Genomic DNA, 53112 nt, shown 5'->3' on the forward strand with positions numbered 1-53112 from the left:
TAATGCCGAATTTGGATTCAGACAGTGCACCCTGTTGTTAAATATATCAGCAAAATCCTTTCCCCTCCCATAGTGTTAGCATCTGTCCCATTTGACCTTGACACTCGTTCGACTAAAGCTGTGTGCATTGTCCTCAAACGTTATCTCATCATACCTGCAATGCACAAATCTGATTACTGTCTGCAGGTTTACTGTTTATAACAGAGCTTGACCTCAACTATAAAACATAACGTGTTTTTTGAGCATCACGAAAAAAAAACATCGATCGATATAAAAGTATCGTGATGAATAGTGTGCTAATAATATAAAATACAAATTCTCACGTGGATTTATTGCTGTTCCCTTGGTAACAAGGAAACCCTTTGCCCTTCTAGCCTCCTGGCTTTCGTGTGGACCGAGCCACTCTGTGTTTCTACAGGGGTATCATTAAGCAATGATTTGAGAATGAAATACTTTTTTAGAATATTGACTAGCAATATTATGTTTGAATACTTATTATAAGTGTATTTTTCAATTATTGTCACTCATACAAATCAACACAAGCCGACATATTTACGGTTTTAAAGTTCCGCAGTTCTTCATACACCCCTTAATGACGTCACTTCAATGACTGTACAGTAAGCTGTCAAGAGCTTGTTGCTCAAAGCTGTCTGTGTAATGTCACAAAGTAATGGCCGTTGGAAAATAACCTCCTTTGTAGTTGGACAAGATACTTTTGGCAACCGTTTCGCTTAACCACAAGCGGTTGTCCAGCCGGCTCTTTACTCGCTGTGTCCAAACTGCGGTGCGGTGTTATTGGCGCCATATGCACCCCCTCCGCCTCTTCTCCTGCTCCCACCAACCCCGCGGGCGGCGGTTCATCCGCGGCGATGAGGTAAGCAACTTCTCGCCTCTGGCTAGCCGGAGTTAGCATCATGCTAAATGCTAACACGTCGTCGTTTCATACGCGGGGGCGTGGGAGGGTCTAGCCTCAACAGTGTTGACGATACAAACTGCATCCGAATTGTAACATCTAATGTCATTTGGGTATAAAAGATATCAATAAAAACGTTCAATGTGGAAATGTGTGTAAGGCCCGTGACGCTGTTTTGACGTCGTATTGGTGACGTTGCGTCTTTTTAATGACATGTCAAGTGTCACAATTTGATACATAAAAATACCAACAATCAGTGTTCCCTAAATATGTGTTTTGAACTCACGAACTCATCTCCTAAAGCAGGGGCTTGTTTTCTCTGAGGTTAATTTTTGTCCGCTGTCCAGATTGAGAGCTGCACATTAACCTTTCAGGTTTAACAAATTATAGAACCACTGCTACTGTTAACAAAGGAGATGCATCAAAAAAGGAAGAAGAAATGAAACTCTTGGTAAGTTTTGCGGGGACGCATTTTTATTGAGCGTTACCACTTTCATTTGTTTTCCTGACTCACTAGAGTTGGGCAATACTGGGCATTTTGGTACCAATCCGAATAAATACAGCGTAGCTTTGATCAATACTATTCCGATACCAGTAGTTTTCTTGGAAATGTCATGATCATTGAATAGTTTAGCGCCCCCCCCCCTCCTTTGAGTTAGCTAATAAACATGATCAACTCAACAAAAAGATTTTAGTCCCTAAAGAGTTTTAGTTAAAAAAGAAACTGCAATGTTAGCTTTAAAAGCTCAGGATTATAAGTTGGCGCCTCCAGGAGGTAAAAATCTTCCTTTGTTAAATAAAACAACATTGGTTTGGAATATAAGCAAAGATACATGAACTGTCATACAAACTTTCATTTTTAATGTTCATAGCTTAAAAGAAATGACCTTTCTTTGACATGAGATGAGCCTCACCTAGAACCACATCATTGTCGGACATTTTCCTGCTACGGGTACCCAAAAACCCTAAAAAGGCTAGGGGGAAATGATAAATGGTCTGCATTTATATAGCGCTTTTCAAGTCAATGAAGACCTCCCAAAGCGCTTTACAATGTGCTTCACACTTACCCATTCACACACACACTCACACACCAATAGCAGTTATGCAAGGCGCCGACCTGCTTCTGAGAAGAAACATGGTCAATTTTTGTCACTTTTGAGTCGGTATTTTTCCTTGTGTTTTATGGCAATCGTCTTCTGTTGCAATTGATAGCACAGCAACATCTAGTGGTCAAATAACACACACTGTCCCTTCAACAGCACAGCAAATGATTATAAATGTTTCTATTACAACTGTTTTAGCAAAAATTAACCAATACAACAATTATACAAATAATGTATAAAGATGTCAACAAGACAACTAAGATGTCTTCCATTGCACAATATTTTGAAAATAAAGTCAGCAGTGCAAAAAAAGTGTAAACACCATTGATCCAATTTGAAAGTTACAATGTATGTACAATCTTCCGAATCCCTAACAGCATTATTGTTGTGCTAGTTAAAATTGTAAGACAGTATCAATCCCAGGCAATTTGTATTGATCCCATCTAAGTCCTTGCTCAGTATCGATATTTGTATCGATCCGCTCATCCTTATTAAACATAATCCAATATGCATTTCTGCGTTCAAATCCAGTCATTTCCATTGGCAGGACATTCCAACAGTTGCAAAGGAAAGTTTTTTGTTTTTTTTTGTTTTTTTCCTAGTAGCAGTGTTTTGCAGACAGCTTTCACCCCATGCATCCCTTTCTCCTTTCCTATTGGTCCATTCCAGACTGGGAGTGTCTTCCCGGCAGGAAAGGGGGGAGGCTGTGAATGTTGGACTCAATCCTTACACTATCCCTGTTGTCGAGGAGAATTTTTTTTTACCCACTGTTCTTTTTTTCTGACATAAACCTTTTGAAATCTGTGCTGCTGTACCCCTGAAGTTGTGGTGGGATGAACTGCTTATAAGGAAAGGCAGTTGGGTAGGTAGAGTCGGTTGCCCGGGCTCATTTCCTGACTTGTGCCCCAAAGGAATGTTCTCTTGTGTGCGTCGGGATTTCACGACGGCTCGCGACAGTAAGCTCCGGGTCAACCAATAATGAGCGAAAATTGAAGCCTGTCTGTCAGGTTTAACTTCTGAGCGATAGACCTTATTTGCTAGCTTATCAATTTCCCCTTCCAGCCTTAACTTCCTGAATGTGTCACAACTAAGTGTACAATACAGGAGTGTGTATCCTGTTCAGTGTTTGACTAACCATGCACGTGTGTTTAAACATTCTCTTACAAGCTCCGGCTTCTTGAATGTTGTCTCTCTCAACTAAGCTTTGCAGAACTTTGAAAGGTGTTGTGAACTTTTCCTTTTAATGCTGGATTATCCTGTTGCAGGAGCCAACTGCCAAGTTCGGATTCATTGTTAATCCATTTCCTTTGGTTTGTTTTTTATTTCAAGTTAATTTTTAGTATACATAAAACAACGTACACATTTGGACAATCAAATAAGATTCCGAAGACACTCCGCTGTCGATACATAGGTTTAAACGGTAATACAACATTCATACAGATATTTAATATTGCATATCATAGCGTTTAGTTAGTCCTTGATATAGCTCTGGAAAATTGTGTTTTTCCTCCACAATTTCAGCGCTTGCAAGAAGGCAGTTTTGTTGGAGGTACAAAGTCTTTTATGGGCAAAATAAAGATTTAATTTTTAAAATTGATCATCTTTGCTGTTCATATACGCTTGGAACGCCTTGAAGTCTGATCTGGTACCGTCCGAGCTGGAAAAATCAGACTTCCACATTTCTGAAATGCAGCATTAGTCATATAAATGTGGTTAACACTCATAACATACTCCGGGAGAGCTATTTTAGTGAGAAGTCTAGTGCAACTGTCTTATTGTGTGCATGGTTGGTGTGTTTTCTTTGTGTTTTTGTTTTTCAAATAAGTGCACACTTAGGGACTTTGCATCGATGTGGAACTAGAACACAGTCAACTATTTTTTGAGAAAATTAAGAAGCTCTTTCTGTTTTTTTCATTCAGTGTAGGAGAAACAAGCGGTCTATGCAATAGACCAGAGTGCTCCAAAGTCTTCAAACACAATCTTTGGAGTAGTTCATGGGTATCAGAGTGAATTTCCCAAAGGTACCAGGAAAGTTCAGATTTGATTTCCAGCTGTTTTACAGGTGTAATTTGATCTGACACCGGCATATGACACATAGCTTAAATTCTGCACAAGAAGCTAGAAGAGTTTTGATATTATTGCCTTTTTGCAGGAAAGACCAACCTTGTCGAAAGGCATATGTTAGATAAAATAAACCCTTCTATTAAACCCTACTATTCTTATAGCAATGCCGGGAGTTGCAAACAAGAATAAACATTTCCTAGATTTAATTATCTCATGGGCAGCAGACATGTCTTTCTCTAAGACATTCATTTATAAACTTTTGTTTTTCTAGTTGTGGCAAGCATCTCCTATCGGTCACCAGTAGGTGAATGGCATGGCATACTTGCTTAGAATAGATTAATGATTTAGTGTATTTTAGAAAAAAATATTTCCTAAAGTATTTCTTAAACAACGCCCAACATTATAGGTGTACTGTATTCCTTGATTATGATCTGCAACTGACAACGTTTTGTAGTTGTTTTTTTCATGGAGAACAAACTGAAGTTTTCATCATTCAGGATGCAATTACTTAACCGGGTCATGTTCTGTCCCGTGGTTATTTCTAAAAAAAATTGTGTCCATGATGACAGCTACTGCTACAGCAACAGGCATGAAATCCTATTTATGACCGCATTACCAGGAAACTTGGCTTATTAGTCCTGGGTTCAGTCAGAACATGGAAAAAGCTACATAAATCACAGATGAAACAAGGGTCAGAAAACATATTGGGATGAAGTTAAACTCTATCTTCATATTTTGATTGTGTTAAAATAAAATTTTTTTGCAGGTTAGCTCAACACTCTTTCAATTCAGAGGTATTCAAACAATTGACTGAGTAGTAGGCAAATAAGGTCCTTTAATTCTGAAAAATATTTTTTTTTTGTAGACATGTGTGGTGATGCCCAAATTTCGGCTCATAAGCAAGTAAAATTATGTGTTTATGTCTTTCAGCTCGCCAATATAAGTGCCTTTAAGAAATTATTCTCAGCTTGAAGTCGGACTGAAACTCGTTCCTTTCCTTGATGCCAGAAGCAACCTTGCGGATATTTTACTTGACACATCATCAAAGAACAAAAATGGAGTAAAGAAGGAACTGATCTTGCATAATTTCCAAAGAACAGTTAATACGTGGTGGTGTATAACAACGAATGGGTGATCTCCAAGTTAAGCAAGCCTTCTTCTCATCCTTCTTGCTCCAACTCATGGAAAACTCATCAGCTGTTTTTAGGAGAGGGCTGTGACCGGCATTCCTTATTCTGCACCGTAATTGTCTTACAGTAAAATAAGTTTATGATCAAAACCTTTGAACATGGCATCGGGAAGAGACACAAAATGGCTGACCCTGGAAGTCTGTCGGCAATTTCAACGAGGAAACTGTTCTCGCACTGACGAGGAGTGCAAATTTGCTCACCCGCCAAAGAGCTGCCAAGTGGAAAACGGGAGGGTCATCGCCTGCTTTGACTCGCTAAAAGTAAGAAAGATCACGTTGTTTCGTTTTCACTGATGCTTCTTGTGCTAGAAAGTTGTGGTTATGGTGGCTATCAGCTATCAGCTGGTTTGCCCGCTAATGGCCATTTGTCTTGCCATGTGATCTTGTAACAAGTGTCCCATGACTTGCATTTGAAGCAAACATCCTGTGCTGATGTCTTTTTAGATGTTACCCAGCAGCTCTATACCCAAGGTTAAGACTGCGAAGATACACGATGCAGCTATTTGCTAAACATTTGTCCTATTTATGTTTTACAAATTCTCTTAATAGGCATTGTAGCTGCCTTTCTGTAGTTACATCAGAAAAGCACACAACAGTAATACATTATGACGTACTGAATCACTAATATTCTTTTATTTAGACTGAATTCTTATACATCAGCTTTATACCTTTTTAATCTAGAACTAGGGGTGCCAGGCATTCTTTGAGTATGACATAAATCAAAATACCGTATTTTTCGCACTATAGGGCGCACCGGGTAATAGGGCGCACCCCCTAAAAATAGCTTTTGGTCCTATATAGAATAGAATAGAATTTACTTTTATTGTTATTCTTTGTAACAATGCACACAGAACGAAATGTCGATCACCTGACCCGTACAGTTAAACTGTAGCGAGCCGATGAAGCCGCAGCCAAACAGTTTAGTCATTCGGTGACCAAACCCCCCAATTCCAACCCTTAATGCTGAGCGCCAAGCAGGGAGGCAATGAGTACCAATGTTGTATGTCTTAGGTATGACTCGGCCGAGGCTTGAACCAGCAACCTCCCAGTTTCAGAGCGGGCGCCCTACCATCTAGGCTACTGAGATGGTATATCTTCCATACATAAGGCGCACCGGATTATAAGGCGCTACAATGGGAACGTGGACAAAACAGTCAGATAGTTCAGTCCAACTTATTACCCCCTTAACATTCCGAAAGCTTGCAAAGAAGCAAATACGTGTCGTAGACACGTGCGGATGCGGTGTCTGTACGATGTCACTCAAATGCATCGTTCCAAATATCATTCGCAAGGTTAAAATCTTGGGATTCAAGACATGCCAACCATTCCTTAGTTTCTATTTTCTTTTTCGCTAGCAACTTTACTGTGCATATGACAATAAACACTTGAAATTGAGTTTAATTTAAAAAAAAAAAAGACCCATCACAGAAACATGGATATCACTCTGAAACAAGATACTGGGAAAATATATAGCCGGAGTAGCTCACTGAAGTCGTTGCATTCAATAATAATGTGCAACCATGGTCCTCTTATATCCGTGAGTGTAGTAAATCCAGGAGAGTAAAATATTTACAAATACAGGACTGTCTCAGAAAATTAGAATATTGTGATAAAGTTCTTTATTTTCTGTAATGCAATTAAAAAAACAAAAATGACATACATTCTGGATTCATTACACATCAACTGAACTATTTCAAGCCTTTTATTATTTTAATATTGCTGAATTTGGCTTACAGCTTAAGAAAACTCAAAAATCCTATCTCAAAATATTAGAATATCATGAAAAAGTATACAAGTAGGCTATTCAACTAATCACCTGAATTATCTAATTAACTCGAAACACCTTGCGAGGGTTTCCTGAGCCTTAAAAACACTCAGCTTGGTTCAGTAAACTAAATCACAAGTATGGGGAAGACTGCTGATCTGACTGCTGTCCAGAGGACCATCATTGATACCCTCCATCAGGAGGGTAAGACACAAAAAGAAATTTCTCAAAGAGCAGGCTACTCTGTTTCAAAGCATATCCACAAAAAGTCTGTTGGAAGGGAAAAATGTGGCCGGAAACGCTGCACAACCAAGAGAGATGACCGCAGCCTTAACAAAATTGTGAAGAAGAGCCGCTTCCAGAATTTGGGGGAGCTTCTAAGACAGTGGGCTGAAGCTGGAGTCCAGGTATCAAAAGCCACAGTTCACAGACGTGTCTGGGAAATGGGCTACAATAGCCGTATTCCCATGGTCAAGCCACTTCTGAACTCAAGACAACGGAAGAAGCGTCTGACTTGGGCTATGGAGAAGAAGCACTGGACAGTTGCAGAGTGGTCCAAAGTCCTCTTTTCAGACGAAAGCAAGTTTTGCTTTTCATTTGGAAGTCAAGGCGCCAGAGTCTGGAGAAAGGCTGGAGAGGAGCAAAATCCAAGTTGCTTGAAATCCAGTGTGAAGTTCCCACAGTCAGCAATGGTTTGGGGAGCCATGTCACCTGCTGGTGTTGGTCCACTGTGTTTCATCAAATCCAGAGTAAATGCAACTGTGTACCAAGAGATTTTAGAGCACTACATGCTTCCATCTGCTGAAAAGCTCTATGGAGATGAGGATTTCATTTTCCAGCATGATCTGGCACCTGCCCACAGTGCCAAAACCACCAGTAACTGGTGCACTGACCATGGCATCACTGTCCTTGATTGGCCTGCTAATTCCCCTGACCTGAACCCCATCGAGAATTTGTGGGGTATAGTTAAGAAGAAGATGAAAGACACCAGACCTACAAATGCAAATGAGCTGAAGGCCGCTATCGAAGCATCCTGGGCATCAATAACACCTCAGCAATGCCACAGGCTGATTGCCTCCATGCCACGCCGGATTGATGCAGTAATCCGTGCAAAAGGATTCCCAACCAAGTACTGAGTGCATCAATGGACATTTTCAAATGTTTGATTTAGTTTTGCTGTTATAAAATTATTTTTTTACTTGGTCTGAGGAAGTATTCTAATATTTTGAGATAGGATTTTTGAGTTTTTTTCAGCTGTAAGCCAAAATCAGCAATATTCAAATAATAAAAGGCTTGAAATAGTTCAGTTGATGTGTAATGATCCCAGAATGTATGACATTTTTGTCTTTTTAATTGCATTACAGAAAATAAAGAACTTTATCACAATATTCTAATTTTCTGAGACAGTCCTGTACAGATTGGTAAAACATGATTCCTCTATGCCGTACTTCTACCCAACATGCTATTCACATTCATCTTTTCCGGCGAATTGCAGGCTTTGTTTTGTCCCTTTAGCCTATGCAAGCCTGTAAATGATAAAAAGGATCCGCCCCCTTTACCTCCGAATAACTTTAGCAAATAGTGATCGATTCAACTGATGATTGACACATCTTTTTCGGCCAATTGCAGGCTTTGTTTTGACCCTTTAGCCTATGCGAGCCTGTAAATGATAAAAAGGATCCGCCCCCTTCACCTCCGAATAACTTTAGCCAATAGTGATCGATTCAAATGATGATTGACACATTGGTTAGCCAATGAAACACCGGTATATAAATCCCAGCATACACCGCGGACTACTTCGCGTTCGGGGGAAAATCTAGTCGGCGGCTGCTTGCATTGGTTGCAAGACTTTGCGACCTAATATTGATCCATATATAAGGCGCAATGTATTATAAGGCGCATGGTCAGCTTTTGAAAAAAATTAAGACTTTTAGGTGCGCCTTATTGTGCGGAAAATACGGTAATTGAAACTTAGTCAAGTTACAGTTCACAGACACATATTAAATAAACTCTTGTTAAATTACCCTAGAAAATTAATTTCTTCCATTACAAGTAAGGTATTTTTAGAGGCCTCTCTCAGAAGCAAGGTGTTTTTTTTCAGGGATGCCTTATTTAGTCAAATGCAAAGGACACTTATCCTCAAATAGGGGGGCAAGACTTTCTTTAGCTAATTACTGCAGAAAGTGCCAGGCATTGTTAGTCCTAAAGTAACTGTTAAAAGTGGACGTTTAAGTTAAAGGTCAAAATTTCTAGTCCTGATTGGAGGAGTGGTGTATGAATTATTCATCCACATACAGTATGACTTGGCATCTGGGAAAGCCATTTTTGGGGCAGAGAGAACAAGATTTTTCACATGAGTGGAGTTTTGAGTTTTTTGTTAAACTACTTGCTGTCAACATAAGCTAAGTTATTTTCTAGATAAAAGGTATTAACTGCAAAAAAACATAATCCTGATTAGTGAAAGGTATTGATTAGTTTAGTACATTTTCCTATTATGTTAAAGCATGACAATCATTCAGAGTAAGGTGTTTTTATTTTTCAAGTCATAATGTATTTAACTGGGGGGGTAATTAAACCGCTTTTAAGAATCTTTGAGGGGAAGCACTAAGAACTACTTGAGGAAATCATATATTGAGCTAGGTATTATTTTGGTCAATGCACTGTATTTGTTTAACATGTTTTAAGTTAATGGATAGTCTTGCAATCTTTTTTTGTAGAAATTGATTTAAAATATGTCGAGTTAATAGAGAATCCCACTAAAGGCCTGATTATGCCCCACTTTCGACTCCAAAAATGTAGGATTTTCTTGAAGCATAAGCTTGCACCATCTATCACATCATTGCAATGAGCACACCGATGACACCACTGTCGCTGTGGAGGAAGGTGGTAATAATCCCTGATGGTCGATTAAGAGGATGGAACCTTGTGTCTTGTCAGACGGGAAATGCAATAAAAGGAGCTAAATCTTTTCTTTTGTTTGTTTTTTTGCTGTCGCTCTTTGAATGCAGGGCCGATGCTCTAGAGAGAATTGCAAGTACCTCCATCCACCTTCACATCTAAAGACCCAGTTGGAAATAAATGGGCGCAACAATCTTATCCAGCAGAAGACAGCAGCTGCGGTGCTTGCTCAGCAGATGCAGATCATGATCCCCACAGCCAGTCTGCAGTCAGTGGTGAGTCCCCAATGATAAACGGGCACAATTTCGGTGCTCAAGGTCGTATCAACTCACATCTTTAATTTCCTGTGACACAGGGTCTTGGTGCTAACTCTGGTCTGGGCTACGGTTCCTACTTGACGCCCCTTAGCCATGGGATGGGCCTTCTTCCCACAGACATCCTCCCCAGCAGCCAGGTTCTTGTTTCAGGGAGCCCTCCTGTCACTGTCCAGAGCTCGACATCTTCCTCCTCTTCTTCACCCTCACAGAAGCTCCAGCGCACTGACAAACTTGAGGTAAAGTTAGGATAGTCGAATCCAACATGCTTTTGGTGTTACATTGTTTGTTTTGAAACTTGTCGGCCAGTCAGAGTGCACTTGTTATAGTTTATTCCTTTTTAAAATCCCACTAAAGTGTGTATATGAAAAATAATGTAAAATAAAATATGTTTTATTACATCAAAGCACATTTTTCTGTATATAATTTGGTACCTGTTTATATGAGCACCTCTATATCTCTTGATATACCATTATTTTCAAACAAATATATTGCTCTCTGTGTGAGTGTAAACCCAAGAGCAGTCCCAAAGGCTACCACTAGAGAACGCTCCTCATCAGCATCACCTTGTCCGAGTTGGTGTATGCGCTTCCGGCCATCTTGCCCACTTGTTTATATTACTTCTATATATAATATTGCAGCTCCGTTTTGTGACCTCAGCCAAGAGGTCTGGGAAGGAAAATGTTTTTTTTTTCAAGACGAAAAAGAATGATGTTAATTGAAACGAAGTCGTAAATAATAGCTAATCATGGTGTTTCTGTGAGTAACACAGCTAAGGAGTCAACATCTCATATAAGTACGCTATTGAATCATAAAGATGTTAGTAAGGTTATATAAACCAATCAGGGGCGTGACTGTTTTTCAAAATTGTGAACCAGTATTTATGACAAAATGGAGGGACTTGGTATTGTGGATATGTGACAAGGAATTAGTGGTAACACAGAAAGCAGGAGTCACTGTCTACATAGACCTACAACTTGAGGCAGTGTTGAGGACAACCAAAATAGATTTCAATACCCACCATGGCTGGTTTGAGAAATTCAAGAAGACAACCAGCTCTGTTATTGTGGTTTGGCATCAGAAAGCAGACAGAGCAGGTTACAAAGCTGCGGAAGAGTTTTTGCAGCGCTTTGCTTCACGATTATTAGTCTATCCTTCTGACTGCAGGTCTGTCGAGAGTTCCAGCGAGGGACCTGCGCTCGAGGGGAGACCGACTGCCGCTTCGCCCACCCTAGTGATAGCCCCATGATCGACACCATCGACAACACGGTCACCGTTTGCATGGACTACATCAAGAGCCGCTGCAGCCGCGACAAGTGCAAGTATTTTCACCCGCCTGCGCACTTGCAGGCCAAAATTAAGTCCGGTCAACATCAAACAGCCATGGCGGCCCAGGCCACAGCTGCAGCCGTGGTAAGACAGCCATGTCCTTCCCCCACTAAGAATGACGTCCATGAAATAACATGACCTAAAGACTTGGTTTCAACTTTTAAACTTAATCAATCGTAAAGTTTTGTATATAGATAATATACTGAATTTAGAACACAGGTTTTAGTACAACAAAAATGAAATGTGCTCTTTGTTTTGTGTGCTGTACATGTTTTCCATAGATCATCTGTGTTGTTGAAAATGTGAACCATCATATTTAATTTTCCCTTTCACTTATTTTTTACTCTACTGCATGGCTCTGATATTTGGTTTGTGTGAAATTAGGTACGGTACATATTGTTGTGTGACAAACAAATTCAAAATAACTGCTGTTGCACTCATAGTTGAGTCCTAACTTGGCCTTTGTCATGGTTATCATAAAAGGCAACCGCATAGTCTATGTACAAGATCATGTTTTAGTACATTTTATTTTGTGTTATTTTGCTCTTAATTGCCAGACAGAGTGTATGCATTGTAAATTGGGGCATGCAACTTAATTCAAAGTAACCATTCAATGGGATGTTTTAATGTTATTGCTTCACAAATACTGTTTACCGAACATGTGAGACAACTCGGCTTTGAACAAATTAATAAGAACGTGTATACAGCATAATACTGCTGGCTCTTTTTCAGAATATGTCAAATATGAACAAAAAGTTAAATAATGCAGATACTGACACTTTAATTACATTTACGTGCTAACTTCACTAGCCTGGTTAAACTGTAGATTTTTTATTTTTGATATTGTTTGCTACTGAATACAATTGAGAAATAGGGGAAATCATTGTCGCCCTCTCACTAAACATTCTAATTTTTGTTTTGTGTTTCAGTGTCGTTTGTTTCTTTTGCTTCACAAGTCACCGGCTAGTTGAACCAGAATAAATAGTGTTCTGCTTTTTCAGCTAAGCCATGCACTTGGCTTCAATTTCTATGAAGTTAAATTACTAAACCCTTGATTGCACACAATTTAACAATCAATCTATTAAATACAGTAATCAGTTTGTATGCCCATCTGTGATGCTTCTCTCCCATAAACACATGCTTATTATGTTTACTCCACATTGCCATATTCTTTAACAGCTCCTCTCATTAGTTTATTAACAAAGACTGCAACAGTATCTAGAATAATGATCTGTACAGTAATTGTAAAAGTAATGTTTACTGAATGGCAGTACCTGAGTCATTTGTTTATCCTTAGGGTTTTACTGTGCATGCAAACTGTGTTTTATGTGGTATACTACATTCAGCTTATTTTTGTTTTCCCCCTTCTCATCTATGCACAACGCTGTCCCCCATGATGCACCTCTGCTTGCTGTATGTTAATACGCTTGACCCCCCATTGGCCCACTGCCATCATGTGCTCGCTGTCCGCGCTTTAAAGACTCAGTCGACTGCCAAAGCAATGAAGCGACCCCTCGAGGCAACTGTAGACCTGGTATTTTCACCTTTTGCTTTGCATGTAGCCAGTAAATGATACTGTGATAACATGTCTTTTCGTCACTGTGAGCTTTCTGTAGTCTCATTTTTGTCATCTCAGTAGAGTTAATCTGATACATTATTTCCATTCGTATTTGTATCCTGAAACCACAAGTGCATGCCGTGTAATTAACATTTATATATGTATATAATTATTTATGTATGTATATACACATGTGATTAGGTCATTTTGTTAATTATTTACCTGACTAACAAATAATTTTAAATGTGTGCTTAAAAGAATCATCCTGTTCATGTTTTAGGGTTTCCAGCACAGCATCCTGCAACCATTGCCAAAGAGGGCAGCTCTGGAGAAGAACAACTGGGCCAGCTCACTGCTCAGTCCCAGTTTGTTGCACTACCAGCAGGCTCTTGCTAGCACGCAATTACAACAGCCTGCTTTCTACCCTGCAGGTTGGTATTGACATACTTGCCAAACCTTTTCCTATGCAAAAGTTCAAGTACCATAATATATGCTCCATAAGGCATCCCGGATTAAGGATGCACCACAGAAAAAATATTTTTGATAATTTTCATGTATATGGCACACCGGACTACAATGTGCATGAAATTGAACCTACTGTATGGGTTAAGGTTGCACGATTATTTTCAAAAGTGCCATATTTTCGTATTGATTGGTCAGTCTCAATACATTACTGATCACAATTGCATAACTTTTGATGCAACGGGAATTTAACCCAGATCACAGCGTGGAGTGCATTAGATCTTCTACACTACAGGATCAGGGATACAGACGATAAATAAAACAAGGTTTTATTGCACTCATCAAACTATTTCTATTCACGGTACTAAATTGTTGATATTATTGGGCCAGGCCAGGAGATTATTGTCTGACACTAAAACGTGTTACAGCCGACTCACGAAAGTCATCACAAATCACACAAGATTCCGAACTGAATGACGAGAAAGGCATTGTGGAAAGTAATTGGATTGTTGTAAACTGAATAAAGAAAACAGAATTGTGGGAAGTAATTCTGTTGTCCTGAAAGATAAAATGAACGCAAAATGTTTGTCACTTAAAATGCTTAGTTTGAGCTAAAAAAGAGTGAAACAACATTCTCTCTATTCTCTCACCTGAGTGGTCTAGTGCAGGGGTGGCGAACAAGTTTGACACAAAGAGCCGAAATTTTTAATTGTGAGAGTCAAAGAGCCACACCACGCACTGACCTGCCATAACAGACAGACACACACAAACACACACAATTAAAAACATTATTTCCCATAACACACTCCTCTCCTTACAAGTATTGTTCTAGTGTTGATTTCAAGGAAAGTGTCCACCCTCAATACACACAAAAAAAACTAAACATGCAACAAGGCAAAGAGCCACAGTATATAGAAAATATGATGAGGCAAAGAGCCGCATTCTTATTGGCCAAGGGCCACATGCGGCTCTAGAGCCGCGTGTTCGCCACCCCTGGTCTAGTGGATAGGATCTAGCACTCTCCCTGCTACGGGTTCAATTCATATTACATTAAATGTTTGTGATTGTGAACAAACATTCATATTTGTCACGGTCAGGGGGTTAAGATTCCATGCTATTTCCACTGCTATCCGGTTAAATTCGCATGGGCCGCATTGCTATGCGTTTGTGGTCAGCGATAAAACATATCAATTGATCAATAATAGCACAAATATGGTAACACATTTTAAAAAAAAATCTGCATTTTCGGCAGTCAGATTATAAGGCGGATGTTTAAATTGCAACTTTTTTTTTTTTAAGTGCTCTTTGTAGTCCAAAAAAATTCGGCAGGTTACTATTCTCACAGAAAATGGCTAAGGACATTTGACAAGATGATGGAGCATAGGTCAGAACCTTACAATGTAAAGATATTTATTGCCACCTGTCACTATTGGGGTTTGATGGAAAGGCTCCTGCTCAGACAGTGTCGAAGAAATCTAGGTGCAAGTCCAAGGCAGGCTGGAAACAGGATCTGAAGCTGTAGAAAAAAGAAAGCACAAAAGTCAGGCAGGCTGAAAACAAAGTGTAGTGCAGGTTATTTTTTAAATTTCAAGGTCCAGACTAGTATAGTAGATACTGTAGAGCTGCTACTGATCACTATTTTGATAGTCGGCTGGTCACCAGCTATTGAAACGATTTGTTGGATAATGGGATAAATATTTTCTTTTTCTTAAACTTGGCATGACGTTGGTTTAATAATTTGGCAAATGATAGTAAAAAAGAAAAGTGGTTACCATGAAAAATACAGCTTCTATTAAATATATTGCAGATTGGTACAAAAAATGTCAATAACATCGCCCTACTGTAACTACTACCAATATGGCACAGTGCTCGGTTCAGTTGAGACTCATCCAATAATAAACCTCAGCCAATTTTTAGGGACAGGCAAATAATTAGTAAATTAAAATAAAGTAAACATGTTTATCCATGTAAACTAAGAACAGGCTCATTAGCAGCAGTAGGACAGCAAATAAAACAAATATGTTCATTTTGTGAAGTTCATTCAGTAGTCAACCAAAGAACCTGACAATTTTCAAAACTTTGAAATCAAATGGTTTTAAAGGGGTCCAAAGTGACTCTTCTTCAGACTGCATGCCTATAATTACAATTACGTTTGTCAGGCACAGTCTGGCTTAATGCTCAAATGCTCTTTTACAGCAAATGGCGAAATCTACGGGAATAAGCTTTTCAATGCTTGTTAACAAAACCCTATTGGCTTGAATGTTACTTTAATCTTAGCAAGTTGACACGTACTCCGTTTAGTTTCAATTCTTTGACATGCTCTCTCTTTAAATGTTTGTCCATCACCAAGATACTGCCGTGATACTCAGTCTGCTTTGAAAGAAGAAAGGTGTCTATATTTGTTAATGTCCTGGATGCAGTGGATTGGTTGGTGGCACTAATATTCCTGTGTTCAATTTGAATGAAAGAAAATAACTTTAACCTTAGTAACCTAGCTAGTACACCATTACACAGTTGTGGCAAGTAATGACTTACTTCTTTTCTAATGAAAAAAAAAAAACGATCTGACGTTGCAATGAGCTAACACATGCTGCCAGTCAGCAAGCCTGAGCAACAGGAACAAGGCCGCTACCTAGCAACAATGCTGTTGACATGACAACCGCTTATTCAATCAACCCACTGTAATTCCTTTTGTTTTCTTTTCATAACAATCTATATCCAAGGACAATTCACCGGACGAACAAGCAGATATTTGATCAGAATTTCCTTTTTTTTCCAATGCACCCACACAGGTTCTTTTTTGTGTATGACTCCTGCGAACAGCGTTGGTAAGTACCTCGCCTCATGTTTTTCAGACAGTGAAACTCACTCAAATGCTAAAACATAGAATCATATCACAATCAAAACGACACGAGCGACATTTTGTTTCTTTGTTGTCTTTTCTCTCGTCAACTTTTCATACGACCATTAATATTTCTTTGGATATTACTACAGCTTTTTGAAATGTGATTTATGAATAAGAAATGTGTGGTACAATAGGTATAGGAGTTAACAACATTTTAGAATGCATATATACACTCAAAAGCCACTATACATGACCAATTGATATCAATTGTTAGCTCAAATTTGATGTTTATCCCCAAAAAGATATTTGTAAAGTAAAAACATTGACTACTCTAAATGTTTCTTTTATTTGAATAATCCTAGGTTTACATTTTATATAGAACCAGAAATTGAATTTGGATGATTTCTCACAAGAGAATTCAGATATGTTTTTAAAATAAAAAAGCTTTGGTAATATTATGTGTTGTTGCTGTACATGTTTCCTCTCAGATGTCAAATAAATGTCCTAATTGTGCCCCTACGATCAGCTTTCTCTTTATATTCACCCTGCTGCCTCGCTCTGCAGTGTTATCTCACGCCATCTGTAGCTCTAACCCAGTGACGCTTCGCTGCTAACGTCATTTTGTTTTTGGCTGGCAAAAATAAGAGACGGACACACATCGCTATGGTTACCATAATGCTCCACCTGCCTTTTCATTGCTTCCATGGTTCCCCCTTCCTGAGCCAGTCCCCATGATGTACAGTGCTACGCCTGCTAGCGTCTCTGCAGCAACTTCTCCCGCCACAAGTGTCCCCTACGCAGCAACAGCACCAGCCAATCAGGTTTGCTCCTCTTTTTTTTCTCCTGAAGCTTTTGCTCAAGACAACCTTGGGCCCTTTTAAAATTGAAGGATTTGCTTTGTGTCCCTGCTTGCGCCGGCTGTCTTTGAGCTTCATGTTGCCCGTCAATCGGCTACTTCTCCTAGGGCAGTGTTTAAATCTTCTCACCTTTTTGTGTTCTCAACATCTTTAGCGTTGTGCTTTTCTAATAGGAAAACCTAGCTTGATAACAGATGTTTTTTAGGAAAGGGGAGTGCTTTAATAATAAAGGGAACATTTAATAAAAAATAGGTTAATTTAAAAAGGTTTTGCTCTGATCTTAAAATGTCTGGTGCATAGTGTTGTCTTATTTATGAACAAGATACAATAAATCCCATCATACACATTAACAGCGCAGATTTTGTCTATCTTGAATCTGCTAAAGTCACATTAAACGAGAGAGAAAAGAAGTTGCCGTATGTTTTGCTTATATTGTATACACGCATGGGGGCACGGCGGCTGAGTGCTTAGCACGTCTGCGGCACAGTTCTGAGGTCATGGGATCAAATCCACCTACCAGCCTTCCTGTGCAGAGGTAGCATGTTCTCCCTGGGCTTGCATGGGTTTCTTCCAGGCACGCCAGTTTCCTCTTACATTCCAAAAACATGCATTTAAGGTTAATTGGCTGGTCCAAACTGTTCCTAGGTGTGAATGTGCAAGTGAGTTGTCTGTCTCTGTGTGCCTTGCAACTCGCTGGCAACCAGTTCAGGGTGTCACTTGCCCACTGCCCCAAGACAGCTGGGATGGGCTCCAGGACCCCCGCGACCCTACTAAGGATAAGACCTTAACAATATTCCCAAACATCTTGAGGTGGCTCACAACAGTATGAAAATCAGAACACACTTGTTTCGACGTCACAAGCCACACAGCGCACTGGCGCCCAGTGATATTGTCTTTACAAGTTAGTTGTGATTAAGCAATTTATCATTCCAGTGGAATAACAGCAAATGCTTTATTTTATTTTGCCACTATGAGTGATTAGTGCCGTTATATTTATTGGTTTACTATAACAAACTTTGATCCCTGAAACACATCTCTTTTAATTTCTATTATTTTGTAAATTGGAACAGATTGCGTTAAACTTTATGGGTTCTTTTGTTGCACAAATGTTCATTCGTTTGCTTGGCATTTGTTGTACTAAAAACATTAAAGGGACATGTGTGTTGTTTAGTGCCTCCTAGTTGTGAAAAACGTCATTAATTTAAATTTAATTTAAAATCTCACCTTTAGGAGAAATTGGCCGTTTTGAAATTAAAAAGGGTGACCTACGTAAATTGTATAGATCCGAGGAGAACATCTTTAGTGGTTGGGAGTGTCTTATTGTGAGATTAGGTGTTGGCGTATGAATTAAAATCAATATAGTTCGCTCGGGAAGGAGTACTGTATTTGTGTGTTATTCACAATAGACTTTATTTCACTATATTTATTCATGGTAATAGGGGGGAATGTTAGAGAATGGAGAAACCAGAAAGTCGTCTTAAACTATATAAAGAAACGCAAAAAAATCACAACGAGAAAAAACAACTTATTTGTGCATCTGATGATGAATCGGACATTGAAGGACGTAATGCATTTGGCATTATAAATTTTATGTTTGTATTTTAGTAATAGTTGTCAATAAATGATTTTAATCATGGCCACATTTATTCACTTTTAATGCTTAGTTGTGGTGAGAAAAAGTCAAGTGAAACACAGATTTTTTATCAGAATTAGGACTGTGTGTTGTTCACTAATACGATAATTCCTCCACAACCATTTCACCTTTTTAAGCCATACCCGTTTTCATGCCTGATAATTTAAAAATCTCATTTCCGCTGCACTACACAATACAGTAACATCTAGTGGTGTCCCTTTAAAACTTTTCTCCCTAGATCCTTTGTATTTAAGGGCTATTCAAATAAAAGTGACTTGATGTCAAAAAAAAAAAAAAAAAAACCCTTTCTCCCAACATGAGGTTTTAAGCTAGGAGATTTAATGGTTACAAAATTTTGCGTCTTGATAATTTTCTGGGAAAAAAAGACCTATCCCAAAAAAATGTTCTTGTTTCTACCCTCTTTCTAAAACAGATTATTCTCAAGTAACCAACAGAAACAGGACTCAGTGCCACAAAGATCTAGAGGATCCCATCTGTAGATACAATGTTCACGGCGCACATCGCGTGCAACAGGCCGCCTGCTGATCAGGCAGCACCAGAAGAGTTCATAGTCACACGCATTAAGGTATCCCACTCTGGTCACTCAAGACCCTACGCACGGACATACTGTATGTATATGCATTTGAAACCGTAACTCATTTGCAAGGTATTTATTCCCCAAAGCAACTATAGAGAAAAGGTAACAATATAGCTCTCTAAACACCAACGTATGGAAGATACTAACAAAAAGAATTTTTAGCTGACATTCTAATGATGTAAATAATCATGTCGGATGTGTTTGTCGTGGCAGAGCCCATTGTTAAGCGGCAACGGCCATATTAGAGATTGATTGTCCACTTGAATGCGTCGCTTCTTTGTAACAGTAATGATTGTTTGACCTTGTGCCAGATACATTTGTTTTATTAGCTACTAGTGAAAAGCACTTATATTAAATTATATCGATATAAAGATGGCCCTCGGTGTACAGGCTTTTATCCACAGTGAGCAGTGCTCCTCCACCTGGTGTGCCTTTGCATTGCATTGAAAGTCTGTTTGCCGCTGTGGACCCAATCAAACGGGCTCTTTAAAGGCAAAGATTTAATTTATGGTATTGTATTTCCCCTTTGGTAAAACTATTTAAATGTTGGGTCAGAATGGTAGGGATTTTGCTTAACCCTTATAGTTTATTCAATGTATATTCAAACGGAATTGTGATCCTGCAAGGACTGAACTATTATTGTAACCGTTCAGTCATGAATGTTACAAGTGCCTAAAGAGTTGTCATATTTAAGGGGCTTTGAATGAAGTCCTGTATTAAAAAGAAGAAAAAAACACAAAAAAACACGTTGGATCTAGGAAGTCGTGAAAATGTCTTAATTGAATTGCGATGGCCCTTATGATTATCTATGTACTCTCATTATTAAGAATGGTTATATACTCTTTCTTTTATTGCATATTTAAGATTAATTTGTACTCCTTTGATGCTCACCCAACAATGCTTCTTAAGTAGTAAAACGTGCAGATGATTAGAATAATTTAAAGAAAGATGTTAAGTGTCTTTTTTTTTGTCAAGGAGGAAATAATCTTGAGTATGTGTATTGTGGCTTATTTTCCTCGATTTTACTTTTTTTTTTTACATGTTTACTATGGATGGGCATTTGATACCATTTTGTAAATTGATCTTACGGGAAATTTGATCACGATAAGTGTTTCTTCAGCAATTTTTCTAAATTAATTTTAAAATTCTCAGATTGAGTGTAGGACTGCCACTAACGACTTTTAATGGTCTAGTCATCGACTATTGAAACAATTAGGATCGGATTGGATGATTATTTGTTTCTTTTTAAATTATACATGACGTTGATTTGATTATGTTGAAAATAACAAACACAAGAAAAATTGGTGTAATGAAAAATACATCTTTTAGTGATTCATAGAAAAATAAGATAAAATGCATGAAAAAAAAACAATTAGGATGAGTGCTCTGTCAGTAGAGACATAAACCATGAATAAAACTCCATCCATTTTTTAGGAGCAGTCAGATAAAGAATACATTTAAATCGAGTAAACATTTGTATCCTTGCAAATCACAACCAGGCTCTTTAGCGCTAGTAGAACAGCAAATAAAGGAAATATGTATTTTGTGAAGTAAATTCAAGGGTCAAGTTATGTAGCAAAGGTACTTAACAATTCTCTACATTTTGAAATCAAACGGTTTTAACAACTGGCGTTTATCGATTTTAACCTTTTGACGACTGACGTTCGTTGTTCGCACTGCATGCATTTTGTTTCAAATGTGTTTCTCAGGCCTAGACTGGCATAACACTCAAGCTAAATAACACTCAATAGCAAAATATACACTTATAAAATGTACAATGCATGTCATAAAATCAAATTGGCTTGAACGTTACTTGAATCTTACCGAGGCGAGTCAGACTCCATTTTGTTCAACTGTTTGGCAGGCTCTTTAGATATTTGTGCGTCACGGAGCACCTGCCATAACACGCAAGGTATGCTTTGCAAACTTTGCAGGTAGTCTTTTAATTCGCTAATATGCTCCCAAACTTTTAAGAGGTTTTAGCACGCATATGTGATTCCGTCATCACTGTATTTTTATGTCACCGCTAGAGATATAGACACTATTGTGCTTGAGCGACTTTCAGTAAAGATTATATTCATGCAAAGGTGCCTCACTGTGTTGGAAAAACCCGCCTGGCGACGATAGTCGACAATGGATTTTATTGTAGACGATTTATATTATCGATTTTCCGTCGACAATTTCGACTAATCATTTCAGCCCTAATTGAGTGTGGATGTGCTTTCCTGGAGGACATAATTGAGGCATGTGTAGGACTAGCAGCTCATCTGGTTTGGAAAGAAAGTTGTGTTTACGTTTTAGGGTATACCAATCAGGATAAGAGCAGTAAGCACACATGCAGATTTTATTCTTCTCACCAAGTGTAAAAGTATTTCATCCTGAGTATGCCAGACACAATAGGAGAAGATAGAGCTGTATTTTTTTCACCATGAGTGAGGTCCTTCATTCCTAAATAATCTGTGGACATGTGTAAAACTAGTGGGCCTTCTTTCAAATTATTTCGAATGCAATCCTTTAGGATCAATTCATGGATGAAAATGCCCATCCTTAGTGACCACTTTTCAACTGCTATGTTGGATAATTTCTATTAAACTGTTGTATTATTTCCTCTCCATGATGTCCTTTTTATTGCGAACTTTAAGACTTTTATCATGTAATTTTAACCGTGCTAGAACTTACTCCGCAATTGTCCGTGAATGTAACTTCATGTAAGCTTTTTATTCAGAGATTCTTCAAATAATAAAACGTTATGAAGTGGGAAAATGTATTCTTTTCTTTTGACAAGTCGGCGTTTGGTGTTCAGGGTGTCTGGAGAAAAAGACCATAGAAATGTTGAAGTAACCAAGTGCTTTGTACGTGGTAGCGTAATAAACGTTCACCTTTCAACGTGTCACAAACTAAAGGATGTCTGTCGTCGCTGTGATTGTACTTTCAACATTTACCTAAAAGGTGAAACTATCCAGTGCATACATAGAAACCCTTTTTTGGTATAGTGGTGACTTTTAAACATACTGAAGTTAATAAATAATCCGCATTTAGTGAAGTGAATGCATCAAACATCAATCTCATTTCGATTGAGCACTTCTGATGTGGAACATTTCTTTCAAACACTTTCACTTCAATCAAGACAAAGGAAAAGATGCTTGTTTGTTTAATTGTGGATGTTGCCTTATTAATCTATGTCTTTTTGCATTAAATTCCATTCTGATTGTCAAATGAGAAGTAGACAACTCTGGGAAATGATGTCCAATGGAAATGAAAAAAAAACAACTTTACCAGGCCCTCTGAAATGCTTGATGATGATGAAGATAATGATGTCATACTCGTATAAATTGTTACATTATTATTGATTTGTCCCATCGGCGGTCTATCTTTAAATGTGTCCTCAATTTTTCATAATAGCGGCGCTTATTTTACTATGTATGATTATCCATTTCATGTGATTTGTGATTTTTAAAGTCTATAGACAAAGTCTAATATTGTCAATAAACACTGTCTAAGTAAAGGCAATGATCTCCTGTACTGTTTTTCGCTCAATATTTCGATTTTAAAAAATATATATACATTGAAAAAAGGTTTATGTTTATGTTGGTTGAATGGCTGGATTCCTTAACCACTAGGGTCATCGGGGGACCATTTCTTGTGGTGTGGCTTGGGCAAGTACAGCCTGGTGGCGCCCATCCCTCTCCAGGCCAAAACGTTTCCAACCGGGCACCCACTAAATAGACTCATGCAGAAAATTAGACACATAAATCCATAAATTTGAAACCCTACCTCTTAGTGCAAACACTTTCCCGAAATCCCTAAATTTAATGTAAATTTTCTATCAACTTATTATCCAGTCATAATTTTAGAAGGACAGCCCTTATTATTTAGCTTCTTGTAGTGGTTATAATAAAAACGTCATTAAAAAAACATCTTGTTTTAATCATGATGGTATTTATTGTCATTTTAAAATTATAATAAAACTGGCGGGCTTTTGCTTTCAGTTCAGGTAAAACAAATTAAAAAAATAGAAATGTGCAAAAGGGATGAAAACGCTATAAAAAACAATACCCTAATAATTTGTAATGTGTGCACATTCACATTGGCAATGGTACAGAACTTTATGCTTATGAATGATGTAGATGAAAGTGCAAGGTGGTAAAATAAACATTTGTTAAAACCACTATTGATTGAACATTGGGCAAAAGTACCCAAAAAATATTTTTTTAAATGAATAAGTCAAAAAATGTATTTTTCTATGCAGCATGAGGCTCACCGAGATGGCTGATATAAGTGACTGCGGTCTTGCTGCTAAGGGGTGCCCCCCGTAAACATTGTGAAAGGCTGGAGAAAAAAAAATGAAGAGTGGTTCGGTTTGGTCACTCTGAGTCTCCACAATTTATATTGGTTGTTGGTGCTTTTTATCACTCATTTAACAGCGTTATTGTTACAGTGTTACAGTGTTAATGTTACTGTGTACCTGACTTGTTAACCTGTCTGCCCATATTGCACATCTGGTTAGCTACTCTTCTTGCACTATCGGCACTATGGTAAAATACTACACGTAGCCAAAATACAATACCACATTATTTATATCTGTACATTCAAGGAAACTGTTGGGGGTCAGATGCATCGACATTTCGTTCTGTATACACGTGTACTAGAATGACAATAAAGTAGATCTGAATCTGAATCTGAATCTGAATCATTTTCAGCTGCACTATTTCATACAGCGACATCTAGTGGTCAAACAATACACACTGTCCATTGAAGAAGATTGTCCTGAATGCTTGCAAAACGCTTTTACAATATAACATGTTTTAAATAAATGTATTAAATGAAGCATAATTATAGTGAAATAATACAACTAAATCAATAAATGGTAAGTAAGTAAATGGAATGGCTCAAAAAAATGAGCCAATTCATCCTGTAATAGTAAATGTATATGAAGACGACCATTCTGAAATCAACATCCTCACAACGGTGAGGCGTTACCATGGCAACAACATCCGGCTATTCTCTTGGAAACACATCCCCCAGAGCCGTCTATGATTGGTCGCTCGCCCCTCCGGTGTCACTAGGGCAACCGAATAAGGTGATATTTTTTAAATATTTATTTAAACACATGAACGGCGATGAGAAGCGGAGAATCTCATTGGTGGCCTGCTATCTGCTGCTTTTACAATGGACGCGGTCTCTACTGTACGCCATTGGTCAGCTTTGCTTGTTATTCACAATAAGTGGGCGTTTCACCACGGAAGCCGAAAGAAGACAATAGGATAGCTGATAGGGAAGAGCACAGGCTTTTTCGACTCGGCTTACTAAAAAGAGCCGCTCTTTCCGCTACCAAACGGCTTTTCACACAAAGAAAAATAAAAAGAGAAAGAGGGGAAAGAAAATGCAAAAACATAGATAGAGAAAAGTAAGGAAGCAGAAAGAGAGAAAGACAGAGAGAGAAAATGGAAGAGAAGGAGATAGAGAACAAATGAGTGACAAAGAGCAAGAGGAAAGGAGAGAGAAACAAGAGAAAGATGAAAAAGAGGCAAGGATGGGCAAGGTGGAGAGAAAAGGAGAAAGCGAGGGGTAGAGGGAAAGAGGGAGAAAGGTAAAGACGAAGAAAGTGAATGAAAAAGAGATAGATCGGGAGAAAGCGATATGAGGAGAGTGAAAGGGAAGGAAAGAGATCGAGCAAAAGATCGACAGGGAGAAAGACGGAGATATGAATCATGAGGGGGGAAAGAGAAGGAAAGAAATATACAGAGAGGGGGAGTGGTGTAAGAGAGGGACAAGAGATAAGGAAAGAAAGATGAGTGAAAGAAAGACAAAAAGAGTAAGAGAGAGAGACAGAAAGGGAGAGAAGAGAAGGGTAGGAAAAAGAAAGATACAAAAAAGTGAACGAGAAAGAAGGAAAGGGAGAGAGAGAGAGAGAGATGGTGATAGAAAGAGGCAAAATGCTGGATGGATAAAAAGGAATGAATGAGAGAAAGAAAAAGAGAGATACAGAAGAAAGGGTAGAGAATGAGAAAAAAAGCAAAAGCGAAAAGGAAAGAAAGAAAAGGGGTAGGCAGAAATGAATGGGAGAGAGAGGGAGAGAGAGAGAGAGAAGGAGAGCTCCTATTCGATGGGGAGTCACATTATTCAATTTAAAGAGCCCGCCAATAAAGCATGTTCGTTCGCGAACGACACATCACAGTTCACGGCTTTGCATGAGAAGCGACGGCGGCTCGTTGTCCGGGTCAATGGTGGCTTCAAAACATCCAAGTGACTTAATAATGCCCGAATTGTTGGAAAGAAATAGCAGAAACCGGATTTAGGCGTCGCCATTAACGAGGTAGTTTTGGGGACTATTTCCGGGTTCGCCTCTAGACGCGCGCGTGCGCTCATTGGTCTTTTTTTCCTGAGAGAAGGGCGGGGGGCAACTTCAGGCATTTTACCCTCCTCAGCGTCCATGGAGCAAGTTTGTTATTTGGTGTCAGTGGCTGAGCCTCAAAACATGAGAATTGGCTGCGGTCACTCTCCGTGTTTAGTGGTCGTATAGGTGTCGGTGTGTGGCCCTGCGTTTTTTGGGGGTGTGGAGGGGGGAGGAATTCCCACAATGAAGCCCTTGCCGAAGCACCGGGTCTTTGTGCTTTGATTCGGACGTGTTATTATAGTCAACAACAGAGCCAAAATGGTGAACAATTTCATCCCAACTCGCACTTCGACTTGAACCCGACGATGCGCGAGTACAAAGTGGTGGTTCTGGGCAGCGGCGGGGTCGGCAAGTCTGCCCTCACGGTCCAGTTCGTCACCGGAACGTTCATTGAGAAGTACGACCCCACCATCGAGGACTTCTACCGCAAGGAAATCGAGGTGGACTCCTCGCCTTCGGTTCTAGAGATCTTGGACACTGCCGGTACCGAACAGTTCGCCTCCATGCGGGACCTGTACATTAAGAACGGACAGGGCTTCATCCTGGTCTACAGCTTGGTCAACCAGCAGAGCTTTCAGGACATCAAGCCCATGAGAGACCAGATCATCAGAGTCAAAAGGTGGGTCCAATGTGGACGTCAAAACGTCAAATGCATGTTGCAAATGTCAGATGACGGTTCAGTGGCCTATAAACAATACAGCAAGCAGGCCTTTAGGCACTAAACACATGGCTGCTCGTTTTCTTTTGTGTTCTGTACACTGAAAACTAAAAGCACTAACATGAGCATTCTGTCCTAGAAATACATATTAAACCCACATAATAGTAGGCTGTTCCCCAGACATATCATGTCCACATCATGGGCGTAACTAGCCCGGTTCTAGAGGTGCTCAAGCACCCCCAAATTCACCCCAAACACCCCCCCCCCCCAATTAGCATGATAGCGTAGCATTTTTAAACTCTCTTTTCCTTACTGAAGAACAGGATATAATTAAATATAATAATAAACCCTAGACGAAATGTATAGAAAGAGTCAAACAAAACAAAAATGTGAACAGCATTGGAAATACTCCAGTGCCTTGAAATGGTTCAGTCCATATGATTTCTGGCATCGCTTTGTAGTATTTCTGCAGAAGTATTTTTGTAGTGTTTTATTGCAAATGTTTGTTGTATATCTGTACAATTACTGTTGTATTATTGTACTGTTGCTGTAGTATTATTGTGTTTTCTTTTTGTGGTATTTAGTGTAGTACTTCTGCAGTTGTAATTTTGTTATATTTCCATAGTAGAGTCTCTGTTGTGTATCCGTAGTATTTTTGTAGTATTACGTAAGTTCATTTTAGTAGTATTTTTCTAGTTCTTCTGTAGCCAGATTTTTGTTGCGATTTTGTAGTATTACTGTACTTTTATTTTGTAGTTTTCCTACAATAGTATTTTTGTTGTGTTTCCATTGTATATTATTTGTAATTTATCTGTAGTATTCTTGTAGTATTACCGTAGTTGTATTTTTAAGTATTTCTGTTTTAAAATCTATGAGGTAGTACTTTGTTCAATAGTGTCACTGTAGTGGTATTTTTGTAGTATTTCTGTTACTTCCCTACTAGTATTTTTTTTATTATTGCTTCAAAATTTTTGATATTATTGTTGTTGTATTTATGTAGTATTTCTATATTTTTTTCCAACCAGAATAAAGACAAAATAACAGCTTACACCCTGTTTTAGGCACTAAATTTGATATTTAGTTCTGCAGTAATTTTGTAGTATTTTTGTTTCAGACACACAGAGGAACCACGGGGTCAAAGTTTGCACCAAAAACATTTATTAATAGTACCATATTTACTATTATATATATTGTAATTATATATTGACGATTTTTGTTTTGTGGGCCAGATGAAAAAGCCTTACGAGCCTCATGTGGCCCGCGAGCTGTAGTTTTCCTATCCCTGCTCCGGGTGCTCAGCAACCTCAAAGCTCTGAACCTAAAATCACCCCTGGTCTACAACATCTTTCCTCACTAAAAAGCATCTTGATAATTTGATTATTGTGTGTGGTATGCCGAGAGCATGGCAGAAAAACAAAAACAGAGAGTCATCAACACAGATCAGAGAATCATTAGTTTCAGGGCTCGTGATTAATGCCAGCTGGCATTAGTTTGTATGGAATGGTTCTATGAAGCATCATCGGGTCGCACCAAACACAAGAGGTGCATGCTGCACTTAAACAGAGCAATATAAAAAGGGGAATTAATGCAAGGATATATATATATATATATATATATATATATATATATATATATTGTCATCTATGATGGTCCATGCAAACAATTCCATTTATTATGCTTGTGGCTCTGCGATATACATGATTCACACCATATAAATTAGACGATTGGCTTTGAAACTCTTTAAAAAGTGCTTAAATTTGCTTATAAAAAAGGTGTATGGACTCTAAATGTTTTTTCAACACAAATAATACCAGTCTCTTCTCCAGACCTATCATGTCTATATCATCTTTTCACATTGAAACAACATTTAGGTGGTTTGATTATTGCATAGTTATGCAGAGAGCAGGGCAGCAGACAGAAAAAAAACATACATAAACCAGTGGTCAGCAACCACCAGACCTAGAACTGGTCCCGGGCTGCAGAAACCAAGTTTCCTTATTTTTGGCTTATACCGTATTTCTTCATGTTTACACGCATTTTTTTTAACCCCCAGAAAAAGCATAGGGTGTGGATCAGCGTTATACTCAAAGATTTATGGTACTGTACGTGAGAAATGACAGATCAGTCGATAATTATAGCTGACCACAATTGCTTAACATTAGATGCAACGAGAATCGAACCAGGATCCCCATTAGACTACTAGGGATGTTGATGACAAGGGAATAGCCATTACCTTCATCTTGTCATCTTATCGATGCCACGTTCTACAACAATGTAACCGAGCATTATAGGAAAGAGTTCCACCAAAATAACACTGTGCAATGTTTTGCAGTGGGAGAGAAAAAGTGTGATGATGAGATAAAATCTAATGCCTTTTCTATGTCTTCTATATCCCTATTGGTAAGTGATTACACAGTAGATTTAGACTTATTATTATTGATATAGGTTACTTACTAATGTAATTGTTGGTCGGGGCTGCACGATTACTGCTACACAGGTCCCTTAAAATAAGGACTAATGGGCTTAGAGACAGATTTTACCCCCAGTACTATCACCCTCTTAAACAAGCACACAACACTGAAAAAAAAAATATTCCTAAATACGCATAGAAAAATGGGTACCGGTATTCATATCTTATTATCATCTTGTTTTAGAAATATGTTGATGCTAAATGTCATTGCACTACTTTGATCACATTATTGTTCTGATGCGCTCACAACGTAGATCCCTCTCTAAGCAGTTCTATACATATTTTTTTGCATATTTATCATGATATTTTTAATCTTCTTTTTTGTCTTTTAAGTCTTTATTATTTGTTTACCTGGAGAGCCATGTTTAATCTAGGTGTACACAATATTCACTACATCGTTACTAATGACAATAAAATTGTAATTGTAATAATTGTAATTCTAATTAATCAATTTTTGAAATTGTGTAGTACTTTAAAACTTAAAGATAATCAATAATATGTTTTAGGGGCCCCTGCTGATCCCCAAATTGCGATGTCCTGATACCAGATGGGTATCGGTTTAATATCGGATAGAGAAAACAGCATCAAATTTCATCTAAAATCTTTTGGAATTGTTTTAACACAGAATCAGTCCATTTTCATTTTACCATCTTTTTCTTTCTGTTCCCCACGCCCTTTTTCTCTTTTTTAATTACTTTATTATTTCCTTTTTACCCTTTTTTTATACAGTGGAACCTCGGTTTTCAAACGCCTCTCAGTTCGAACAAATCGGAGTCCGACCAAAAATTTCGAGAAATTCTTGCTTCGCTGTTCGCTCAAAAAATCGGAGTTCGAACGCCGGTAATGCGTGAGTGGGTACGCTAGGGTGCGATTCTGAGCGGCGTATGGGTGTAGATCGCTCTTTTCTTGACCAACTGTTAACGCGTGCGGACGTGCTTCGATTTGCTTTCACTTTTAATATAGGTGTACGAAGTGTTTTAGCCCCTAATTATGCCTCCGAAGAAAGTCAGTGCAAGCAGCAAAGTTGCTACAGGTGACAAAAGAAAAGTAGTGCGTACAACTATTGCATTTAAGAAAGAAATAATAGCAAAATGTGAAGGAGGTGGAGTGTCTGATCTTGCTCGGGAACACCCCACCGTCCACCTGCGCCTTCTGCTGACCACCTCAAACGTAAGAAATCCTATTCATAATTATTTTCTTTATCCTTTTTTTTTATTTTTACACATTCATGTTAGTGTAATCTTTCGTACGGAAGATTACGATAACGCGAACGTGCGATTAGCCTGGGTTAGCATTATGTTTAAACATTCAGGGTGTTGGAACGGAGCCCAACTCTCAGGGTGTTGGAACGGAGCCCCCTTTCCAATGAACCGCTCACCACTTGTTGTGGAGACCCTGGTGCTAAATGACTTGTGAACGACCTGAATTTTTTATTTTCACACGTTTATGTTAGCGTAATCTTTAGTACGGAAGATTACGATAACGCGGACGTACGATTAGCCTGGGTTAGCTTTATGTTTAAGTTAAACATTCAAGGTAAACATTCAGGGTGTTGGAACGGATTAAAACGATTTACATTATTTTTAATAAGAAAAATGATTTCGGTGATCGAACAAATCGGTTTTCGAACAGGGTTCTGGAACGGATTATGGTCGAGAAGCGAGGTTCCACTGTATCTTGTTTTTTTCCATGTCTTTGTAAAAGGCTGGGCAAAAAAGAAAATGAAAACATTTCGAGTAGGTCTCTTAAGGTCTCTGTAGTTTGTCTTTCTTCTTTCTTTTTAGCACTTTTTTTCACCTGCCCGGCACATTAAAGCAACATCTAGTGGTCACATAATACACACTGTCCCTTTAAAGTAAGTGCAGCCTACGTAAATTATGGAATTTATACTGATTGATTTATTTTCACATCAATTCTTGATATTTTTTATTTTTAGATCAGTGGTTTTCTTTTGAATCAGAAGTTTTCTTATGGAAAATCCAATTCGCCCACAAGTCAATTGAGTTTGGGGACCCCCGACATAGATGATCATGTTTTTGCAGCAACAAGTAATATTTTCAACAGTTATTATTTCTTTACCTTTTCTTTAAAAAGACAGTGTGTCATATTTAGTGCCCCCTAGTGGTACAAATAAACTTTCATTCGTTAAAAAACAACAACACTGATTTGAGTACTTGTCAAAAATACATGAACTATCATAATAATGTTCTTTTTTATTTAAAAAAAAAATCGGTAGAGAAATTGATTTTTTATTTACACAGTGGACTCCGCACTTAGGTCCCGCCATGTTTTTCAAGCATATACCAATCACGGTGTGCACTGCGCCACTGCCCTTTGCTCACACCTGACAACAGAGTGCCATCTAGTGGTCAAATATTAAACACTGTGGCTTTAAGATTGCTCACTTGCAAACTCTACAGCTTTACCTGTTAGACTACTGCTTTTGGTCTTTTAGAACCACCTACCGCTTTTACAAAAAGATAATAATTTTTCAAATTTAAACAACAACAAAAATCTTGACTCCTGACTAGTATTTTAGTCTACAGCTGCTTTATTTGGAAGCGAGACTAAGTCTTTGTGCGTGAATAAACTTCTCAAACGATTACATTAGATTTCCGTTTTGGCAAACGTCTGCCACTTCGTGTTTTAAATAAGCGCTTGTTGTTGTTTTTTAAGACTCAGGAGAGGGGTTGTGTTTCATGAGTAAAAATACAGTGCATGATGAAATCTACCGCTTTTAAATGTGATAAGTTTGCTATGTATGATATTGTGTTTTTCTCCTGTGCAACTCAAAGATATTTTAACAACTGCAACAAAACCTCTTCTCTACAATTACTAGTCAATTAGCACTTAATTAAAAGGGTTCATGTTTCTCAGCAATTCTGCATAAAAACACTGCACTTAGGTGGCTTGGCTTTGCCATTGCATGTCTCCCTTTGTGATTAACGGCAGTAGGCATTCGTTTGTATGGTGTTGTCCTATGAAGCGTCGTCACACCCTAAGGGATAAGTGCATGTTACACCTAAAACAGGGCGCTATGAAATGTGTATTAGTGCAAGTTTTTTGTATCAATTATGGACGTTTATTTTGGGCCATGCAAAATATTAACGTAGCATTTCCCAGTGGTACATTTTAATGGAAATAACTTCCTGCAACTGAAAATGTAAGCTACTCATCATTTTACCCAACACCTATATCAGGAGAGATTTGTCTCAAAATATTTCCACAGCTATTGTTCAGATCCACAAATTTGTATGCGTTGTACTCAAGTTCTAAAAATTAGATGTCTTGAAAAAAGCACTAACAAGATTAAAAATGGCAGATATATTAGTGATTTTCGGGCAGCACGGTGGGGCAGTGGTTAGCACGTGTGCGGCACAGTTCATGTCTTGGGAACCTCCTGCGTGGGTTCAAATCCAGCTCCAGATCTCCTGTGCGGAGTTTGTATGTTCTCCCCGTGCTTGCGTGGGTTTCCTCCGGGCACTCCGGTTTCCTCCCACATTCCAAAAACATGCATTTCAGGTGAATTGGCCGGTCCAAATTGTCCCTAGGTGTGACTGAGCGAGTTGTCTGTCCCTGTGTGCCCTGCGATTGGCTGGCAACCAGTTCAGGGTGTCCCCTGCCCACTGCCCGATGATTGCTGGGATGGGCTCCAGCCCCCCCGCGACCCTACTGAGGATAAGCGGTGTAGCTAATGAGATGAGATGAGATGAGATATTAGTGATTTTGCAAAATACATGACTCAAACCTGATTTTTCAAATTAATGGTACTGGAGAAATTGGATAATTGGCTTTGAAAGTCCTGAAAAAGTGGTTGAATTTGGCCATTAACAAGGTGTATGAATCCTGAATTAACCATTATACTTACAATTGGTCATATTTTTGAAGATTTTAATATAATCTAACTGACTTTTTAGACAAACTTACTGTCATGCTTACACTGGTTTTCTACGAATGTCCACTACTACCATTAGCAATTCAAAAACTTTGTCCATAACATCATGAGAAGTTTACTACCCTATTCTCTAGTGCCAAAACCACAAGTAGCCTCGCCTACCAGTCACACCTCTACAGGTATCTTCTGTCAAGCTGCTGTCCGTCATCGCGCCAGCTTTCTCACAGCATTTGGCCGAGGCTATCTCTCCCTTGGCGTTTGAGAACGTTATATATGGAAAAAGTGCAAAAATGCGTGGATAGGTGTAAATTGTGAAAACCAACGCGTCTGCCGTTCGCAACATACTACAGACACTTGTCATATCCCACACTTTTGCTGGATCCCTTTGAGACAATAAACCCACAGGGACAACCTGGGTCAGGTTAGTGGGTTGAGATGTTTTATTTAATAGGCTGTTCTGGAGGAACGGTTACAGTGCCTTGGCCGTTCTGACACCTTCATATTGTTGGTTTGAAACCATTCCATTGTAGATTTTGCTTTATGTTTAAGGTCATTGTCATGTTAGAAGGCCAACTTGTGTCCCATTCCCAGGCCTCAATCAGACTCTCAACAAACAGATTTTTCATCCGGAATCGCCTTGTATTTGGCTCCATCCAACTTCCCATCTACTCTAACGATCTTTTCAGTCCCTGCTGAAGAAAAGCAACCCCAAAGAATGATGCCGCCACTACTATGTAGGACTGCGGGGATGGCTGTTTCAGAGTGATTTGCAGTGTTACTCTTACGCCAAACATAACGCTTTGCATTCAGCCCAAAAAGTTCAGTTTTCCGTCTCATCTGACCGGAGCACCTTGTTCCACATTATTTGTGTCTCCCGTGTGGTTTTTTGCAAATGCCAAATGGGCAATTTTATGGTATTCCTTGAGAAAAGGGCTTTCTTCTTGTCACTCTTCCATATAGGAGGGATTTATGCAGAGTACGACTCACTCGGCTTATGCACGGATTGTCCCACTTCAGTTGGGTATTCCTGCAAATCATCTAATGTGATCATGACCCTCTTGGTTGCAGTTCTGATTAGTTTTCTTTTTGTTTGGACATAAAGTTTAGACGGTGAGATCTTGGTAAGTTTGCAGTGGTTTTATGTTCCCCCATTTTGATATTATTGCCCGCACAGTGCCTCGGGAGATTTGAAATGTTGAAAAATATTGTTTCTTTTCACGATTGTGTCTCACATCTTGTTAATTCTTAGAAAATCTTTTACGTTTTTTAGCATTAAGTCTGAAGCCTGAAATGTCGCAGTATGACAAATACTTTTGGTAGGCACTGTAGCGGTCTTATTGCATAATGACAGACCACTTGAATAAGGACTGCAATTGCCCGGAAAGAGTTATAAAGACAATGTAAAACAAAGCTAAAACAAAAAGATTAAAAACCACACCAAGTTTTCCTTCTTTTATTCAAGAAATGTGCCTGCTTCCCTGCGTACACTTCATCTCGCGTTTCACAATATTGACATTTACAGTCCGTCATGCACTTTTACAACACAACCCAAGTGATGTGAATTTATGAGCCATTGATGTATGTGCTTCATCAGTAATATAATAGCTTACAACATTTCATTTTGACACTCGGCAACACTATAAAAATTGATTAATATCACCTTAATCTTTCCCTTAGGGCGAATTTTTTTTTGTATTCATGGTTTATGGCACTACTAACACACACTACAAATAGTTATAGCCAATTGAATCCACAAAAACAGTTAAACTGCTTTATTGTTTCTATTTTTATTTTGACAATCAAGGACATCATCTTACACCAAAGTACTCAAAGTAACTGCACATTTTGAATTTTGAATTTTCCCCATCATCAATCTCCACAATTTAGTCAAACTGCCACACAGTGTGGGATTAACCTTCACTCAATAGACAATCCTCAACTGGAATTGTCTGATCTTTCAGAGGGCTAAGAAAGGGGGAACTTAGAAATTACAGACTGTGGAGCAAATCCTTGGGCTAAGGTTAATTCAGTTAGATATTGTTTGTTTTTTCACTTGTTTCCTTGTTTTATTCCCTCAATTTTAAATGTGCTTGCATCTGCAGTAGTGTGTTTTTAGATTTCATACAAGAATATATAGTGCCATGGAAAATCCCAATTTACATAGAATATTAGCTAAGTGTATCTGTACACATTAAACCTGTTACAAGCTTTCCCCCCTAATTTATCATGAACAGCTCTTGCGATTTAAAAATTGCATTCAACCACATTAAAATTTGGACTGAAATGGGATTCTTTGTCCATAATCTTAATTAATTTGCAGAGATTGTGATTCCACTGTGTTTAAATGGCAAGAAATCCCACTCTGTGTATGTATGTGTTTAATTTGAACTTTTTATGCGTCTTGTTGCGCAACTTTGAATGAAGTAATGAGGTCGATGCTTTTTCTACCGCGCGTGTTTTGCGGTTTTATGCTAATGTATACACACACGCTCACACTCCAGCTGCAGCCTGGCTGTTGCTCGATTTCACCCCACGCACCAGAGAAGATCTGGTGTTGTTGTCGTCGCATGTCACTGCACATTCGTTTTTGCTATTTTACACGCTACTCCTACACGATTGTCACTCTGAAATTTGATGTGCATTTAACAAGTCTCGGGATGAAAAAAAACCCTTTCTTTTTACTGTTTATTTCAAAGGGACACTTTCTCAAATTGTGTAAATGCGGCACAGTTAGCATACTGCTACTTTACATTCATAGTCCCTAGGACAAATTTTACCAGCAAACAACCAGAAAATCAAAAATAAATAATCAAATGCAAAAATATATATTTATAAAAAAATCTACACGCATCCTGTTCCATTAGGTCCAAGCAGAATCTAGTAAAATTCTTGTTTGAATCAAGACTCTACTTCAAAGGTATAATAAGTTGATGACTGTTTTGTTTTGTGACTGTTGAGGGGCTGATTGTGAAAAATGTTATACATTGCCTAGCGTTGTTAACAGCAGTTGGCATTAGTGTGTATGTCATTGTCCAACGAAGCGTCAATGCCCCCTAATGGTCACGACCAAAGAGCCAGCTAAATGCTAAACCTAAACACGGCACTTAGAAATGTGTATTAATGCAAGGATTATGTATCAATTATGGACATTCATGATGGGCCATGGAAAAATATTATGGTGGTCCCATAGGTAAATTGTCATGGGAAGAACTTCCTGGAACTAAAATTATAAACTACATGTTACTTTTGTTTTTACCCAACACCTATATGGGGAGAGATGTCTCAAAAATATTACACACATTATTAGGATAGACTAATAAATTTGCGATTTACTCAAGATCTAAAAATCATGTCGTGATAAATGCACACGAAAGGTTAAAAACAGCATATGTAAATCGCTGATATTTTTGTGATTCTGCAAAATACTAGATTCACGCTATATTTCTTCTTTTAAATGGTACTGATGAAATTTAGAAATTGGCTTTGAAAGTCCCTACAAAGTGTATGAACCCTGGCAGCCTCGCTAAAATGAATGTTTGATGTTCATAGCTATCAATTGCAGCCTAGCTAAAACTGTTGTTCCGCCATCAAGAGCGGCAAATCATTTTTCAGTTAATCAAACAAGGACAAATTAAAAAGTTGCCCAAAAATCAACTCTGTAATGTCGTTGCGACCTGTTTGCTGCTAAAGCAAAGTTATATTAGCTTAGGTCAGGGCTGCCGTTGCTCTGTCAGGATCTGTCAAAGGTGGCTGTCACGGGTATACATGATTGCACCGTGATCCGGTGCTAGCTTGCCTCCGACCCAATCATTCCCTGTGCAATGGAGAAGCGGTGATTGGTGCCTTTTGCCTGGCATGTAAATAACGGCACCATGGTCAGAGAGTGATGAGGGACCGCAGTGAGATTAAGCGATAAACCTTGATGTTTGCACAGCAATTGAGCTGTGGGGTGTACTAAATGGGATGTAACCCAAAACACCCCCACCCATCTATCCAGGGGACTTCGGTTGAGATGAAAGATGCCCCATGCACTAATAATTTTTCAACATAGAGGTCTGTATACAAGGGTGAGGTGATTGTGCTCAGAAATGAGTTTAGTTTGAAATCTAGATGGTGTTTAGTAAACTGATATCCATTCGTTTACTCTCATACTCACATTTATTGGTTATATATGATCATCTATGGTATGTACCTTGTGCTCTGGGCGAGAGAGGAAGGGAGTAGAAGCATATCTTGAGTCGATATCTGAAACCTGGCCTGAGAAATTTGAGGCGACTAACAACAACCCATATGATTCAGCTATTGTAACAATTTTATAGCCCCTTGATGAAATTGGTCAATTTATCCTTAAAATCAAGGTTCGTACGGGTGCTTGAACTTCTTGAAAATGCTTGAATTTCAATGTTGTGTCTACAAGTATTGAAAAGTGCTTAATTTTGGGGGAAGTGCTTGTAAATTCTTGAAACTATTGCCCCGTTTCTCAACAAGTCTGCTTCAAAATTACTCTGCTCTCTAGTTTCTTCGCTTAACCTTTGCATTTCTTCTTACTTTCTTATTAATTGCAGCTTGCATTAGTTTGTAATGCATTTTCCTATGAAGCATCATCGCCCCCTAAGGGTCAGGCCCAAGAGGACAGGTGATCGCTACACCTAAACTGGCCAATATGAAATGTGTATTATTGCCAGTATTATGATTATGGATATTTATCATGGGCCATGCAAGCAATTGAGATAGCGTTTCCCAGTTGTAATAATAGTCTGTAGTTTGCAATAATCTGTGCAGCCCTTTGAGACTCCTATACAAATAAGCATGACTTGAATTGACTAGAAAATTGTAATGGGAAGAACTACCTGCCATCAAAACTGTAAGTTACATGTTACTCTCATGGTTATCCAACACCCATATAGGGAGATATTTGTCTCACAAACAAATACGTTTCCAATTTACTCCAGATATGTCTTGATATATGCATATGTAAGATTAAAAATTGCATATGTAAATTGCAGATATATTTGGCGCTCTGCAAAATACATGATTCACACTGGATTATTGGAAAATTGGCTTTCAAAATCTTTAAAAACTACTTGAACTTTGCCGTTAAAAGGTTCTACGAACCCTGTAAAAGGAATGTATAATTCATATGCAACTCCTGTCCAAATATGGTCTGTTGAAGAACAGATATAAGACATAAAGCATACATGGGACTATCTGACCCTTTATGGGATTTTAAATATGATACAAATATCTAATAAAATAGAATTGTCTTTTTAGTCATTGATTACAATCAAGTTTACCTAGTTTACAACAAGACAAGACGTGGTACTCCAGGATAAACGTGTGACAAGAGACCAAAAAAAAAAAAAAAAAAAAAAAGGAATAATAGAATATAATTTGCAAATGGATTTTATGAATACAATACTTGTCACGAGACGTGGTGGCGTGGAAGGTGACCGGACCAGAACGGAGGCAGGAGGCATGAAGGGAGAACTCAAATGCGTTGACGATCCATAAGTTTTTATTTAATAAAATAAAAGTCGCCCAATACTCCGGGGCAAAACAGAACAATACAGAGTTCCTCCGGCACGAACTCAACAGGACATGGCATAACAGACTAAAACATGACAAGGCATAACAGACTAAAACAGGACAAGCATAACAGACCGGGATTGTGTATAAGAGTAATGAACCAGCACCCGCCAAACCCAAAATCCAGCCTTAAATAGCAGAACAGCAATCAGCTGATCTGCTTCAGCTTGAGTTCGGGGGCGTGGCATACTGGTCGTCATGGCGACCGTGACAGAGCCCTCCTCTTAAGGGACAGCTCCCGAGGTCCCAAAAAAGAAAAAATTACTACCTCGCGCCCCGGAATGTTGACGATCGCGATTGGGGCAACCCTGCTCCCTCCTCCGAACACGCAGGAACGGGGAGAGGCAGGCGCCATCTGCGTCGGGCGGATCGGAATCGGCGCTCGGCAGGGGGGGTCTGGTGGCCAACTGGACAGGGGATGACAGACAGGCAGAACCGACGAGAACAGGACAGATAAACAGGACAGGCAAAATCAGGACAGATAAACAGGACAGATAAACAGGACAGGCAAAATCAGAACAGGTAAACAGGACAGGCCGATACAGAAGAGTCGCACTCAGGACAGGCCGATGCAGAAGAGTCGCACTCAGGACAGGCCGATGCAGAAGAGTCGCACTCAGGACAGGCCGATGCAGAAGAGTCGCACTCAGGACAGGCCGATGCAGAAGAGTCGCACTCAGGTCAGGCCGATGCAGAAGAGTCGCACTCAGGTCAGGCCGATGCAGAAGAGTCGCACTCAGGTCAGGCCGATGCAGAAGAGTCGCACTCAGGTCAGGCCGATGCAGAAGAGTCGCACTCAGGTCAGGCCGATGCAGAAGAGTCGCACTCAGGGGGGTCAGATTCAGAAGAGTCGCACTCAGGGGGGTCAGATTCAGAAGAGTCGCACTCAGGGGGGTCAGATTCAGAAGAGTCAGGCTCAGGGGTTCAGGTTCAGAAGTGGCGATTCAGACAGGACAGGCGGAATCAGAACAGGCAAGACATGAGAGGGTCAAAATCAAAACAGACAAGACATGAGAGAGTCAAAATAAGAACAGACAAGACATGAGAGAGTCAAAATAAGAACAGACAAGACATGAGAGAGTCAAAATCAGAACCGGCAAAACAGGAGGAGCGGAGTCGGGCTGGCAGGCAGCGGAGTCGGAGTCGGCCCAACGGGCAGCGGAGTCGGAGTCGGGCTGGCACGCAGGGGAGACGGAATAGCAGGCAATCGGCACGGGAGTCGGGCAGGCAGGCATGAGAGTCGAACAGGCAGGCGTCAATTCTTCCCGGGACCCCATTCGAGGCACAGCAAGGGCCACGACGGGCGGGGCCGTGGTTCGAACGGGCAGGGAAGGCCAACTCAGTAGGCGCCTGCCGAACTGCGCTCTCCAGCTCTCCCAAGTCGCGCTGGGATCGTTCGCTGAGTTCTATTTGTTGGCTGGTTCATTCTGTCACGAGACGTGGTGGCGTGGAAGGTGACCGGACCAGAACGGAGGCAGGAGGCATGAAGGGAGAACTCAAATGCGTTGACGATCCATAAGTTTTTATTTAATAAAATAAAAGTCGCCCAATACTCCGGGGCAAAACAGAACAATACAGAGTTCCTCCGGCACGAACTCAACAGGACATGGCATAACAGACTAAAACAGGACAAGCATAACAGACCGGGATTGTGTATAAGAGTAATGAACCAGCACCCGCCAAACCCCAAATCCAGCCTTAAATAGCAGAACAGCAATCAGCTGATCTGCTTCAGCTTGAGTTCGGGGGCGTGGCATACTGGTCGTCATGGCGACCGTGACAATACTTGTATATAAAACGCATCACCAGAAGGGATTTTGGCTTGAAGCAGGCTGGGATCAAACAAGCAACTGCTTGCTGTGTAACCCACTTTAACCCCTTCACCATGCTGTCTATATACAGCAGTAGTAGAATTTCTGGATACACTCTTTTAAGTAAAACATGTTGGTCTTGCTATTGTATTAGTCATAAGGCGCGTTTTTTATTTTATATATACATATGAAATATATATACATTCATATAAAAATATATATGGGAACTTTATTGCATATGCAAGCTATATATAGAATGTTGTTACAAATTATTTTCTCAGTCTGTCTTTTCCAATGCCACATGCAGTCTATAACTGTAACGGCCATATAAAGACATACAATAGAAATAAAAACTGTGGAAAACCCCTCTTGTAACTCGACTATTTTGCCTTACCAATGCAATTATGTTACCTCCTTTGAACGTAATATTGGTTTGAGTTTTGAGCATTCTCCAGCCACAAAGAACGTTTTGTCTTTTAAGTACAAGAAGTCTTGTTTGTATGGTGTCACGCGCAACCCATTGGAAATAAACAGCTACGGGGAAAGAAAATTAACAATAGTGAGAAGGATATAAACGGACTTATGTGTGTGATCATTTACATGGGTTATAGTCAGTAAAAATAAAAATGTGTAATATCGCACAGGCAAGTACCAAAATCGGTCATCCCTAATGTTACAGAAACCATAATTTTGACTTGAACCATTATTGGCAGTATGTAAACATGGTCATCATCTCATCATGATTTGGGTTTAACCTAATGTCCTTACTTGGCTAAAATTCCCGTCATCTGTTAGTAGCATCAAACATGGAAGGAAGTGGGAAGGGCTGTTTTTAAAAGCCACAGGGCAATCCCAGTTTTTAAACAGCACCCTTGATCTTGTCTTGGATTGTTTACCAAAGACATAGCTCTGATCTCCACTGGATTATATCTTAGATGTGCCAAAAATGAGAGCTGCTTGTAATTCTGACTTCGAAGCTCCTGAAAATAGCTATTGCCAAAAAGAATAAGAATTCCATTACCCCAACTATTTTTGTTTGTTCTGAGACCCCCAAAACCAGAGTCTCAAGTAGGTCTGCAACTTATCTTCGATGAGTCACAGAATATTTAAACTATTAATCGAATAAGCAAATAACTTTGTATTTTTTCTTAAATTTAGCATAAAGTGTATTTCATAATGTGGAAAATGGTAACTAACACAAGCCAATTGGGAACCATTAAAGATAGATCTTTTTATTAAACTAACTGCAGATTCGTACAAAGAATAAATACAGATCTAAAACCACTTAGGTGCAGTGCTTGGTCAGTAGAGACGTACATCTCTGTCTATGTTTTAGGGACAGGCAAATACATAATAAATAAAAAATCAAGTAATATTTTTTATCCCTGTAAGCCAAGAACAGGCTCGTTAGCAGAAGTAGAACAGTAAATAAAACAAATATGAAGTGCATGTTGTGAAGCACATTCAATGGTCAACTGCAAAGTCAGTAACCAAAGAACTTAACTACTCTAAACAGTTTGAAATCAAACTGTTTTAACTACTGCCGTCTGTCATTTTCAACCTTTATAAAAACTGACGTTTGCTCTTCAGACTGCACGTATTTAATTCCAAATACATTGTCAGGTACAGTCTGGCGTAACACTCAAGTTCGCTTTTATAAGGAAGTGAGTCAGAATCGGTTTCGTTTACCTATCCGTCGTGCCTTTTTAAATGTTGGCGCGTCACCAGGCTACTGCCATGATACACAATATCTGCATTGCAAGTAGCCATTTTTTGGCCTTGCCCAGGCTAAAAACCTCACAAACTTTCTAAATTTTAGTACGAAATGTTGACGCCACCATTTCTGTATGTTTATAATACCGCTCCGGTCAGAGACGCCACTGCTCGTGCGTGAATCTCAGCAGGGATTGTTGTTTTCATGTAGAGGTGCCGCATTCTGATGGAATAACATGTCTGATGACAATAATCGACAGTAGAGTTCATTTTTGACTAATTATCCATTTTTGTCGACAAATCGTCGCAGCCCTAGTTCTCAAACCCCCCAAAAATCGTAGTCTCAAGCCCGTCGGCCGCTTTCGGCATCTGTCAGCAAATCCGACAAGGGTTGATGCATCATGCATTATAGATGAGACGTGTCTGGGAATGGGGCAGTCACACTAAACCCTTGTGGCCGCTGTCAGGCTCGGCGGCTCAAGGCTGAAGCGTTTACGGGGTTGAAAATTGCTGCATTAGCACAACCAATGTTTGGTATTTCATTTTATTTTCATGCCATCTGTCTATTTTACGTGACAGCTACAAAAAATCTTGTGTAGACCTAGTATCTAGTGTCACAGCCTGCTTAGTCCAGACACAGGGTGGTGGACACATTCTTTTTTCTGTTTTTCAAGGCCTTTGGTGCTTTGGTATCTTTGGCAGCCACAGTCTCACACCTCCTGGGAGCACAAGTTTCCTCCTCTGTTATTATGACTATATATAGCCCCCCTCTCCTGTATGCCACATGTCTTTGTGTAGTCCTGAGGCCCCAGTGAGCCTCACAAGTTGAATAAGTGCCTCGATTAGATGGAACTGAGAAGCAGGCAGTTTGAATTCTACTGATGGATATTAATGATCGCTGATGTGACTTTGCCGGCCCTTTTATCAGCTTTTGAAGCGTTTTAAGAGTCGGACTCAAAGCGCAGAAGGGCGCTCCCGATTGGTACTTCAAACTCCTGCAGTTTCTTGGATGTTAAGTCAGGATTCTTGTGTGGGGAAAATGCAAATTTCATACACACTGCAAAATTAAAGCATACAGGTGTAAGATTTAAGACCGGGCCGAAAGAAATCCAGCCCGGGCCCACGGGTATTATTCGAGGGACCAAGCCCAGAGCTAACCTGAATTTTCATACTTTATTTGTGAGGACCTGCGGCCAGGAGGGGTAATTTTGGCCGACTCCCTGGGTCCGAAGACGGCGCTGAAACAGACCGCGGTGTGTGAAAGGGGGCGGAATCCACCACGGCAAATCCTCCACTAAAGGAAACAAAAAAAAAACAATAATAATGCATACTTTGATAAAATAGAGAAGTCAGTCAAAGAAAATAGTGATAAAGACTCTCAAGAGAGAATACTAGGCTGTCAGAATAAATTTGCAAAAGTATTCACAACTTCGTGCTTAAAGGGCAAAATAAGTTTCAAAACATATATTTTCACAGTTTTGCGTCCTTGTTTAGGGTGGTGATGGCTCTGGGGAAGAAACTGTCTCAAAGCCTGTCTGTCTTTTTTTTATGGGACTTCTAGCGCCTACCAGAGGGCCAAAGGGCAAAGAGGTCGTGGCAGGGGTGAAAAGAGCCCCTTATAATTTTGACAGCTTAGCTGCGGTATCTCAAGCCAGCAATTTCCTTCAGGCAGAGAACAGCCGATGATCTTTTGGCTGTGTTGAATACTCCCTGTATTGTTTTCCTGTCTGCGGCCAATATCCAAGGAAAGCGTACTATGAGACCATATGCCAGAATTCTCTCCGCTGAAGCTTCGTAGAACAGGGTGTCAAACCTAAGGCCCGTGTGCCACATCAGACACGCCAAGGGTTTTAATCGGGCCTGCGAGTTCAACTTGAGAGAAGCACAAGAGAGGAAAAAAGGTTCGAAAAATGACTTGCAGTTTTAAATATGTCCATTTAATGTCGCCAAAGCCAGGCCAAGCCACTCACTATAAACTGCTGGAGCTGTAGTTATTTCTAACACTCTCTTTTTTATTTCGTTCTTTTGTCTTTTTTTCTTTCGTTATTTGTTTGTTTCTTTCCCTTTCTTAGTCTGCTTCCTTTCTCTCTTCCTTTCTATCTTTCTCTCTTAGCATTTTTTCTTTATTTCATTATTTCTCATTCTCTCAAATTTTTGCTCTTTATTTCTTCCTCTCTCTCTCTTGCTCTGTTTTACTCTCTCTCTCTCTCTCTTTCTCCCACTTTGTCATTTTATCTTTCTCTCTAATTCACTCTTCTAGCCCCTGCGAAAATGGGTTTTTTACCCTGTGGCCCCCGAGCTCAAATGACCTGTTGTAAAAGAACACCAGTACAGTAGTTGCACAAATGCAAATCAACCTGCGCGCGTCCTCCCCTCAGGTACGAGAAAGTTCCCGTCATCCTGGTGGGCAACAAAGTGGACCTGGAGAGCGAGCGGGAGGTGTCATCCAGCGAAGGCCAGGCGCTGGCCGAGGAGTGGGGCTGCCCTTTCATGGAGACGTCGGCCAAAAGCAAAACGATGGTTGATGAACTCTTCGCCGAGATCGTGCGGCAGATGGACTACGCCGCACAACCCGACAAGGACGACCCTTGCTGCTCGTCCTGCAATATACAATAGCCATTCGGGAGGTTATGGTGGTGACACACGCACAGTTAGCACGCCACGCTCTCACATACACGTGCACATAAAACCATCGAACACGATGTACTTTGACTCACATATCAGGAGAGACGTTATCCATGAAAGGATCAAACTTTCGGAAACGTACGTCGCATCCACTTCAGTCGTCATCAGCAAAGAAACACACTAATGGACCTTCTTTTTTTTAATTGTGTTCTTAATTAACTTTAATGATACACTTACTGTGACTAAACTAAGACATTGTTCTCATCCCTTTGCTCTATACATGAACTTTTGAGTATATTTTGTGAAGTGCTATTTGGGAGATTTTGTACTCATTGCCAGGCTTAACCAAAGAGGTGACCTGAAAGCATTTTATGTAGTTTTTTCCAAACTTTGGCTAAGTTTACACTGCAGGAAAATCATTTTTTGGGGCCAAATTTTTTTGGGGGGTTAAAATCCATCTGAATGGCACATATGTGATTTTTTTTTTTCACACCAGTGATCCCAAAATCCGATACATATATGATCTTTTGGAATGCGACTCAATTTTTTTTTCGATAGGCGACAGACATATCTGCTATATCTGCTAGACTAATCTGCGTTCAACGAGGCAGGAGGAAGCAGGGAAATCAACACCCATGGCGGACGAAAACACTGAGAGAATTCAATGGAGAGAAAACGAGCTTTTGGATTTGCTGCCACTGCCCCACAAAATTCTATAATCAAAATCCTGGTTCTTCTAAAACTTCTTCTTAGAATGATAAAGTTGTATGGGCTGCCTCACGAAAAGACCCTAACTTAAAAATTGCTAGATACGCTCCAACGTTAACATCCACGAGTCCTTCCACAAACACTGAGCACATTGCGTGTGACGTCACGGGTCCTCTTCTGCCCATGCCGGACACTTGTGGCAATTACACAGTTGATCACATACAAGTGGTATTTAGTTGGAAATGTGAACAAACTCACAAACAGATCAGATTTCACAACACAATCAGAAATGAGCATTAAGCTCTGCAGTGTGAACTTAACCTTTGAGGTAGGGAGAAACAGCGCTGCAGTCATCCTTTTTCTTTGTTTTTTGACACATTTTAAGTAAAGACCGTCGTCTTCCACTTGAAAATATTATCATCTAAAATTGGGCGTTCAATGAGCTAGAAACTTTCTGTGTTTGAGTATCAAAATAATTAATTTATTAATTGAATTGCAAAGAATTGTCGAGAAGGCTTTTATTTTATTGACAAAAAAAAGCCATGGAATTGAGTTGTGAAAAGAAACATTCGCAGGTCGTTTTATTTTTTTTTACATTTGTTTTGGGGAAAAAAGGTTCAAGATATTTTGTGCTGTTTTCATATTATTTGTCATGAAAACAGGAGATGGTTTAATTCTCAATTCAGTGCATTCATTTTTCTTTTTTGTTTTGTTTTAACATTCAGTGTTATGGTCAATGAAAGGGGATTTCCGAACATCAAGTTCCATTTGGTTGAGAAACAGTAGTTCAGAACATTCAGTGATATTTAAAACTAATTGGTGGAAGCTTTGATGAGTCACTTAGTTTTTTTGTCAATGAATTTGTCTCTTCAAATGGAATTCAAAACAGATTACTTTTATTTGTTTTTATGCTGATTTATTTTTTCAGGAGCTTAAAACATCAGTGTTTTTGAGTCATTTGCTTTGTTTAAAAGGAGTTCAGAACACTCATTTGTTTTGATATTTTGTGCAGGAAAAAAGCTTAGAACAATCAGCTATGTCGTCTTTATAGATTGTTTGTGAAAACAGGTATTCAGAACCTTCTGTGCTACGTTGTTAGTCCTTTTTTAGGTGTTTTTTATGATGAATTATCATAGAAATGAGATCAAGATGCTCCATTGTATCATTTCTTCAAACCAATTCACTGTTCAATAATTTAGGAGTCCAAAACATTTGCTACAGCTTTTTGGTTGAAAATCTAGACAAGATTTTTCCTCCACGTCCACTAGTGATTCTTTCAGAGTATTCATAGAAAAGAAGATGATAATGGTGGTGGTGTACCTATTTTGTACTGGAAGTGCCAGTTTACCAAGTGTTATTAGAAGGTAGAAAGGAGAAAACGAATATACGGATAAACAAAGTGCAGGTATGTATCCAGGACAGCGTCTCAACTGTACATCTTTTTCAAACTTTTTATTTTACATCAGGAAGCAGACTTTATTTTTGTTACTCCTCGTGTAACCATGTCCATTTTTCATTTTTTTTTACGTGACCTCCTTCAATTTTGTTAACCTTTGACACCTGCATAATAAAAGTGTTCAACACTTGGATGTAAAGCTTTTTGTGCGCGTTTTAAAATTCCGTTCTTTTGTATTAATGTTTAAAACGTAAACCAGTTTTGTAGAATATCCGATATGGATGTGGGTACAAACAACTTTGATGCTGGTTACTTGTGTATTGTACTTCACTGGTGCACCTTCATCCCTTCTCGTTTTGGCACGAGGCTGTCATCATCCCCTTGTTCGGCAACACTGAAATGAACACCCAACCTGCATCAAACACTTTCACGCCCCTGTGTTAGGATCAGTCATATGCTGTAAGTCCACTCTTTCTTTTTTCATGCATTCTTAACATGACAGTGTTCATCTATAAGGTTTCTAATATTCCTAGGAATTTGAATGCTATATGTTATGCATAGTAGTGCAGTTGTTAGTACATTCTCCGAACACGCAGAAAGTCCCTGGTTCCAGACCGGGTGCAAACATGTTGGCCTAGAAAGGGTTGTGTGCCACTAGGCTGTACTTGTCCAAGACACACCACTAGAAATGGTGCCCTTGCGACTTTAGTGGTTAAGTGATCCAACCAACCAATGATATGCACCAAGCTTTTCACATCACTTTAGAAGTAACCCAGGTTCAGAGCGCCTGCAGTGTTTGCTTGAGATCAAAGGTAAATTGAAGGTATCATTAACTCATTCAATTCCAGACGTTCTCCTTAAATGGGGCAAGTCAATTTTTTCTATTTTGTCCCCTTTTTGAAGGCCTACAGAACAGTTTGTTCTCCACCATAATAAGCAAAGGACATATCAAAAGAAAAATTTAAACCTCTGCCTTCATTACAAAAAAGTATGTTTTTAGCTTTTACTATTGTTTGGTAAGAAACAGTTTCTTGAAAATACTTGTTTTCAAGGAAACTTCTGACTGTGTGGCTTTTTGTGAAAGGATGTATTTCAATCAGAAGTTTTACTCTGGTGCTTTCTTTCCATTTGTGATACCTCCAATATGCTTTCCATTAACACATAGGCACTTTGCTTGCAAAATAACTTTCTAATACAAAAACACTGAACTTGTGCATGAATTTTGCAAGAGCTTTTCAGCGCCTGATGTTTTTGGTGACGTGATTGTACGATTTCAGTCACCATGTTGCGGACATGCACAAAAAATAATCCCTCTCTGCCCTGATGATGGCGAAGGGACTTTGTCATATTCTTTAGAAAGAAAAAACCTCCTGATGTGTCAACTGTCTGTACTTATACACCCACTTCTCTCACCCCACAGCTTGTCTACGCCTATTCGCCAAATGGAGCTGCCTACACACTTCAATCACTGGATACAGGAAAAAAAACACGAGGAAGTTTGGCTCCCTCGATGTGTGGACAAATATCATATTAAAGCCACTCCTGCCATCTAATGGTGATTTATCATAATTTCTTCATTCCCATAGGCTTGATAGCTACTGATGAGCTGTATCAGACCCCCTATACCAGGGGTGGCGAACATGCGGCTCTTGGCCAATAAGAATACGGCTCTTTGCCTCATCATATTTTCTATATCCTGTGGCCCTTTGCCTCATTTCATGTTTAGTTTTTTTTCCCCTCTTTAAACACACTTAAATCCATCAGAGTTAATAACAAATGATCAATAATATTTTGAAATTAATTTTGCAGATTTGTTGTTTTTATGCCGCTTTGGACACATAACAACAATCATCTGCGTAGGTTACGTCTAATGCCGGTCAGTGCGTGGTGTGGCTCTTTGACTCTCACGGTTAGAAATTTCGGCTCTTGTGTCAAACTTGTTCGCCACCCCTGCCCTATACTAATTTTATTTTAAACAAAACAAAAAAACACTTTTTTTTTATGTTTTGGCACTCAGGGACAATAATTCTAGAAACGTATTTATACGCTGTGGCACTGAATGAGTTAAATATACCAGTACATCAAATATAAAATGTATTGTACGCATTCGGATCTAGCTAAAATCTGCGGATCGGTGGACTAGAGGTGCTAACTCTTTAGCTTACGGGCATCTGGGCATTTTCCTGAGTGTTTGTATATTGTAGTTAGCCAACTGTTTGCAGTGATGGTAGCAAATGCACAAAGTAACACTAAGAAACTGTGTGCTCCATTTTAGCTGACCCTACGAAAAATGAGTAGACGTCCAGTGATGAAAAACAGTCATTATCTGGATATTGCATCAGTCCTTATTTCTTCCGTACTTCAGGATGGCATCTTTTTATTTCTCCTTCTATATAGTAAGTAGCTAGCAACATGTAATGAAGACTAAAAGCGTCTTATTTTGCTTCATTTACAGCCAAGCACAACAGGAGGCGTATTTAGGCTGTGTCAGGAAGAAGGCCATTTGTTTGTTTTTGTGGAATGACACAATGGGAGCATTGCAGTATTCCCAACATACGCTTAAGCTGCCTCTGAATGAGTTTTGGTTGTCCCGCTAAAAAGAGACAAAAATCAGGGCTTAAAAGTAACACAAAGAATCCGAGCGTAGTGAGCAAGGACGGCATTCCTTCCATTTTCCCGTGCACTTTGTTGACTCCAACTGCGGCCATCCTACGGAGACACGCTCTGCTGCTTTTTATAGCAGTCGTCTTTACGTGCGGCAGTGAAAGTACAGTATAATAACTACTCTGCTGAATTCCAACGTTGACAATTATATCCCAGATGTTCCACGACGCCTTTTCAACTACTTTCCTCAAAGATTGGAGAGCAAACGAGGGACACGTCCATCATGAGTGATTATAATGTCTATTGTTATTAATGAGTATGGAATATGTCTTTGAATATTGTGCATTGATCGTGTTATTCGCGTCTTTTACAAGAGAGATAATCCAATGTGTGTGAATTTTCGAGGTCGGCTTTGAATATTTGGACTCCCCCCACGACGAACCACTCCCTTGCATAGGAATCTACAGAGCCCCTAAAAGGACACGAGTGGGTTTCTCATGAGGACGAGAAACTATCTCATTAGGATAAGAAACTTTCTTGTCCTGAAAAGATATGTTTTTGTTCTGATTAAATATTGACTCGATCTAACAAGACATTTTCTCACCTTAACATTTACATTTGTTTCTCAAGACAAGAAACATTCACGTACTAATGATTCTCTTGTCCTGATAAGCAACGTTCTCATGTTCAAACTGAATTTTATTTCTCGGTAGGAAAGAAAAGTTTCTTGTTAGGATGAGAAAATTTCTCAGTGATGGTGTCTAATATTTCATACTGGAGAGGCTTTCTCAGAAGAAATGTTCTTGTCAGGATGAGAACGTTTCTTGTCTTTAATGAGTAACTTTCCAGATTGTTAAGAAACTAATTCTTTGGTAAGGATGAAAAAGTTTCTCTGCAAAAGTATGTAAAATACAGTATTATCTTTACGAGAATTTATCAGAATCAACTTTTGTCAAGATAAGGATGTTTTTTATTAAGAAACTAAATATTTTGTGTGCTAACGATAAACCTGCTAGACTGGTAAGAAACGTTTTTTATCGTAGCGAGGAGGTTTCTCTGCTTAAACGCAAAATTAGTTTTTAATTGTGAGAGGACATTTTTCTTGACTACTGAGCCTTCTGCCTTCCGATGTAATATTTTTTTTATTTTCTTATCTTCATATCTAAATCGGTTTTCCATGACAAGAAAGGTTAACATCCTAACGATTCCCTCTCTTGTCCCTAAAAGCAACTGTCTCATCTTAAAATGAAATGGTATTTTCCGTGAGGAAAATAACCGTTCCCGTTAGGATGAGAAAGATACTTAGTGAAAGTGCATAATACTGTATAACATCTTGACGAGAGTTACTTGGAAGACACTTTTTTTGTCAGGATGAGAAAGTTTATTGTCTTGATGGGAAACTTTTCAGATTTGGTCTGAAACTATTTCATCCGTTCGGATAAGAAAGTTCCTCAGTGAAAGTCATTTTTCCTCATAAAAAAAAAATCATTTCTTGTGCTAACGAGAAACCTTTTAGGCTGGTAGGAAACGTTTTCATTGTCGCGAGAAATTTTCTCTGATCAAATGTGACATTGTTTTTTATTTCTTGTCTACAAGTAAGTAAGTATACAAGTTATGTTTATTTGTATAACCCTTAATCACAAGGACCACAGAGCACAAATTATTGCAAACTACAGACTTTTGCTACACCATTCCCTAATATAAAACCTACATAAGGGCAAGGAAAACTCAAAAACCTCAACATGAGGAAAATGAAGAAACCTTGAAAGGGGTAAGGGATGATCAGGGGATGGTGTCACAATAGTCTGTGGTTTGGAATAATCTGTGGTCTGTGCATCCCTTTGAGACTATGTGTGATTAAGGGCTATACAAATAAACCTGACTTAATTTGCAAGGAATTTTCTCAACCTAATGATCTTTTTATTTTATTTTTTGTTTTAAAATTGAACTTTTTCGCATTATGATGAGAACTTCTCCCCCAAGTGGAAATATTCCCATGTTATCCAGTATCTTTCTCCTCGTAACAAAAACTGTTCTTGTCCTACTGAGAAATTCTGAAACTTTTACCATCTTAACCAAAAATGAACTAAAAGCAATGGATTACTGTTCACCCGTCCTAACTAATAAAAAACATTGTAAGAAAAACAAAGGTTTTTCATTAAGATGATAATTTTTCTCAATCTCTGACCTCATCCTTATTACTTACCTAACCAGAGCTAGCTCCCTTGCTAACCATAATCAAGAAATGTAAACTTCCATGTAATTAATACAAGAAAATGATGACAGAAATTTTTCGTGATGATTAATCACCCAAAATGTACAGCATCAATTCTCCAGACTTCTTTAACATCTGCAGTGTGCTTGGTGTATAAATAGGACCAGCAGACACCATGCTGTGAAAAGAAAGCTCCCGTCCACCTTAAATTACCTCATGTTGCTCTTCTTTATGAAGGCCATTTTGTATACAAGTGTGTTGCGTTCAGGTGCTGCGTTCACTCTAATGAGAAGGGCCAAATGACTGAAGGGCTTTTGCTGAAGGGTCTCTGTGGGCTTCATTATGGACAAGGACCAGTCTGTTGCATCATTTGCACTGACACATAGACTATATTGTTCTTAGTGCCGAGTTGCAGGGTGCTAATGAGAACATAAATCACACCACAGCCAATGTTTTATTAAAAACATAATTTTGTTGCAGAGGTGAGGAAGAAGACACCGAATGGGGGAAAAAACACATTCCGTTTGAACATGTCCCGCCGGAGTTGGGCTGTGCAGGTGTGTGAAGTAAAAAGCCCAAGATATCTTGTTTTCTTGTCTGAGCTTCCCCCAAATGGGATCTTTCCTCCACATCAGAGTTTAGGCAGGGGGTCAGCAACTCGCGGCTCTAGAGCCGCGTGCGAATTTTCAGGCTGCCCTAGTGGCTCCCCTGAGATTTTTTTAGAAATGTTTGAAAATGGAAAAATATGCTGGAGGGAAATATATAACAGGGTGTGAAATGCTTGAATTTCAATCCGGTGTTTCAAGGTTTGAAAAGTGCTTGGACTTTGGATGAAGTGCTTGTAAAAGCTTGAAATTGTAACCATTTTTTGCGGCAGTCTAACTCAATGGACAGAACAAAGAAAATAAAACATGTCTACTCAACAATGAAAGACGTAAAAGGAAAGGTTTATCTGAGTGCTCCTCCGAAATGCAAGTGCTGCAATAACACAAACCAGGAAATGGCTGCAGAGGGTAAAAAAAGTTCCAAATTCCGTTCAGCCCCTTTAAACTACGATTTTCTTGGCTTAAAAACATTGTTAGTGTTGGTGGGATCAATAATAATAATGAAAACGACAATTATTTTTTTATTGTTTTTATTAACAATATAATTGTTTATTTATTCTTTGAATGGTACTGGAGAAATAGGTAAATTGCCCTTGAAAGTCCTTAAAAAGTGCTTGAATTTGGCTGTGAAAAATAAAGTGTACAACCCCTAATGTATGTATTTTTTGTATGATGGTTTCTTTAGAGATAGTATTAAATATGAAATGACTAACTTTAATGTATTACACGCCTTTTCTTTTGATTTAAGAATAGAATTTTTAAGGCTTTTAATTTTTTTAGGTACATTATGGCTCTTTCAAAATTCTGGGTTGCTGACCCCTGAATTTATTTCTCAATGTCAAAATATGGCCTGATCTGGCCTATTGGATGATTTAATTCGGCCCACCATAAATGTCTGGGT

At 39.1% G+C, this 53112-nt stretch overlaps 2 protein-coding genes and 1 long non-coding RNA gene across 10 annotated transcripts; all 3 read left to right on the forward strand.

The window, feature by feature from the left end:
* Window positions 1-602: 602 nt before the first annotated feature.
* LOC148353202 (muscleblind-like protein 2a) lies at window positions 603-23038 on the forward strand. 7 transcript variants are annotated; one of them, XM_088353602.1, is made up of 10 exons: window positions 606-874; window positions 5011-5530; window positions 10043-10207; window positions 10288-10485; window positions 11414-11659; window positions 13056-13109; window positions 13414-13564; window positions 16388-16423; window positions 17167-17261; window positions 19364-23038. In XM_088353602.1, the coding sequence occupies exons 2-10, from the start codon at window positions 5369-5371 to the stop codon at window positions 19376-19378; spliced, it is 1122 nt and encodes a 373-aa protein (XP_088209728.1). In that variant the 5' UTR covers window positions 606-874; window positions 5011-5368; the 3' UTR covers window positions 19379-23038. The 7 variants fall into 7 exon arrangements, with proteins under 7 accessions (XP_088209729.1, XP_088209724.1, XP_088209730.1 ...); XM_088353600.1 differs by lacking the exons at window positions 606-874; window positions 17167-17261 and adding exons at window positions 1081-1364; window positions 3936-4037; XM_088353598.1 differs by lacking the exon at window positions 17167-17261 and having other exon boundaries at window positions 605-874.
* A 2678-nt stretch (window positions 23039-25716) lies between these two features.
* On the forward strand, window positions 25717-44817 carry LOC148353203 (ras-related protein Rap-2a). The gene is made up of 2 exons (XM_088352171.1): window positions 25717-26544; window positions 44437-44817. Exons 1-2 carry the CDS (start codon window positions 26231-26233, stop codon window positions 44672-44674), a joined length of 552 nt encoding a protein of 183 aa, XP_088208297.1. The 5' UTR covers window positions 25717-26230; the 3' UTR covers window positions 44675-44817.
* A 56-nt stretch (window positions 44818-44873) lies between these two features.
* Window positions 44874-52866, forward strand: LOC148353204 (uncharacterized). Of its 2 annotated transcripts, XR_015852628.1 has the most exons (3): window positions 44874-47246; window positions 48208-48342; window positions 49243-52866. It is a non-coding gene; the product is annotated as an uncharacterized LOC148353204 (long non-coding RNA). The 2 variants fall into 2 exon arrangements; XR_015852627.1 differs by having other exon boundaries at window positions 48208-52866.
* The last annotated feature ends 246 nt before the right edge of the window (window positions 52867-53112 follow it).

The sequence above is a fragment of the Urocampus carinirostris genome, chromosome 14, assembly GCF_059441175.1.
Source record: "Urocampus carinirostris isolate Australia breed hairy pipefish chromosome 14, RoL_Ucar_1.0, whole genome shotgun sequence".
NCBI classification, from domain to species: Eukaryota; Metazoa; Chordata; class Actinopteri; order Syngnathiformes; family Syngnathidae; genus Urocampus; species Urocampus carinirostris.

Excerpts from the sequence above, each read along its gene's own strand:
- LOC148353202 (XM_088353598.1), top strand. The coding sequence starts at position 5,369 with ATGGCATCGGGAAGAGACACAAAATGGCTGACCCTGGAAGTCTGTCGG. Across the intron at positions 13,110-13,413 it reads TCGAGGCAACTGTAGACCTG|GGTTTCCAGCACAGCATCCT; the intron begins GTATTTTCACCT and ends TTCATGTTTTAG. Across the intron at positions 16,424-19,363 it reads GACTCCTGCGAACAGCGTTG|ATTATTCTCAAGTAACCAAC; the intron begins GTAAGTACCTCG and ends TTTCTAAAACAG.
- LOC148353203 (XM_088352171.1), top strand. The coding sequence starts at position 26,231 with ATGCGCGAGTACAAAGTGGTGGTTCTGGGCAGCGGCGGGGTCGGCAAG. Across the intron at positions 26,545-44,436 it reads CAGATCATCAGAGTCAAAAG|GTACGAGAAAGTTCCCGTCA; the intron begins GTGGGTCCAATG and ends TCCTCCCCTCAG.